This window comes from Prosopis cineraria, unplaced genomic scaffold, assembly GCF_029017545.1.
Source record: "Prosopis cineraria cultivar Desert tree isolate PC_DT_omini unplaced genomic scaffold, ASM2901754v1 PC13, whole genome shotgun sequence".
NCBI lineage: Eukaryota > Viridiplantae > Streptophyta > Magnoliopsida > Fabales > Fabaceae > Prosopis > Prosopis cineraria.
This window is the reverse complement of record NW_026555344.1, coordinates 40,294,932-40,365,541: the sequence shown is the minus strand read 5'-3', so window position 1 is coordinate 40,365,541 and position 70,610 is coordinate 40,294,932. Positions and strand designations below refer to the sequence as shown.

Genomic DNA, 70,610 nt, shown 5'->3' with positions numbered 1-70,610 from the left:
AAACCGAAACCCCAAACCCCAAACCCCAAACCCCAAACCCCAAACCCGAAACCCCAAACCCCAAACCCCAAACCCCAAACCCTAACGATCTTTGGTACAGAATTTTGAACGAACAATCTGTTCAAGGTATGATTTTTTGCAAGCTAAAAAGGGTGAGTGTGATTCTTGGTATTGGTCCAGCCTCCTTGAAAGATTATATTTGTTAATGAAGGAGATATATTGGAAGGTTGGGATTAGTTTGGTCTTGCTTCTTTCACAAGCTTCCAAATGAAAAGGTGTTTCACAGGGAGACTTAATTACCATAACTTATTCCACAGGATGGATATATTATTGTTGCCACAATGCAAGGCTTTTCTTCATAGGAGCTTGTATCCAGATTTTTTTTAAATATTGCCCATTATTACTGCCCTTCCCAATGAGTTTGTCACTAAAGCCAGTGAACAAGATAGAGTTAAAAACTCTTCAACTATAAAAGTGTTCTATAAAGAATGTCTCATGGGTTAGAAGTAGTAAGTAAATCTGAGACCTCATACACATTCCTTGAACTCAACGCATGAGAATATGTAGATCTTCCTTGTGTAATCCAAAAGAAAAACTACTAATAGGAACATTGTGACCTATTCCAATGACCTAATGCAATTTGGATGAGATAATGTAAGCCTGATTGAAGATCTCTTTACATATCTAAGAAGTGTTGTGAGACGTCTTGGTTGCTATTGGGGAGGTGAGGTCAACATACCTTCTTTTTAGGGTAGTTCCTATTAGGCAACATTGTCACAAATGATAAACCTCCAAATTTGCTTAGCTAAGAGGGTTTGATTAACTAGATGCATTTTCCTTAAGCCTAATACACCCTATTTTTTCAATACAAAAAGCTTGTCACCCTTAAGTAAGTGCATTCGCTTTTTTCCCATCAGCTGTTTCCTAAAAAAAAAAATCAATGCATCAATCTTCCCACATAGGTTTTTAGGTAGTTTGATGCAGGATAATTAATAAATGTTTGCAGCAGAGAGCACAGATTCAATAAGAGCAAGTCTTAAAGCTTGTGAAAGAGTTGGAATGTTCCAAGCACGCAAATCTCTTATTAATGGCTTCCATAATCAAAGTATACAGAGTAGATTTGTCTCACCATAAATCAGCCTAAGTTCTTAAGTATTTCTCCAATTTATCAAAAATACTTACCCCAAGAAAGTCATCCCATTCATCTTTAAGTTCTGGAAGAGCATTTGGGCTAATAATGAGTGAAGATTTAATCCGATTCACCTCATATCCAGACATGTAACAGTATTCCTCCATAACTCATTTAACAGCTTTGAGATTACCTCTAGAACACCCAAAGAACAAGAGTAAATCATTAACGTAAAGAAGGTAAGCAATTGGATTAGTTATAGGAAAAATTTTGATACCCTTCCAATTTCCTTTTTGTTCGTGATCCTAAATGAGGCATCTTAAGACATTAGCTACAAGAATATATGAGTAAGGTAAGAGACAGTTACTTTAAAATTCTTAATTAATACTTTAAGTTAAAATGCTTAATTAATATTTTAATTTATTTTTTAGATTAAGATGCAATTTGGATCTTGAACTATAGATCTAAGAGTGATTGAAACCCTAAACTTTTATTTGATACATTCTAAATTCTAAATAATTAAACTTAATGTAATTTTACCCCATCATTAAATTAAAACATACATTCGTTATTTTTTTAAAAAATGGGACCTAATGCGTGATTTTTACTAAATTTCACTCTCCCTCTCTCCCCTACCCTCCTTTAAAGAAAGTTGTACATTAGGCTCCATTTTCTTAAAAAAGAAAATAATGAATTTTTGCTTTAATTTAATAATGGAGGTAAAATTACATCAACTTTAATTGTTTAGAGTTTAAAATATACCAAATAAAACTTCAAAATTTAAATTTTTTCTGAATTTATAATTCAGGTCCAAATTACATATTAACTATTTAGTTTTTAACACCATTAAAAATATTTTATTTCAGATTTTAAAATGCTTAATTATACTGATTAAAATTATGTAAAAATTTTAAAATTATTAATTTTCCTTCACTTGACAATCTAATTGTTTTCTCTCTCCTTCCGTTTTAAAAAATTTTATCGTTATATTTGCATAATTATTTTACAAAATATTAAAATTAATGAACATATATTATATTAAAATAAATAAATAAAAATTATATTAAATAATTTATATTTTATTATATTAAAGTTTTAATTCATTGTTTTTTGGGCAAGAAATTTCTTAATTCATTAAACTTATATTTATGTATGATTCAACTTTTGTATATATTTAAAATTTATAAAATTTAAAAAATATTATATAAATAAGTTTATATAACTATAAATTTAAAATAAGATTAAAAATTTAAAATACATGCATTGTAATTATCATTTAAAAAATAAATGACATTTATATTAAAAAATAATATTTTAGTTCCAAATATATGATTTTACAATTAATTAATAATCAAACGGATAAAAATAAAATTTTAAAAATAGAAGACATGAATGTATTTTTGTAAATTTTGATTCTAATAAAAGTTTATATAAATTTTAAACAGAAAAAAAAAAGATTTATGACTAAAAATATAAGGAATGTTGGAGTATTTTACTCTCTCTCTCTATATAAAGACTAAAGGAATGGCAAACTAGCTAAAGATTTAAAATTTGACCTTATTTGATAAAGAATTTATAATTGATGTTACAACTTTTAATATGAAAAATAATAAAAATATTTAAATAAATGATACTCTTTTTATTTAAAAATATAAGATATTTTTAATTGAATATCACTCCTCAATAAAGTAGCTACCTATTTTCCAACTAATCCTATCTTTTTATATTTATCTCTATTAAAAATTTTATAATAAATATAAAATCATTATCAATAAAGGCACTTTAAAAAAATAATAATTAAAAATACCTTACATTTTGAACATTTAACTTATTAAAAAATATTTTATATTTTTTATCGAAAAGAGTATACATTGTTGTATATTATTTACAACTTATCTTCTGTAATAATTTATTACTACATGTATAATAAAATTAAATTTTAAAATTTTAACACAAATCACTCTAAAAAAAAACGTTGATTAACTGCAAATTAATGGATCTATTTTTTTTATTATGATACTAGCATGTGCAACGCATGGGTCAGAAAATATAAAGGGGTGAAAGGAAAGAGATTCTGTCCTCGATGCTGCCAACCCTAGTTTCTCTCTCCTTAGCCCGACTTTCCTCAAACACAAACTTGGCACCTCCTCTGTATTTCGGTATTTCCCTCCTTTTCTATCAGTTTCCCTAGACACAAGAGCGCGAACCGGCGCGGGCAACAACCTTTTCAGCTTTTATGTCCATTCTTACACACTAGGTGAATCATTGTGCTCGAAGGAGAACGTGAATTGGCAAAATGGGGAAGTACATGAAGAAATCCAAAATTGCTGGTGATATTGCAGTTATGGAGGTTTCGCCTCAGTCCTCTTTGGGCGTTCGTACCAGAGCTAAAACTCTCGCATTACAGAAGCTTCAGAAGTCATCATCCTTGTCGACACCGGACCCAGATGCTTCCCCCTCCTATCTGCAACTCCGAAGCCGCCGCCTCCAGAAGATTGCCGCCGGCTCCGAGACCCACCCTCCGCCGCCACAAAAAAAGTCTTGCCGAGAAAGCCCTATATGCGATATGATTGTAAATTCCAGATTTGATGAAAAGGAGGGGTTTTTTTCTACCGTACTTGGCAAGGAAACTCAGGCAGGGGAGTTGGAGAACAATGATGGGGGTATTGAGGGTTCTTATGGGGAAAATTTCCTGGAGGTTGAAGGCAGAGATCGGTATATAATTTTATTTTATCATGTTACCTGAGATTTTTTTTTTTTCAATCTATCTTTTTTTCTGATTTGAGTATTGAACCTCGTACATGAGTAATTTATCTGCTGGTGTTTACATTTCTCTGCCTTTCTGTGATTTTGTGATTGTGGAATTATTGTTACATTATTTGTGTGCATAGCTTTTTCTGCTGGTTATTGTTTTTGAAATGCAGTAACTTCATGCGTCTCTTGAAATTCTCGACTTAAAACAACCAGAAAGAAGGTACCATGAAGTTTTCTGAGAGTTATGGATTTTTTGTTTCTTGCATGAAATAATTTCGTTGGTTTGGAAGAAGGTTTTCTCTCCTCTCCCACGTCCTGTTTGGCCCATTCACCCTTCCTTCTAATTATCTTCATCTTGCTCTTTATTTATCAAGAGAATCAGAGAAACTTGTTTACATTTTTGTTAGCAGTGAGTGCTTTCTGTTGTCTACTTTTAAAAAAGTACTTTTACTTCCATATGTGATTTCATTGCATAAAATTAATTTCTGAAACCGTGCCCAAAACTGACGTTTGTAGTTCTTAAGATAAATTTGGATCTTCACAGTTCTTAACCGTCAATATTATGAGTTATGGATTCTTAAATGCTATTTTCGGTGTATTTATTTAACTTGAAGACATGGATTTATTAATGTATTTATTAACAATGTCTCTGCTGAGCTGGATACTGTAGATTAATAAGGCTACTTTCCTAACATTGGAGTCGCCACTTTGTAGTTTGTGCACCTGCATATAGGGATTCATTTGAACATAAACTTGGGTCTTGACAGATTTATTACTGGAGATGCACTCAGCTAGGACCATAATACATTCGTTTTGTTTTTTTCCTCAATTTTTATGTTATTGAACAGATTTGAATGCACCTGGTAGTTGCAGGAGCTCTGCCCTTGACTTGAGGAGATTTAGACTCAAACTAGATGGAGGAGATCATTAAATGTAATAAATAATAATAAAGAAATGTTCCGTAGTGACTGCATCATGTTTATGTATGACCTCGATTGTCCTTGCGGTCCATTTATTTGCAATTTGCAAGTTGCCTGGCTAAAGTCTTAGGCCTCTATAATAGTTAATATGAAAGTTCTTGACTTCTAGTCATGCCTATAGCAGCAACTCTTGTGACTCGTGCAAGCAACAACGATGTATCATAAGTTCATAATCATATACTTGGGGCCTTATTACAGGCTGAGATGCGTTCGTGGAATCTCTGTTTGGGTTTGCCGTCAGTGAGAAATATTTCGTCTGTCTCTTGCTTTGTATTTTTCTATCGGTAACTGAGGCCACCATGTCAGAATCTGTGCCATTACTGCCAGCTACTTTTTTAAGAGTAGCTATTTGTCTTTAGTTCCATACTGAAGAGATCTTGTAGGGGAAATAAACGTTCTTTTTTATTTCTCAAACTTAGAAATCACATGTTATGCGATGCCAGTTCTGTTGCAGAACCCTGTCAGGGTTTTTATTTGATTTAAAAATAACACACTCGTTCGCATCTTTTATTTTTGGGGTCAAATACAAGGATTGTAGAAGGACTGACTTGTAACGAGCTTATTAATTTTTAGGATTAACTTGTACAGTTATTAATTTTTGAAGATTAAAACTAACTAGGCCTATTAAGATGTATGTTTATTCTTTCTATTAGTTGCAAGATTTGTGTTCATACCATCACCCTGTACTTAATCAGGCTTTTTTTTGTGCTAAGCATATTTTGGTTACACCTTGTTGGTTAAACAGGAGCACAAGGGAAAGCACTCCTTGTAGTTTAATTAGGGACTCGAATGCCGTTAGCACCCCTGGTTCAACCACAAGGCAAAGGGCACCCAGCATCACTAACCAGATCATTTGCGAACACATACAGAGAAATATTCCTACAGCTTACGAGATGGATGAGTTCTTCGCATTTGCAGAGAAGCAGCAGCAAATTATATTTATGGGCAAGTATGTTATCTTTATCACCAATGCCTTCTTTGTTTCATGTGGTGATTTACCCAATTGGTTGAGTGAAAAAAACTATATTAATTGTTTAGTGTTTTTATCAGCTTTATATACTTCGAGAACTTGACCGAAATCTTGTGCTGACACGCATTGCTTTTATTTTGCAGATATAACTTCGACATTGTCAATGATGTACCTTTGCCAGGTCGATATGAATGGGTGCAGGGACTTCAGTAGGCGGAGGTTGCTTAGTTGAGGTCTAGGGTACTCTGCTACTATGTTGATTTCAAGCTGAGCTATTAACATTTGTCGATTTTACAACTAACATACAAAACCAATTAGATTGCTAGAAGCACTTGCTCAACTAGAGGAGGGATCGCATCTGTTGAGAGGAGAATTGTCTTAAATTTCCAGTTTAGCCTTTCAAGTTTTTTCAGCTTTGCTTTGTAATCTGCTGTGGTCTTTTCTCCTTTTTTCCCTCCCTTTACCTCCTTATTGTCCATATGTAGGTATGGTGAACCGTGATTAATAATAATGTTAGAGTAGCTATTCTTCCACCTGTTAAATTTGATTTTTTTTAAAAAAAATGACTGTGTTCTTATTAAGTTTTGGAGTTAATGTCTTAAGTGTGTCTTTGGATAAAAAATTTGCCACTGAAGTTAGGTTAGCAAATTGAAGTTAGAAAAAAAGTATATGATTTTAATGTGATTTATGTTTGGATATTTTTTTTTTTTATAAATCAGTTGAACAAATTGAAAATTATTTGGATGATTTGATTCAAAAGTTAGTTAAGATATATAATGACAAAAATAGGTATAAATTTTGTTGTCTATATTTTTGTGATCAATTTGATATTTTTAGGAAAAAAAATCATAAACTTTAGATTGCATTTAAAAAGTTGGACTTAAAATATATAAAATAAATTAATTATTTAAAAATCAAAATTTTTAAAAAGAGCATGAATGAAATGATAAATTATAGTTTATATATAATTAAAATTTAATAAATTGTGTAATTTGATCTTTTTTAAAAAAATCAAACTTTAAATTTAAATTTAGAAAAACAATATATATAAAATGAGGTGTTAAGCATTAACTATTAACTATTATTTATAATATTGGATTACTTTTGTAGAAGCACCAGTAGTTCGGTCTCAACCTCCCAAATGCTATATTTCACCAATGCCACCTTCTTTGATCTCATCTACAACATTTTCACGGACATTACCTTTATCGTTGACAACACATTCCTTCTCTTCTTTACTAACCTTGTCTTCTCCATGCAGGTTGGCTTTGCCATGCTCTAGGCTGTCTCCTTTCGTGCCAAAAACACCATGAGTACTGGTTCAATTGAAGGAAGATCGAATGGCAACAACAATGGTGAGCATAATATCTAGTCAGATTTGCGGCGAGAGATCAGATGGTGGCGAGCACACTTGTGAAAGTAGAGACTTGTGAAGGCAGAGGAGAAGAAATGATGCCACTCGTAAATGAAGAGAGAAAAGACAGCATTGTGAATCAGTGCGAGCAACACAATGCACACACAGTGGAGATTGGGTCTCAACGGCAGTGGTAGTTGTGGCTGTGATCTCTCATCAAATCCAACAAGCTTGGGAGAGTGAAGGGCGAGCCAGAGCAGCCATAGGAGCAGCAATGACGACGATCTGGGCAGAGAGCAAGCAACTGAAGTGAGAGAATAAAAAATTTAAAAAGCATTTAATGCTCCAATGTTCATATATTTGGACGCCCAATGCTGATGGAAAAGTTGGGTGGTTGAGCTTTGGCAAAAACGTTGGTTTGGACCCTAACTAAGGTTGATTATTTTTTTGCTATCCAAACATGATAAATGAAGCTTTTAAGATCCCAACTTAGGTTTGGTCCCTCCTAACTTAAGTTAAGATTCAATCCAAACATGCTCTAAAAATGAGTTTAGAATTTAAATTATTGCTAGATGCACGGTTCCACCTGTCTCAAATTTCACTCTTGCTTTTGGTCTTAGAAATTGGTTTTCCTCAACAACACCATCGTCGATGCTTTGCCTGCTTTATGAATGGACATCTCTTTCCACACGCCTTTGCCCGTGCTTTGCTTGTTCGTCACTTGAACGACATTATTGTTGCAGCTCTTGGGGATCCTAACTACTGACTTGGTGAGAGAGACGCTGAGTGAGTGGGGCGAGAAGGGGGTGGGGGGAGAGGGGAGGGAAAGGAGGAATTTGTTAGGAAACAAAATAAACATTTATCGAAGGTCTAGTTAATCAAGTTTGCATGTAGGTTATGTCATGGAGTAACATGAGCATATTGGATGATCATAAATAAGAGAATTCACTAAAGAGGGTAGGGTGATAAGGAAATCAACATGGTACTTACCAGTATCGTGAGGCTTGGTGTTTTAGTTCTTTACTATCATCCTAGATTGAGTATTACTCTGGATTTGGTATTGCCTTGGACTTTGTAGAATGACATTGAGTTTAGAATGGGAAAATTCATGGTCTAAGTGTAAGGCTTTAGCTAGGTCATTTCTCACAATTGGAGAGCAAATCTAATTTGGTCACATAGGTTGGTCCTATATGATTTTATAGCTCATGAATTTAGTCAAAAGATGTAAAGAGAGAAATAAAGATTGAATACCTAATTTATTATCATTGCATTATATGCCTTTTCGTTAATGATTAATAGTTTTATAATACATGTTGAATATGGAAAGATTGTTGAAACAACTCCAATTTAAAATTCACACTTAACCACATCCTAACATGGTAGTATAAGATTTACCTACCATGATAGAAAAGGAACAACCTAATTATCATGGTAAAAAAAGAACTACCCTTGCTTCTACCATGACATTTAGAGTAAGCCTAATTAACTAACATAAACCCTTACTATGGTAGAAAATATTTCCACATAATATTCAAGGCAACCATAACAAAAAAGGCTAAAATTATTGATTCCATAATAACTTTATAATTAGATAATTATTCACATCTATTATGATAGGAAAGGAACAAACTCCTTGTGCAACCTACTAGCAGTAAAGGAATAATCCTACATAATTATAATTCGGATAATTGAAATAGGAAATGATAAATAGAAATAAAACGTAAATAAAAATATACACTAATGCCTCCAGTCAAATCCCCTCAACTTGTGGCTCGGAGGCTAAAAGAATAATGCAGTCCAATATAAAAAGAAATATCAATTAAATAAATAAAATGTCTGAGTTATGTGGTCATAAGTGTGGTAACAAGCTTCTTCCTCCAAGGCCATACTTCTTACAAAATTGGCAATCTTTGAGCCTATTCCATTCCCTAGGCTCCGCTATTAATTCCTATAACAATTAAGAAGAAAGTGAGACGATGTCTCAATAACCTCTTAGAGGTTATAGTATATCCATATCCAGTAGATGACTTGATCTATTGGGTTTTCACAAACATTTCACTTCCCACTAATAATTATCATAAAGAAATTTCAAATATATCTAAATTCAATGCAACAATCACTATTAGCTATTATGCTTGAAAATGTTTTATCTAATATATGACTATTTCACAGGTAACAAAAGCACATTAGAAAAGTTTCATTCATATAACACAAGAATTTAGACAAAAGACACGAGAATCCATTAACTTTATCCAATAATTCAAGTATATACTGTCCAAAGGACATCAATGATATCAAATCAATATTACATTCAAAAAGCATAAACCATTTGAAATACAATATTAATAGATGAAAAGTTAATTTTATTTTGCATTAAGTTCCTCCTTATCTCCTCTTTATTTTCACTGGCTAAAGCCTTAGGCAAAAGTTGGTGCTTAGCCAAAAGCCCATTACTCCATATCAAACCTTAACTTCCCCCTTTGACCAAAAGGGTATCCCAGAAGGTATCGAGCTTATCCTAACCCTAGTCAAAGAAATTACACAGCTCAGGCACTGAGTAAAGCCACTCTGTGTGCAACACACGAGGACAAATGCATAGTCATGGTTCAACCTTATTTTCTCTGCTTTATCCCACAACCTACAACCACCTCATGTACAGAACAATTCCAATATATTTCAAAGTTAATCACATTTTCATTTATCACATGATTATTCAATAATGTTCAATGACAATAAACTATCATCCAAAGCAATTATATTTGAGTCATCACATCAGAATCAAATTTTACACTATACATTGTATTTACAACGTCATCACAATTAAATTATACAATCAATTAAGATCAATTAGCATTTATCGAATTCTAAATTTTCATACAAGCAATATAGCATTTCTAAGTGTTTCGCTATGGAATATAAATTCTCTCAATTTCTTTTTACTCTTCACTAGACTAAATTTTGCAAAATATTATAATATACATGCTTTATTTGATTCAATTTCATATAAGTATTGTTAAACTTATAATTACCTACCAACACATGTACACAACGTAATCTAAAAAAAGTTATCAAAACTCGAGTTCACTTAAAAAAAAACTAACATTTTTTTTTAAGAGATCCTCCATCTAACTCAAAATGTCAAAGTAAAATTAAGGAGTCTCTTAAGAAACTCCTAACACCTCTACAAACAATAATTTAAAGATTTAAAGTCATATTAAATTTATGTTTAATTATTTATTACTCTCTAGTTATCTCAAAATACTCATGGAAGATATATTTAAGTTACAAAATTTATGTAATTAACATTAAATTTTTATAATCTCTTAATAAAAAAATATACAATTTCTTAATTTTACTTTTTGAAAGAAAAAATTTAATAATTTTAACAATTAGGGATTAATATGATTAATTGATTAAATTATAAAAGCTTAATTAAAACAAAATAAATTCCAGGAATCTATTTCAAAACTTGAATCCATTATTTAATATAAAAAAAGACAAGCTAGCATTCTTGATCCAAATTTTCTCAAACTTATTCTAGCATTTCAAATAAATCCAAAAAAATAAACAGAAAAAATGATAATTAAGTCCCAATAAAATTAATTTATTCCACTAGATGCCAACAAATTCCAAAAAGGAAAGTCCCTCTAGTCCTTAGGTGGCCTTATGATCCACATTAAAAAAGACTCAAATACTTCTAATGACAAAAATTTTGACTATAAAAATTTGCAATTTTGGTTTGCAGCTTTATTTTCTAATTTTATTTAGAAACACAATATTTTAACATTAAATTTTAAAATTATTTATAACTTATTTTCTCATATTTGCAACTCCATTTAGTTAGATTTGCATCTCCATATACAAGTTTTATTAATGTACATCTCAACATTAATTTTAACATTGTTCTTTTGTCCGCACGAACCCTAACACTCAAATCACTATTTCCAAAATCATTGACTCATTCATGGTTCAAAAAATCTATCCCTAAGAGGGCAGTGATGAAAGAGACAATGGAATTAATTTGGATTGCAAAAAATCAAAGCGACAAGTGATATCAAAGCGGTGAGTTGTGTGACAATGATAAAGTGGGGGTGAGTTGAAGCAAGGACATAAAAGAAGAAAGAATGGTAACTTCAAGAATATTAGACATGAGAGAATAAGCTTAAGCTTTTGGAAGCTCCCAAAGGAGACGGGGATAGGACCTGATAAATTATTTTCGATCAAGCTGAGATATCTGAAATTGGGAAGTAGGGACAAAGTGTGTAGGAGTTCAACAGTAAGGAAGTTTTGAGAGAGTTCAACGTGAATAGGGGGCAACAAGAAAAGATTTTCGAAGTGGAATTCAATTTGGATTCATGACAATAAGGTATTGAGCTGCATGATATCAAAGCTTAAAGAGGTGAAAAAGGTAGTGAGGTTGCGGAAGGGGAAGATGGCGATTGTGATAGTTATATGCCATGATGTCACGGTTTTTGGTGGTGGAGGTGAAGAAGGACAACGATGATACCTTGGAGTACATGTTAGAATTTAGTATCTCAATTCATATAAATAAGAAAAGTAAAGAATATATGCATACCTGAAAAATCTATGAGCGCTTGAGAAATCTCGATTATCTCGAGTGTAGACAGGTGCACATCTTACAAGTCTCCAGAGTTTTCAGAGAGTTCAGAGATAATAGAGCAGAAGAAAATGAGCCGTGTATTTACAGTTATCAACTGATCGACTTATATGGATCAGATCGTTGATCGCCTTATTAAATAATTAAATAATTATATATTTATTATCTCTGACTTAGTCAGTTAAGAGATAGGGAATAACTGACGGCTACTGGGTTGTGGGTTGGGCCTCTACCCATTGGGCTTAGTTGTGTGGTCCTCCTATCATGATCCACACAAGATTATAAAGACCAATCTGTTTGGGCTTATTAATTAATGTTAATCCATAAATAAATAAATAAATATTCTAACAATCTCCCACTTATATTGCATTAATTAAGCAAGTAGTATAAATAAGCCATAAACAAAATTCAAAAAATGAAACTCCACAAAATCACTGGATCCTATAGGGAAACAACTGATATGATATCTCATAATCTGAATAAAACACAAAATTTTATTTTAAACACGGCTCAATAAGATAACAACATAAATCACTAATTCCTATGGGGAAGCAAGTGACATGCATAGTATGCCACAACAGAATTATTGAATCCTATGGGGATACAAATGATATAGACGCATTTAACTGAACTAAATGTAACTCACAGAAGAAAACAAAAGTCTAAAGAGAAATTACAACACAAAAGATTCTTAAACTCCCACTAAAACAGGGCATCAAAGGAATTCACAATACCCGTACAAGTTATATGATTTTGAAAAAAAAAACTTCTACAAGTAAGCCCTTGATCAATGAATCTACAAGCATCTGCATGCCAGGAATGTGTACCACACAGGTTTGAGACTCAGTAATTTTCTCTTTTACAAACATAAGTTCGATATCAAAATGATTTGTATGACTGAAATTTCTGTGATTATTAACATAGTATACTACAGATTTATTATCACAGTAAATGGTTAAAGGACGTGATATTGACTCAACTAGGCGCATACTAGATATCAACTTTCTCAGCCATATAGCGTGGCGTGTAGTCTTAAAACAAGCAATATATTCAGCTTCCATGGATGAAACTGCTATAACTGTCTGTTTCACACTTTTTCAAGAGACAGCTCCTCCAGACAACATGAAAATGTGGCCGGTTGTGGATTTATGATCATCCCAACAAGAGGCAAAATCTGAATCTAAAAAGCTAACAATTTCAAGATCTTCTGATCCCTTAAAGTCATAATCAAAATACCCAACAACCTTAAGAGAATTTGACCTTCTGTAAGGTAACATATAATTCTTTGTACCCTGAAGATTCCTCATAAGTTTCTTAGTAGCCTTCCAATGATCTGGACCTAGATTATTTAAGTATTGGCCTAGCACTTTAATGGCAAAGGCTATATCTGGTCGAGTACACACTTGAAGATACATAAGGTTACCGACAGCGGAAGCGTATGGTATCTTTCTCATTTCAGCCGTCTTCTTATCATCCTTGGGACATTGTAACTTTGATAACAGCTTACCTTTTTGTACAGGAGCAGGTGAGGGAAAACATGAATCCATTTTGAATCTCTTGAATACCTGCTCAATATAAGTAGTCTGTAATAAACTAAGAATACCACGATCTATCAGGATGAATCTGTATCCCAAGAACGAAAGAGGCTTCACCCATGTCTTTCATGTCAAAATGGCAAGACAATAGGTGCTTTATCTCATTGAGAAAATTTATTGAATTCTTAGCTAATAAGATATCATCAACATAGAGAACAAGAATGAAAAAATTATTCCCATCAAACTTCTGATAGATACACTGATCTGAGACATTCTTAATAAAACTGAGTGAGGTGACAACTTCATCAAACTTTAGATACTATTGCCTAGAAGCCTGTTTTAGCCCATAGATAGATCTCTTCAATCTACACACTAGATGTTCTTTACCAACTTTCAACAAAACCATCAAGTTGTGTCATGTAGACTTCTTCATACAAATCGCCATTCAAGAACGCAATCTTGACATCCATCTGGTGAAAATCAAGATCAAACTGTGCAACTAAAGCCATTACCACTCTAAAGGCATCTTTGGTGGATACCGAAGAGAAGTTCTCTGTGTAATCAATACCTTCTTTCTGGTTGTAGTCCTTAGCTACAAGTCTGACTTTGTATATATCAATTTCACCTCTAACTTCTCATTTTGTTTTAAAGACCCACTTGCAACCAACTATTTTAAAACCCTTTGGTAGCTCTACAAGCTCCCATACGTGATTGCAATATATAGAGGTGATTTCTTTACTCATAGCCTCCAACCATTCAGAAGAATGCGAGCTAGAAATAGCCTCTTGGTAAGATATCAAGTCTAAACTATCAATAGCATCTGAATCAAATTCCTATAGATACACCATGTAATCATCTAGAATAGCAGACCTGCGAACCCTTTGGGACCATCTTGGTTCAACAACCAGATCTCCATCACCCTCTAAAGGTGGTTCATCTTCAGCTTCATCCTGATCCACATCATTATTTCTGTCAACATGAGGGGTTGTCAAGATAGGCATAAGCAAAGTACTGCTTTCATCATGTAAAGTAATATGCTTAGGCCCAGAGCTCCCACTGTCTAAGGCATCTTCAAAGAAATAAGCTCGGTCAGATTCAATTACCTTAATAATGTGATTTGGACAATAGAATTTGTACCTGCGAGATCTGATGCAATAACCAATAAAGAAACCATCAATAGTTTTAGCATCAAGCCTCATCTGTTGTGGATTGTAAGGTTTTACTTGTGCTTTACAACCCTAAACTTGCATATGCTTCAACGCAGGAGTCCTTCCAAAATTCAACTCGTATGTAGTCTTTGGAACTGACTTGCTAGGAACTTAATTCAAAATATAGACAGTAGTTTTAAGTGTATCACCCTATAAGAATTTCGATAGTGAGGAGTGACTGATCATATTTCTAACCATATCCATGAGAGTACGATTTCTCCTTTTTGCAAACCCATTCTACTGGAGGGTGCCAGGCATAGTATACTGAACTTCAATGCCATGCTCTTGAAGGTATAAAGCGAATGGCCCATAATTTCTACTAGTTTCAATATATCTCCCATAAAATTCTTCTCCTTTGTCAGATCTCACACATTTGATCAACTTGTTAGATTTCAATTCGACTGCTGCCTTAAAGGTCTTGAATGCATTAAGAGACTTGCCCTTCTCATATAAGATTTCAATCCATCCATAATAAGAGTAATCATCTGTGAAGGTGATGAAATATCTGAAACCACCCATAGTCGGAGGTGTGATAGGTCTAAAGTATTTTCAGACCTCTTTTTCCCTTTGGTTTTAGCTCAAGTAGGGAATTTTCCCTCTATGTAATCAATACAAGTCTCAAAATCTGAGAAATCAAGGTCTTGCAAGACACCTTGTTTGGCCATGCGTTCCAATCTCTCTCTAGAGATATGACCCAAACAACGATGCCATAATATGAAGGAATTATCACTGGGCCTTTGACGTTTATACCCAATGGCAGCATTGATATAGAAATTAGGAAGTTTAAGTGACCAATTAGTCAATCGATATAAACCATATATCAAGGAAGCGAAACCAACATTAATGGAATCAAAACAAATGTCAATTTTCCTATTTCCTTGGAAGAAAGAATAGCCATAAATATTCAATACAGAAATTAAAATTAAATTCCTCTTCGCAGAAGGTACATAAATGACATTGTTCAAATGTAAAACATGACTAAAATTTAAATACAAAGTAATAGTCCCAATGCATTCAACTAATGCCTTGCTCCCTGCTATGCCAAAGACTGACTTCTGTGCCTCACTTGGAATCTTCTGGTTTCTTAGCCTCTGTAGAGAATTCACAACATATACAGTGGCACCAGAATCCAACCACCATGAGTCAAAGAAAGTTTCAATGGTGTTAGATTTAAAACAAACTAGAGCTAGAGGGGTAGTTTGAAGATTTACACCTTCACTTTCTTGTTTGTTCTTCAGTTTGAAGCAATTAGCTTTAATATTAAAATATTAATATTAATTATGAAATATTAATGGATATACCCTATAGGTGTGATATTATTAATGTGATTTTGATGGTTGATTTTAAGGATAGGCTAATAACACTCCTTTAATGTGTTAAATATTTATTGTACCCTATAGGTATGGAAATGTTTAATGCATTATCTTGTATGGACTTTTGTATGAGCTAAATTTTAATGGTATATGAGCATTCTTAGTGCATGATTATAGTTGCATTATTGATAATTGCTTGTTGGGGAATTCTATTTCATAATTATGTTGTGTACACATAATTAATATTTCCCATTTTCCGTTTTGTGATTTCAGTTTCTGCTTTTGCACAACTATCCTTTGTGAAGGCTCTCAATGGGACTAACTATGATGACTGGAAAGAGTCCTTGAATATGTATCTAACCATTTTTGAGAAAGATTTAGGTTTGAGAGAGCCCAAGCTTGCGGATCTCTTTTCTGAGTCCAGTGCTTCTGAAATGGTCTTCCATAATACATTCGTTTTGTTTTTTTTCCTCAATTTTTATGTTATTGAACAGATTTGAATGCACCTGGTAGTTGCAGGAGCTCTGCCCTTGACTTGAGGAGATTTAGACTCAAACTAGATGGAGGAGATCATTAAATGTAATAAATAATAATAAAGAAATGTTCCGTAGTGACTGCATCATGTTTATGTATGACCTCGATTGTCCTTGCGGTCCATTTATTTGCAATTTGCAAGTTGCCTGGCTAAAGTCTTAGGCCTCTATAATAGTTAATATGAAAGTTCTTGACTTCTAGTCATGCCTATAGCAGCAACTCTTGTGACTCGTGCAAGCAACAACGATGTATCATAAGTTCATAATCATATACTTGGGGCCTTATTACAGGCTGAGATGCGTTCGTGGAATCTCTGTTTGGGTTTGCCGTCAGTGAGAAATATTTCGTCTGTCTCTTGCTTTGTATTTTTCTATCGGTAACTGAGGCCACCATGTCAGAATCTGTGCCATTACTGCCAGCTACTTTTTTAAGAGTAGCTATTTGTCTTTAGTTCCATACTGAAGAGATCTTGTAGGGGAAATAAACGTTCTTTTTTATTTCTCAAACTTAGAAATCACATGTTATGCGATGCCAGTTCTGTTGCAGAACCCTGTCAGGGTTTTTATTTGATTTAAAAATAACACACTCGTTCGCATCTTTTATTTTTGGGGTCAAATACAAGGATTGTAGAAGGACTGACTTGTAACGAGCTTATTAATTTTTAGGATTAACTTGTACAGTTATTAATTTTTGAAGATTAAAACTAACTAGGCCTATTAAGATGTATGTTTATTCTTTCTATTAGTTGCAAGATTTGTGTTCATACCATCACCCTGTACTTAATCAGGCTTTTTTTTGTGCTAAGCATATTTTGGTTACACCTTGTTGGTTAAACAGGAGCACAAGGGAAAGCACTCCTTGTAGTTTAATTAGGGACTCGAATGCCGTTAGCACCCCTGGTTCAACCACAAGGCAAAGGGCACCCAGCATCACTAACCAGATCATTTGCGAACACATACAGAGAAATATTCCTACAGCTTACGAGATGGATGAGTTCTTCGCATTTGCAGAGAAGCAGCAGCAAATTATATTTATGGGCAAGTATGTTATCTTTATCACCAATGCCTTCTTTGTTTCATGTGGTGATTTACCCAATTGGTTGAGTGAAAAAAACTATATTAATTGTTTAGTGTTTTTATCAGCTTTATATACTTCGAGAACTTGACCGAAATCTTGTGCTGACACGCATTGCTTTTATTTTGCAGATATAACTTCGACATTGTCAATGATGTACCTTTGCCAGGTCGATATGAATGGGTGCAGGGACTTCAGTAGGCGGAGGTTGCTTAGTTGAGGTCTAGGGTACTCTGCTACTATGTTGATTTCAAGCTGAGCTATTAACATTTGTCGATTTTACAACTAACATACAAAACCAATTAGATTGCTAGAAGCACTTGCTCAACTAGAGGAGGGATCGCATCTGTTGAGAGGAGAATTGTCTTAAATTTCCAGTTTAGCCTTTCAAGTTTTTTCAGCTTTGCTTTGTAATCTGCTGTGGTCTTTTCTCCTTTTTTCCCTCCCTTTACCTCCTTATTGTCCATATGTAGGTATGGTGAACCGTGATTAATAATAATGTTAGAGTAGCTATTCTTCCACCTGTTAAATTTGATTTTTTTTAAAAAAAAATGACTGTGTTCTTATTAAGTTTTGGAGTTAATGTCTTAAGTGTGTCTTTGGATAAAAAATTTGCCACTGAAGTTAGGTTAGCAAATTGAAGTTAGAAAAAAAGTATATGATTTTAATGTGATTTATGTTTGGATATTTTTTTTTTTTTATAAATCAGTTGAACAAATTGAAAATTATTTGGATGATTTGATTCAAAAGTTAGTTAAGATATATAATGACAAAAATAGGTATAAATTTTGTTGTCTATATTTTTGTGATCAATTTGATATTTTTAGGAAAAAAAATCATAAACTTTAGATTGCATTTAAAAAGTTGGACTTAAAATATATAAAATAAATTAATTATTTAAAAATCAAAATTTTTAAAAAGAGCATGAATGAAATGATAAATTATAGTTTATATATAATTAAAATTTAATAAATTGTGTAATTTGATCTTTTTTAAAAAAATCAAACTTTAAATTTAAATTTAGAAAAACAATATATATAAAATGAGGTGTTAAGCATTAACTATTAACTATTATTTATAATATTGGATTACTTTTGTAGAAGCACCAGTAGTTCGGTCTCAACCTCCCAAATGCTATATTTCACCAATGCCACCTTCTTTGATCTCATCTACAACATTTTCACGGACATTACCTTTATCGTTGACAACACATTCCTTCTCTTCTTTACTAACCTTGTCTTCTCCATGCAGGTTGGCTTTGCCATGCTCTAGGCTGTCTCCTTTCGTGCCAAAAACACCATGAGTACTGGTTCAATTGAAGGAAGATCGAATGGCAACAACAATGGTGAGCATAATATCTAGTCAGATTTGCGGCGAGAGATCAGATGGTGGCGAGCACACTTGTGAAAGTAGAGACTTGTGAAGGCAGAGGAGAAGAAATGATGCCACTCGTAAATGAAGAGAGAAAAGACAGCATTGTGAATCAGTGCGAGCAACACAATGCACACACAGTGGAGATTGGGTCTCAACGGCAGTGGTAGTTGTGGCTGTGATCTCTCATCAAATCCAACAAGCTTGGGAGAGTGAAGGGCGAGCCAGAGCAGCCATAGGAGCAGCAATGACGACGATCTGGGCAGAGAGCAAGCAACTGAAGTGAGAGAATAAAAAATTTAAAAAGCATTTAATGCTCCAATGTTCATATATTTGGACGCCCAATGCTGATGGAAAAGTTGGGTGGTTGAGCTTTGGCAAAAACGTTGGTTTGGACCCTAACTAAGGTTGATTATTTTTTTGCTATCCAAACATGATAAATGAAGCTTTTAAGATCCCAACTTAGGTTTGGTCCCTCCTAACTTAAGTTAAGATTCAATCCAAACATGCTCTAAAAATGAGTTTAGAATTTAAATTATTGCTAGATGCACGGTTCCACCTGTCTCAAATTTCACTCTTGCTTTTGGTCTTAGAAATTGGTTTTCCTCAACAACACCATCGTCGATGCTTTGCCTGCTTTATGAATGGACATCTCTTTCCACACGCCTTTGCCCGTGCTTTGCTTGTTCGTCACTTGAACGACATTATTGTTGCAGCTCTTGGGGATCCTAACTACTGACTTGGTGAGAGAGACGCTGAGTGAGTGGGGCGAGAAGGGGGTGGGGGAGAGGGGAGGGAAAGGAGGAATTTGTTAGGAAACAAAATAAACATTTATCGAAGGTCTAGTTAATCAAGTTTGCATGTAGGTTATGTCATGGAGTAACATGAGCATATTGGATGATCATAAATAAGAGAATTCACTAAAGAGGGTAGGGTGATAAGGAAATCAACATGGTACTTACCAGTATCGTGAGGCTTGGTGTTTTAGTTCTTTACTATCATCCTAGATTGAGTATTACTCTGGATTTGGTATTGCCTTGGACTTTGTAGAATGACATTGAGTTTAGAATGGGAAAATTCATGGTCTAAGTGTAAGGCTTTAGCTAGGTCATTTCTCACAATTGGAGAGCAAATCTAATTTGGTCACATAGGTTGGTCCTATATGATTTTATAGCTCATGAATTTAGTCAAAAGATGTAAAGAGAGAAATAAAGATTGAATACCTAATTTATTATCATTGCATTATATGCCTTTTCGTTAATGATTAATAGTTTTATAATACATGTTGAATATGGAAAGATTGTTGAAACAACTCCAATTTAAAATTCACACTTAACCACATCCTAACATGGTAGTATAAGATTTACCTACCATGATAGAAAAGGAACAACCTAATTATCATGGTAAAAAAAGAACTACCCTTGCTTCTACCATGACATTTAGAGTAAGCCTAATTAACTAACATAAACCCTTACTATGGTAGAAAATATTTCCACATAATATTCAAGGCAACCATAACAAAAAAGGCTAAAATTATTGATTCCATAATAACTTTATAATTAGATAATTATTCACATCTATTATGATAGGAAAGGAACAAACTCCTTGTGCAACCTACTAGCAGTAAAGGAATAATCCTACATAATTATAATTCGGATAATTGAAATAGGAAATGATAAATAGAAATAAAACGTAAATAAAAATATACACTAATGCCTCCAGTCAAATCCCCTCAACTTGTGGCTCGGAGGCTAAAAGAATAATGCAGTCCAATATAAAAAGAAATATCAATTAAATAAATAAAATGTCTGAGTTATGTGGTCATAAGTGTGGTAACAAGCTTCTTCCTCCAAGGCCATACTTCTTACAAAATTGGCAATCTTTGAGCCTATTCCATTCCCTAGGCTCCGCTATTAATTCCTATAACAATTAAGAAGAAAGTGAGACGATGTCTCAATAACCTCTTAGAGGTTATAGTATATCCATATCCAGTAGATGACTTGATCTATTGGGTTTTCACAAACATTTCACTTCCCACTAATAATTATCATAAAGAAATTTCAAATATATCTAAATTCAATGCAACAATCACTATTAGCTATTATGCTTGAAAATGTTTTATCTAATATATGACTATTTCACAGGTAACAAAAGCACATTAGAAAAGTTTCATTCATATAACACAAGAATTTAGACAAAAGACACGAGAATCCATTAACTTTATCCAATAATTCAAGTATATACTGTCCAAAGGACATCAATGATATCAAATCAATATTACATTCAAAAAGCATAAACCATTTGAAATACAATATTAATAGATGAAAAGTTAATTTTATTTTGCATTAAGTTCCTCCTTATCTCCTCTTTATTTTCACTGGCTAAAGCCTTAGGCAAAAGTTGGTGCTTAGCCAAAAGCCCATTACTCCATATCAAACCTTAACTTCCCCCTTTGACCAAAAGGGTATCCCAGAAGGTATCGAGCTTATCCTAACCCTAGTCAAAGAAATTACACAGCTCAGGCACTGAGTAAAGCCACTCTGTGTGCAACACACGAGGACAAATGCATAGTCATGGTTCAACCTTATTTTCTCTGCTTTATCCCACAACCTACAACCACCTCATGTACAGAACAATTCCAATATATTTCAAAGTTAATCACATTTTCATTTATCACATGATTATTCAATAATGTTCAATGACAATAAACTATCATCCAAAGCAATTATATTTGAGTCATCACATCAGAATCAAATTTTACACTATACATTGTATTTACAACGTCATCACAATTAAATTATACAATCAATTAAGATCAATTAGCATTTATCGAATTCTAAATTTTCATACAAGCAATATAGCATTTCTAAGTGTTTCGCTATGGAATATAAATTCTCTCAATTTCTTTTTACTCTTCACTAGACTAAATTTTGCAAAATATTATAATATACATGCTTTATTTGATTCAATTTCATATAAGTATTGTTAAACTTATAATTACCTACCAACACATGTACACAACGTAATCTAAAAAAAGTTATCAAAACTCGAGTTCACTTAAAAAAAAACTAACATTTTTTTTTAAGAGATCCTCCATCTAACTCAAAATGTCAAAGTAAAATTAAGGAGTCTCTTAAGAAACTCCTAACACCTCTACAAACAATAATTTAAAGATTTAAAGTCATATTAAATTTATGTTTAATTATTTATTACTCTCTAGTTATCTCAAAATACTCATGGAAGATATATTTAAGTTACAAAATTTATGTAATTAACATTAAATTTTTATAATCTCTTAATAAAAAAATATACAATTTCTTAATTTTACTTTTTGAAAGAAAAAATTTAATAATTTTAACAATTAGGGATTAATATGATTAATTGATTAAATTATAAAAGCTTAATTAAAACAAAATAAATTCCAGGAATCTATTTCAAAACTTGAATCCATTATTTAATATAAAAAAAGACAAGCTAGCATTCTTGATCCAAATTTTCTCAAACTTATTCTAGCATTTCAAATAAATCCAAAAAAATAAACAGAAAAAATGATAATTAAGTCCCAATAAAATTAATTTATTCCACTAGATGCCAACAAATTCCAAAAAGGAAAGTCCCTCTAGTCCTTAGGTGGCCTTATGATCCACATTAAAAAAGACTCAAATACTTCTAATGACAAAAATTTTGACTATAAAAATTTGCAATTTTGGTTTGCAGCTTTATTTTCTAATTTTATTTAGAAACACAATATTTTAACATTAAATTTTAAAATTATTTATAACTTATTTTCTCATATTTGCAACTCCATTTAGTTAGATTTGCATCTCCATATACAAGTTTTATTAATGTACATCTCAACATTAATTTTAACATTGTTCTTTTGTCCGCACGAACCCTAACACTCAAATCACTATTTCCAAAATCATTGACTCATTCATGGTTCAAAAAATCTATCCCTAAGAGGGCAGTGATGAAAGAGACAATGGAATTAATTTGGATTGCAAAAAATCAAAGCGACAAGTGATATCAAAGCGGTGAGTTGTGTGACAATGATAAAGTGGGGGTGAGTTGAAGCAAGGACATAAAAGAAGAAAGAATGGTAACTTCAAGAATATTAGACATGAGAGAATAAGCTTAAGCTTTTGGAAGCTCCCAAAGGAGACGGGGATAGGACCTGATAAATTATTTTCGATCAAGCTGAGATATCTGAAATTGGGAAGTAGGGACAAAGTGTGTAGGAGTTCAACAGTAAGGAAGTTTTGAGAGAGTTCAACGTGAATAGGGGGCAACAAGAAAAGATTTTCGAAGTGGAATTCAATTTGGATTCATGACAATAAGGTATTGAGCTGCATGATATCAAAGCTTAAAGAGGTGAAAAAGGTAGTGAGGTTGCGGAAGGGGAAGATGGCGATTGTGATAGTTATATGCCATGATGTCACGGTTTTTGGTGGTGGAGGTGAAGAAGGACAACGATGATACCTTGGAGTACATGTTAGAATTTAGTATCTCAATTCATATAAATAAGAAAAGTAAAGAATATATGCATACCTGAAAAATCTATGAGCGCTTGAGAAATCTCGATTATCTCGAGTGTAGACAGGTGCACATCTTACAAGTCTCCAGAGTTTTCAGAGAGTTCAGAGATAATAGAGCAGAAGAAAATGAGCCGTGTATTTACAGTTATCAACTGATCGACTTATATGGATCAGATCGTTGATCGCCTTATTAAATAATTAAATAATTATATATTTATTATCTCTGACTTAGTCAGTTAAGAGATAGGGAATAACTGACGGCTACTGGGTTGTGGGTTGGGCCTCTACCCATTGGGCTTAGTTGTGTGGTCCTCCTATCATGATCCACACAAGATTATAAAGACCAATCTGTTTGGGCTTATTAATTAATGTTAATCCATAAATAAATAAATAAATATTCTAACAATCTCCCACTTATATTGCATTAATTAAGCAAGTAGTATAAATAAGCCATAAACAAAATTCAAAAAATGAAACTCCACAAAATCACTGGATCCTATAGGGAAACAACTGATATGATATCTCATAATCTGAATAAAACACAAAATTTTATTTTAAACACGGCTCAATAAGATAACAACATAAATCACTAATTCCTATGGGGAAGCAAGTGACATGCATAGTATGCCACAACAGAATTATTGAATCCTATGGGGATACAAATGATATAGACGCATTTAACTGAACTAAATGTAACTCACAGAAGAAAACAAAAGTCTAAAGAGAAATTACAACACAAAAGATTCTTAAACTCCCACTAAAACAGGGCATCAAAGGAATTCACAATACCCGTACAAGTTATATGATTTTGAAAAAAAAAACTTCTACAAGTAAGCCCTTGATCAATGAATCTACAAGCATCTGCATGCCAGGAATGTGTACCACACAGGTTTGAGACTCAGTAATTTTCTCTTTTACAAACATAAGTTCGATATCAAAATGATTTGTATGACTGAAATTTCTGTGATTATTAACATAGTATACTACAGATTTATTATCACAGTAAATGGTTAAAGGACGTGATATTGACTCAACTAGGCGCATACTAGATATCAACTTTCTCAGCCATATAGCGTGGCGTGTAGTCTTAAAACAAGCAATATATTCAGCTTCCATGGATGAAACTGCTATAACTGTCTGTTTCACACTTTTTCAAGAGACAGCTCCTCCAGACAACATGAAAATGTGGCCGGTTGTGGATTTATGATCATCCCAACAAGAGGCAAAATCTGAATCTAAAAAGCTAACAATTTCAAGATCTTCTGATCCCTTAAAGTCATAATCAAAATACCCAACAACCTTAAGAGAATTTGACCTTCTGTAAGGTAACATATAATTCTTTGTACCCTGAAGATTCCTCATAAGTTTCTTAGTAGCCTTCCAATGATCTGGACCTAGATTATTTAAGTATTGGCCTAGCACTTTAATGGCAAAGGCTATATCTGGTCGAGTACACACTTGAAGATACATAAGGTTACCGACAGCGGAAGCGTATGGTATCTTTCTCATTTCAGCCGTCTTCTTATCATCCTTGGGACATTGTAACTTTGATAACAGCTTACCTTTTTGTACAGGAGCAGGTGAGGGAAAACATGAATCCATTTTGAATCTCTTGAATACCTGCTCAATATAAGTAGTCTGTAATAAACTAAGAATACCACGATCTATCAGGATGAATCTGTATCCCAAGAACGAAAGAGGCTTCACCCATGTCTTTCATGTCAAAATGGCAAGACAATAGGTGCTTTATCTCATTGAGAAAATTTATTGAATTCTTAGCTAATAAGATATCATCAACATAGAGAACAAGAATGAAAAAATTATTCCCATCAAACTTCTGATAGATACACTGATCTGAGACATTCTTAATAAAACTGAGTGAGGTGACAACTTCATCAAACTTTAGATACTATTGCCTAGAAGCCTGTTTTAGCCCATAGATAGATCTCTTCAATCTACACACTAGATGTTCTTTACCAACTTTCAACAAAACCATCAAGTTGTGTCATGTAGACTTCTTCATACAAATCGCCATTCAAGAACGCAATCTTGACATCCATCTGGTGAAAATCAAGATCAAACTGTGCAACTAAAGCCATTACCACTCTAAAGGCATCTTTGGTGGATACCGAAGAGAAGTTCTCTGTGTAATCAATACCTTCTTTCTGGTTGTAGTCCTTAGCTACAAGTCTGACTTTGTATATATCAATTTCACCTCTAACTTCTCATTTTGTTTTAAAGACCCACTTGCAACCAACTATTTTAAAACCCTTTGGTAGCTCTACAAGCTCCCATACGTGATTGCAATATATAGAGGTGATTTCTTTACTCATAGCCTCCAACCATTCAGAAGAATGCGAGCTAGAAATAGCCTCTTGGTAAGATATCAAGTCTAAACTATCAATAGCATCTGAATCAAATTCCTATAGATACACCATGTAATCATCTAGAATAGCAGACCTGCGAACCCTTTGGGACCATCTTGGTTCAACAACCAGATCTCCATCACCCTCTAAAGGTGGTTCATCTTCAGCTTCATCCTGATCCACATCATTATTTCTGTCAACATGAGGGGTTGTCAAGATAGGCATAAGCAAAGTACTGCTTTCATCATGTAAAGTAATATGCTTAGGCCCAGAGCTCCCACTGTCTAAGGCATCTTCAAAGAAATAAGCTCGGTCAGATTCAATTACCTTAATAATGTGATTTGGACAATAGAATTTGTACCTGCGAGATCTGATGCAATAACCAATAAAGAAACCATCAATAGTTTTAGCATCAAGCCTCATCTGTTGTGGATTGTAAGGTTTTACTTGTGCTTTACAACCCTAAACTTGCATATGCTTCAACGCAGGAGTCCTTCCAAAATTCAACTCGTATGTAGTCTTTGGAACTGACTTGCTAGGAACTTAATTCAAAATATAGACAGTAGTTTTAAGTGTATCACCCTATAAGAATTTCGATAGTGAGGAGTGACTGATCATATTTCTAACCATATCCATGAGAGTACGATTTCTCCTTTTTGCAAACCCATTCTACTGGAGGGTGCCAGGCATAGTATACTGAACTTCAATGCCATGCTCTTGAAGGTATAAAGCGAATGGCCCATAATTTCTACTAGTTTCAATATATCTCCCATAAAATTCTTCTCCTTTGTCAGATCTCACACATTTGATCAACTTGTTAGATTTCAATTCGACTGCTGCCTTAAAGGTCTTGAATGCATTAAGAGACTTGCCCTTCTCATATAAGATTTCAATCCATCCATAATAAGAGTAATCATCTGTGAAGGTGATGAAATATCTGAAACCACCCATAGTCGGAGGTGTGATAGGTCTAAAGTATTTTCAGACCTCTTTTTCCCTTTGGTTTTAGCTCAAGTAGGGAATTTTCCCTCTATGTAATCAATACAAGTCTCAAAATCTGAGAAATCAAGGTCTTGCAAGACACCTTGTTTGGCCATGCGTTCCAATCTCTCTCTAGAGATATGACCCAAACAACGATGCCATAATATGAAGGAATTATCACTGGGCCTTTGACGTTTATACCCAATGGCAGCATTGATATAGAAATTAGGAAGTTTAAGTGACCAATTAGTCAATCGATATAAACCATATATCAAGGAAGCGAAACCAACATTAATGGAATCAAAACAAATGTCAATTTTCCTATTTCCTTGGAAGAAAGAATAGCCATAAATATTCAATACAGAAATTAAAATTAAATTCCTCTTCGCAGAAGGTACATAAATGACATTGTTCAAATGTAAAACATGACTAAAATTTAAATACAAAGTAATAGTCCCAATGCATTCAACTAATGCCTTGCTCCCTGCTATGCCAAAGACTGACTTCTGTGCCTCACTTGGAATCTTCTGGTTTCTTAGCCTCTGTAGAGAATTCACAACATATACAGTGGCACCAGAATCCAACCACCATGAGTCAAAGAAAGTTTCAATGGTGTTAGATTTAAAACAAACTAGAGCTAGAGGGGTAGTTTGAAGATTTACACCTTCACTTTCTTGTTTGTTCTTCAGTTTGAAGCAATTAGCTTTAATATTAAAATATTAATATTAATTATGAAATATTAATGGATATACCCTATAGGTGTGATATTATTAATGTGATTTTGATGGTTGATTTTAAGGATAGGCTAATAACACTCCTTTAATGTGTTAAATATTTATTGTACCCTATAGGTATGGAAATGTTTAATGCATTATCTTGTATGGACTTTTGTATGAGCTAAATTTTAATGGTATATGAGCATTCTTAGTGCATGATTATAGTTGCATTATTGATAATTGCTTGTTGGGGAATTCTATTTCATAATTATGTTGTGTACACATAATTAATATTTCCCATTTTCCGTTTTGTGATTTCAGTTTCTGCTTTTGCACAACTATCCTTTGTGAAGGCTCTCAATGGGACTAACTATGATGACTGGAAAGAGTCCTTGAATATGTATCTAACCATTTTTGAGAAAGATTTAGGTTTGAGAGAGCCCAAGCTTGCGGATCTCTTTTCTGAGTCCAGTGCTTCTGAAATGGTCTTCCATAAACAATAGAGTGAGTCCAACCGGATCCGTCTTACGATTATCAAGTACACAATTGAAAAGAAAATTAGGGACAACATTCCTAAAAAGGATACTGCAGTGGAATACTTGAAAGCTATTGGTAACAAATACAAGAAGCTTGACAAGACTCAAAAGAACTACTAGTTGTCACTTCTTGACAATACTCGATATGATGGAGTTTCTAATGTCAGGAAGCACATTCTGAAGCTTGTTCATTACTATAACAAGCTTAAATTATATGAAATTGACTTGGGTAAAAATACCTTAGTTTACCATGTTCTTCAATCACTGCCATCAGAGTATGCATTCTTGAGGACTTCATATAACTCACAGGAAGCTATAAAGAAGAACTCCTCTTACTCAATAAAATATGTTTCACATGGTTCTAGCAGCAAATCTGGAAGGTTATATAAGAAAAAGGAAAAAAAGCATAATGCCTCAAAGCTTAATAATTTAACTTTTAAGAAGGATGGTGATAAGAGTAAGAATTCAAGGAAGAAACCCTTTAACAATATCCTAAACATAATCAATAATTCATAAAGTCACAAATTTTATGACCTTAAGACAAAACAAAATAATTTGAAAAGTCCTTAGGATCTTTTAGGAATTAGGACAAATTTAAGACCTAAGTAAAATTTTGAAAGGTGTCCAGGGGTGGATAGGTCACAGAGGTACAACCTTACTTGAACAGGATCTGTTTTATAAGCTTGTACCTCTGTGTCCTTGAGTTTCAAGGAGACAAGAACCACAGCTTGGTGGATGACTTATGACCAGGTGATCAGAGCGTGATTATTGGTGTTGGTTGCCCAATCTTGTGCTCAACCTGGCTCTGATACCACGTGTTAAAATTTAGTATCTTAATTCATGTAAATAAGAAAGTAAAGAATATATGCGTACTTGAAAAATCTATGAGCGTTTGAAAAATCTCGATTACCTCAAGTGTAGACAAGTGCACAATCCACAGGTCTCCAAAGTCTTCAAAGAGTTTAGAGATAATGGAGCAGAAGAAAATGAGTCGTGTATTTGCGGTTATCGACTGATCGACTTATATGGATCAGATCGGTAACTGCCTTATTAAATAATTAAATAATTATATATTTTATTATCTCTAACTCAGTCAGTTAAAAGATAGGGAATAACTGATGGCTACTGGGTTGTGGGTTGGGCCTCTATCTATTGGATTCACTTGTATGATCCTCCTATCACGATGCACACAAGATCATAAAGATCAATCTGTTTGGGCTTATTAATTAATATTAATTCATAAATAAATACATATTCTAACAATACAACTTATTATGCGACAAAGATCTCTGTTCTCTATTCGTCTTCGACGCTCTGCTCCAGCATCCCTCCCACTATTGTTGAAGAATCGTGTGCCTATAAATGAAGTGAGAGATCATGTGTTGAACAGTAAAATTGGTACTAGGAATTGCAAATTTATTTTTTTAAAAAAATATCAGTTGCAGATAATCTCAAAATTTAATGTTAAAATATTGCGTTTCAAATAGAGTTGCAAATCAAAATCAATAGAGTTGCAAGTCTGGAAGCATAAGTCGCAAATTTGTATAGTCAAAATTTCTATTATAGTCATTAAAAATATGAGTTCCCCCCGCCCCCCATTGAGTGTATGTCGTAAGGCTACCTAAGAATATAAGGACTTCTATTTAATTTTGGAATTCACTGGAATTTTACTGGAATAACAATTTATAGAACGTGAAACATGAACGACATCACGCGGTTGGTGACGTCAGTTCTGGCAACGGCGTCATCCTAACCGTTCCCACGCAAACCGTAAACGACGATTACGCATTTGGAAACTTGAACACGTGGCATCCAACTATTGGAGCGTAGGTTCTAGAAGGTCGTAGATGATGGATGATGGAGAGTGGAAACCCGAAGGAAAAAGTGGCGGTCGTAGTCAATCTGGATCTCCAAAATTGATCCCTTTCTTTAAAAGGGGAGGTCTGCTCTCCCATATTCCTGTTGCAATTAGTGGACGACCCGGGAGAGGAGAACCCAGAAGCCGCCGGTCACCCTACCCTAGTTCTTTAGGTATTTTTCCCTCGCATTTATTTATGTAGGGATTAGGGATTCTGGTAAGTATATACATTTCTGTTGAGGGAGTCGTTGAATTTGGCATTTCCAGTTTTGATTTGGATCTTTGATATTCGGAAGTTTTAATTTTGGGAATTGGGTTTCATCTTGGGTTGGGGAATGGGTGCATGTTTATTGTTAAGTTTCAATGTAATTTCGTAAAATGTGAGGATTGAATTAGGCATGAGAGGGCGACATTATCCTTCGGTTGTAATTTATGTTACTCTCTGTCCTCGCTTCACCTTGGTCTCAGATTTGGATTAGTTGCAATGGAGTTTTCTAATGATGCGGCTTTTATTTCCTGCATTACGCCCAGCAGAAACTCCTTATATGAAGTAAACCCTGGTGATTTTTAGGGGTGGAAGGAATTGACATGCTTTGACAGATACATTTCTCATGTCTTTTCACATGTGAAGTCTGATGGAGTTTTCAAATAATTGTCATTCATTTTTGTTAGGTCCTTGTCAATTTCATTCAAAGGTTTACGACTTTTTAGTGATACCAAGCTGCTGAGTAACTTTCTATTGAACTGCAGCGGATGGCTGAGGTATGTGAAACTAAATATTGTTTCAATTATTCTTTTGCCATTTGGCTTTCTCCAAAGCAATTAACAATTGCTAGCGTGCTTATCACAGTAGCCTATATTGATTGTAGGAGGGTCACAGGGTTACTCTTAATGTTTATGATCTAAGTCAAGGACTTGCTCGACAGCTTTCATCAACATTTTTGGGGAAATCCATTGAGGCTGTTTGGTGAGTTCTTTGCTATGCTGGTCCAGAATTGATTACCATAACAGACTTAGATGGCTTTGTGTTTTGCTAGATTGAAAAATGATTTCATACATGATAGTTGACATATGTTCTGATGATAAGATCTCTTGATGACGATGCCTTTGTGGTTGCTTGTCGATGCTGTGGATGTGTAATAGTACTCGGACTTGAAAATCTATTTAATAGTAGAATGGATGTCATTCTTGGAAGCATGCTGCTTGTTTTTTTGGCTTTTGTCCCGTTACTTTTCGTTCCTTTGTTAAGAAAGGTGGTTGGCCTTGGTGATGCTGAGCATGTAAAACGTGACTTCTTTTATTTTGTGCTTGGATTAATGAGTATTTGAACTTGAATTCGAACCAAATCTCCCATTTACATACATAAAAGTTTATGGATGTGGATTTTATCCAAATCTAAATTCATTTTTTATTATAATTTTGTGATTTCAAATTATTTTTATACTTAGTTATTTGAAATTTCAGTCATTCCTCTTCACATTTTCACTATAAGACACTCTTTTCTCTTTTCTTGTTCTTGTCATTCCTATTCTTTTGTTCTTATTTCTAATCTCTGCTTGTCTCTCTTTTTTTCTTTGAAATTTTTTACACTATCTAAATAAAAGGATTTTAATTTTTAAATAAATGGATTTTAAATGTGAGATTTAAAATCCAAAATCTAAATCCAAATTCTACCTTAGTATGCAATTATTTGTTGGAAGATTGGAATTCTTATGACTCTGCATGCTGTGTTGTACCTCAGGCACACAGGAATAGTGGTTTATGGTAATGAGTATTACTTTGGTGGGGGTATACAATATTCTCCCGCTGGATCAACTCCGTATGGTACGCCCCTTAGAGTTGTAGAATTGGGTGTAACACACGTGCCTAAGGATGTATTTGAAACTTATTTAGATGAAATCAGTCCACGCTACACAGCGGAAACTTATAATTTACTTACACACAATTGCAACAACTTCAGCAATGAAATTGCCCAGTTTTTGATCGGCACAAGCATTCCTGACTATATTCTACAGCTTCCTAATGAAGTTATGAGCAGCCCGATGGGACATCTTATATGTAAGTTGTTGAAATTTACCCTTTTCTTACCTTCCCATGTTATTCCTTTTATGGACCTCTTTCAATGCGTTTTTTGATGTTTTCTTTAAAAAATGATGAATCTAAGGAATTCATAGGTTTCTTATTTTTTCATAGGGGATGCTCTTGACAAATCCTTATAGGGCATTTCATCTGCGTGTAGAACCTCTTGGGTTGTAGCTCTTTATGCTAATTATTGAAAGCATTTCTGCATCAATGTATTTTCCTTGACTGATCATCCTACAGAGCGTGATATTTAGCAGTGTTTTCCTAGGTTCATTTACTGATGTTTTGAACAAGTTTCCCCTATCATAAGTTGAACTGGCTTTTGAATTTCAGCCTTTTTGTTACAGTGTATGTGAATTTTAAGGAATGATGCTTGTTGAGAAATCGTTCTATTTACAAATATCGATGGGTGCTTGTGGAGGCATGAATTGCTGATATCGGACACTATGATATTTCATTTTTCAGTGCCTATGATACAGAATTTAGAGACGACATTGAGATCTGGTGCGGTTCCCCAAGTTCCCCAATTTAAACCTTCAATGGTGCCGCCTCGGGATCCTGCCTCATTAAGTACTGCGAGAACATTAGGCAGCCCTAAGTTTTCTTCTGAGAAAAGTTCTTCCGGAGTGGTGCATGTTGAAACGAAAGACAAGGTGGAGGGCCCAAAGGCAACGGGAAACGTGGTGCGACCTGCTGGGGGGAGAGAGAAATCAGTCCCTAACGTAGTTGCGGGAGATCCTCTTGGGGAAGCCCGCAGCAAGGTGCAAGAGGAGATTGTCAGAGAGTTTGCAGCAATAATGGCAACTGGTACGATGCGTGCTAGTGAGGCTGCAGCTCTAGCAACCAAGAGAGTGATGCAGAGATATGGGCAGACGGCTGTGTCACAGAGCTAGCATCATGCAACTCTCGTCTCTTTGCTCTAGCTGGGGGATAAACTGATTCCCTATGAATGTCGACATGGTGTTATCATTGTTCCTTGATTTATGTTACTTCAAGATGAATTAATTAAGCCCCAGAAGATGAAAAAAACAAAATTGATATCTTCCCAATATAATTCGGATAATGTCCTCGTTAATATGTTGGAAATGATTTTGATGGAAATAGGCATGGAGGTGGAGTTGAATATGAAAATGGAAATAAGTATGGTGTTAAAAATTATACTTGGTATGTTTATAATTTTTATGAAAAATATTTATTCAGTGTTTAGTGACTCGAATGCCATTGCTTTTAAAAAACCTTAGACTACCAAGCCATCATCCTCCATTGGAGACACCAATCATCAACGGCAACACCATCCATCAACACGACAAACCAAAGAGCCTTTCAGAATAATAACAGCAATCAACAAAACAAAATCAATTGAAGGTGAAGAGGGTAGAATAAAGCATCTGACAATGAATAAAATCGCCATTAGAAGAGCAGAAGTCATGAATTAGAATCACAGGGGGCCATTGGTGAGATCACAAGTTTGGGAGAGGAACCTCTCTATTTCTTTCTCTTTATTTCTCTTCACTTCTTCCATCTCAATTGATTGAGATGGAAATTGAGATGGAAGAAGTGGAGGGAAATGAAGAGAAAGAAATGAAGAGACCCTTCACCCCACTAGTCATAGGTTTGTCCTATCCAGTCTCACCATTTCCTCTTATTCATCCTCATCATTGCAAGTCGAATAGGTCAAGATTCAAGAAACCCTTCACATTGACTTCTTTGTTGAATCACCTTTGTGAGGCTAGTTGTTGTTGTTGTTGTTTAGCTTCATTTTTGTTGTCTTCTCTAGTTTGTGTCTAATGAACACTAATTAAGGTTAGAGAAGCTATAATGGGGTTGATGGTTTGTCAAAAGGATGAGGAAAATAATGAGGTAAAAGATGCCAAAGTCTCACTTTCTTAGAATTGTTTAGATTTTCATGAGTGAGAGGATGGAAGTCAATTCAGCCATTTTCTGTAGAATCAGATTCCACATGGAATTATCATTTGACATACTAGGTAGGTTAAAATTTTATTTCCATAATCAATTCCATTTCTATGTTCCTGAATTTTATCATACCAAACAGGACATAATTTATTATATAGCAATTACTGACTTGAATTTTTTTTAATTTTTTGTATCAATTTAAATATAACATTAGACATAAAATCTATGATCTCTAAAGGGAGTGATAAAGGTCCTTTTTAAACTTTAGATTTTTTTGGTCAAAATCACTCATTTTTATTTTTTTAAAAATCAATTTTGTGAAATTTGACCATGTTTGATTAAACTTTTAAAAATAATTAGGATATGAAAATAGTTGACCAATTACGTGGTAGATAAGGGACAATACAACATAAAAAATAGGGACAATATCATTTAAGGAATCTTGGAGAGTTTTTATATAAAAAAAAGGACCTTAAAAATCTTAAATTTCATTGCACTCCTTAGGCACCTATGTGAAAATAAGATTTTATTAGAAAAGACCTAATAATCCTTAAAGTTTAATAATTTAATGGGTTGTTAATTACATATGGCTAGTTATCAAAACCTGAATGAATACTTATTTATGCAAGACTAAAACTTGTACAATTTGTCAATTATAATAATTTGTTAATTACGAATGTATTGTTGTTAATTATATATGGTTACTTGTCAAAAATTGAACAAATGCTTTATACAAGATCAACACATATACAATTAAACATGTGCTGTTAGTTATAGTTGTAATATCCTAGAAAATTAACCCTTGGTTAGTTAAGTTAAATGAAGTTAATCAAGTAAATTAATGTAGTGTGTGGTTACAAAGAGCTAATGAATATGTTGGGTTATAGTTTCAATCCTAGGATTGAATTTAGAGTGGAGTTAGGGCGCTTGAACTTCAAAAAGGTAGAAAAACTAGAAGTAGCTTAATGCCATATACCACAACGTGTGCATTGGTGGTATGTGCCATTGTGTGTGGTCAATTTTTGGCAAAAATAAGAGCATGGATCTATTTCAAGAATAGAAGGAAACCAAAGGGAAAACGAAGAAGGTGTGTGGAACTCTGTTATACTTTAAAGGTCTGGAAGTAATTTGGAGTTAGATAACACCTAAGGTAAGTGTACCAAGCTTTCTCCTTCCTTTTTCTTCCATTTTTCTCAAGTGTTTGAGTTGAGAAAGTGATTTTCGATCCATAATGGTCATGAGTCCAAACCTATTAACTTAAATAGAGCTATTGAGAGTTGTTTATGTTATTTAAACCTAATATCTATCTCTTGATGGTTTTGGTGGTTGGAGGATAATTAACACCCAAAAATTGCACTTAATGAGGCTGTTGGAGGTATTAGATAGTCATTAATGAAGTTTTGGTTGTTCATTGGAACCAATGTGAACTAAAAAAAGCCAATAAACTCTATAGGTAGGCTTATATGTCAAGAATTGGAGTTTTGGGAATATTGAGTTAGATGTTGGGAATCATACTAATGAGGATATTAATAATTATTGATGTGATTAATTGTATATTAATCACAAATTGGCACCATTCAAGTTTTTGAGAAGCTTTGGAAGAAATTGTATTGATGGGCAAACATTTGACCTCTTAAAGATTTAAGAAAATTGAGAGAAATTTAGCTTTGTGTAATTGTTTGTTTAATTGATTATATGTGTTTAAGAACTTGTTTGGAAACCATATGATGCATATAAGCTTATTTTGATGTAATTATTGCAATTTGAGAAAGATTTTATGATATTTGTGAATGAGATGTTGATTGTGATAGTGAGTATGATCATGGAACATGTAAGGGAATGGTAATAAAGATAATGTTTCAAAAAGAAAATGTATAGAGCCTGATGCTTGTATGAGTTAGTGAAAGACATGTGTAAATGCTATAAGATACCTTATGTGTGAGATAATGTAAAATGTATTAAGTATGGTGATTGAGAAATCGTATGCTATGTATATGCTATTGCAAACTCACATGCAAGTAACATGTTTGAAAATGTACATGCTTTATAATTGGGCATGAGTTTCATTGCCTAATCATTTAAGGTAGGAGTTCGCCTATAGAAAAAGAAATAGACATTAGAAATTCACATGGTAAGAGCAACATTGAAACTCAATGGTTTGCCTCTATTATTTATTGTTTTACTTATTCTTAAAGAGACTATCCTCTATGTTCATTGAGAGACTTGAACTTAATTAGTATTCATTAGTTCATGAGAAGGCTAGCTTAGGAGTATGACACCCCATGATTGTTAGTATTGAGAGAAACTATGACTCACAAGTGAGTGTAGAAGCTCTGACTGAACAACTCCTTACAAGTGAAATTCTTGGAGTCTAATTATACAAACAAATCCCACTAAATAGCCAATAATTTTGTATTAAAGGTATCAGGATGGTATAAGAGTAACATTGATTATACATATCATATTATAGCTATATGATTGTTATTTTTGTGATCTTGTATATCATATTATAGCTACATTGTTGTTATTTTTGTGACCTTGCATCTTGTATAAAAGACGTATGCTTATTGGTATTGTAACCGTTGTGAACACTATATTTTATCCGGACATATTTTACATTTAATAAAAATAATAATAAATGCAACCAAAAAAAATAAAAATAAAAAAAATAAAATTTAATCCTTTTTAGGATTATATTTTCAAAATTAAAAAATATTTAATTAATAAGTTTATTTTATTTTAACCTGGATAATCTTTATTAGTTAGGATCTTATTTCTTTTAGTTCATTAAAAAAATAACCAAAAAATATAAAATATAAAAATACAATTTAATCCTTTTTAGGGTTATATTTTAAAAATAATAATAATTTAAAAAAATCAAAAAATCCTGCTTAATTTTTTTAAAATTTTTCCCAAATTATCTCAACCATTTAAAGATATTGGGAATCAATTTTTTGAGACTCAACTATTTTTAAAATTCTCTCCTTGAATCTTTTTATTTTTCATTTAAATATATATATATATATATATTTTAAAATTATATTTTTCTTTCCCTCCCTTAATCTAATTAATAAAAAAGCATTAAAAAGAATGGCTGGAAAAAAATGCTGATAGGCGCAGAAAAGAAAGGGGGGCCAGAGACGCAAACACTAGACATGCACGTGTGAAGAAAAACAAAAATGCAGAGAGCAAGCATCACAGCAAAAACAAGAATAACAGAAGTAGAGAGCAGAGCAGTCTTACACATATACGGAACACACATGAACACAGCAACACAGAGAGAGAGAGAGAGAGAGCAGACTCAGTCATAGGCGCAAAGAAGAACTAGATGTAGAGAGAGGAACAAAGAGTAGAACATGCACACGCATACACTTTCGGCCAGCGGAAGAAAAGAAATAGAACCAGAGATGCATGCATGCACGCAGTAGTCAAAGCAGAGCAGCATATGCATAACAGAAGACCAGAGGTACATGCTAAAGAAAACACAAAGATGCACGATGCAGAAAAAAGAAAAATTAGAGCACAGACACAGCACACAGAACAGATGAAAAATAGAGAAAGGAGTAAGCAAAAGCAAAAGAGAAAAGCCAGATGTGCACGAAAGAGAAAAAGATGGTGGCTTCAGTGATAAACAGAGTTGAATGAAAGAAAAAGAGGAGGACTTGATTTTTGCTCCTGGAGACGAGAACGAACGAGAAAGAGACGGAGCAGAAGTTGGAGAAAGATGGAGCGTTTGAGCGAGAGAGAAGAGGGAGTTGAGGACTTGAAGGGAAGGAGAAATGAGAGACAGAGAGATCAGAAGTGGGGAACGGACGAGAGAAAAATAGAGCATGGAAGTTGCAGTAGAAAAAAATAACAAGAGAGCAACAGCAGAGACTTCTTTAGAACGGGAGAGAGAGACGGAGAGTGAGAGAGGAGGAGCAGCTCGAACAGGGAACGAACAGAGACAAAATAAAGAGACACACAGGAGAGAGAGTAAAGAGGAAGAGATTGAGAGTAGGGGAGAGAGAGAAAACAAGAAGAAGAAAGGCTCTGGTGTAGTGGCGGTGTTCGATACAAAAGTTGAGCCCAGGACCAGACGAGGATCCGGACTGAATGCTTCGAACCTGTGAAGGTCAAAGAATTAATGCTGAGGAAAAAGACCTCCAAACTTGGACCAGAGCACTTGATGCTGCTAGTAGAAAAATTTCTTCTGAGGCAGGGCCAGCAGCTGCAATTCAGATGCCAATGCTTCGGTGGAACTCCTGAGGGAAGGCAGCTATGTTAGGCAATATTGGTTCTAATTCTTCCTGGTGGAGAGCCAAGAGCTTGGAGGAAGAGCTGATCAAAAACACCATCCTTATTAAAAGATTGCAGGTAACGGCTATGGCTTGAATAATATTGTTCTCCTTTTTCCTTCTCTTTCTAAGATTTTATAGTAGGCATAAGTTTGCATGAGTCCTTGACTAGCTATTTATAAAATATCCTTTGTAATTTGCGTCTCTTAATGGTTCAAGAGTGTAGTTCTATTTAAGTTTTGAGATTCTTGACACTTGGGAATTACTCACTAAGGTTGCCTACTAATTTCAAAAATTTGACAAGTTCTTCATCTTATGATGTTTGTGTTTGCAAAATGGACTTGTGATGGTTTATATTATAAGATATCCAACGTGTCTAATTTAAGTACATTTAGTTTTGCATGGTTGATTCCCAAATTGCCTTTCAATCTTTTTAATTACTATGTTTTAGAAAATGCAACGTATGGTGGCATGGTTTGATCCTTATATTAATCTTTGTTTATTTGTGATAGTTTATCCATGCGTACTGATAATTGTGGCTAATATCATACATATACCTTATGGTGCTTTCTATTTCCATTTGTTGTCATGATTTCCTTATAAAAGGATAAAGTATAAAAAGAAAAAGAGAGAGATATACATATACATATGTATGTATGTATGTATGGATGTATGTATGTATTTATTTATTTATTTATAGTTTATTTGTAGTATGAGATTTCAAGAGTTTCAGCAAGCATTTGAATTTAAAATGATCTCATACCGTGTAAATGAATAAGATTTTATAGGTATGAGGATCAATCTTGTATGTATTTATATAGGTTTCAAAGACCCATTATTAAAATTAATTCTCTTTTATAATAAATATTTAAGTCTCATGTGAGATTTTAAGAATCATCATAGAGTCTTAAATTAATCACATCATTGTATGGGATAATATATCCTCACAGATATCGTGATTTTCATTTATATGGTAAATAAATAAATAAATTTTTGTAAATGAAATAATAAATATTTTTATAATATTAATTAATTAAATTAATAAATTTAAATTATAATTATATTGTCTAATTGGATCTTTTGGTCACGTAAAATTTTTGAATCTCTATAGACCTTTAAGATAATCGTATTATCATATGAGTCAAAAAGACTCTGCAGATATAACGATTAAGTTTTTAAAAATATATGTACAAATTATATTAAATTAATTAAATTAAAAATGTACTTAAGTATATATTATTTAATCCTTTATTGTGTGAGATTTTGAAATCTCCACAGATATTTAAGATAATTGTATTACCGTATAAGTCAATAAAGCTTTGCAAGTATGATGATTAAGAGTTTTTTTTTTAAATATAAATAGGTATACACACAATTAAAATATATTATTAATACTTAAAAATTTAAGTTAAGTTGTTTAATTCTTCTATCGTGTGAGATTTTAGAATCTCCACAGATATTTAGGATAATCATATTATCGTATAAGTCAATAAGGCTTTGCAGGTATGACGATTAAGATTCTTTAAATATATATATATATATATATATGTTTAAAAAAATATATTAAGTTGCTAAATTCTTTTATCATATAAGATTTCAGAAGCTTCGTAGATATTTAGAATAATTGCATTACCGTATGAACCAATAAGGTTCTGCAGGTATAGTAGTTAAATTCTTAATCATAAAATATAAAAAATAATTATAAATTATTTTCTTTTCTTATTTTAGAATTTCAAAATTGAAAAAATAATTAAAATTAAATTACTTTTTTGCAATTTAAAACACCAATATCAAATTTTAGAAAATTATTTTATCTATAAAGTGGTGAATTAGTTTTAATTAATTTCTCTTTAAAAAATATTTTCACCCACAAATTTTAAGCTCGAAATACGTAAACTTTGATTCCTATCATAGGGTATGTAGGCCTCAAAGTCAGATTATCCTTCCTCATAAATAAATAAATATTCTTCCGGTATTATTATCATTTTTTAAAACACGTGAATAAGAAAGAGATAACTAAAATAACTTTAAAACTATATTAACTTAGCACAACAAACTTCAGGTAACCATTCTCACGAATGAATATTGTGGAGTGCCTAACACCTTCCCTACACTCAATCGACTCTCGAACCTATTTTTTATTTTCACTAACCATCTTTATCCCCTTTAATTGGTTATCCGAGATTTACCTCAAAGTTTTGGTGGCGACTCTTGTTTCATCTGGTTCCCACCCTGAAGGCCAAAACTTCCACTCGCTCTCCGTCCGCGTTGCATTTTCGAGTGTGACAACCTTCATATGTTACAATGTTCTTGTCACATATTTGTTAGTTTGTGACTAAATAGACTGCACTATTTTTAGTATGTGAACATCTATTAGTTGAAAACGCCACTTGCATCATCATATTTGATTGACATGTATTTGTATGAGTTAAATTAATCTTAATTACTAAGTTGTTGTACTCACCCCTCTCTCTTCAATATTATATGTGCTAGCTCATTAGGTTAAAATAGAGAGAAACTACTTAAGGCTTAGGACTTCTTGTCTTAACTTCTAGGCTTCATTTTTTTTGAGTAATTATGTGTACTATCTTAGTGATGTTGCTAACTAGGAGTTGCATTGTTTTATGAGTACTTGCCCTGTATGTTGATTTGAATTAAGTAATATATTTCAGGCCTTAGGTTATATATATGATTAATTTGATATCTAGATAAGGCCAAAATACTAGTATAAGTTTGATATTGATGATAACATTGACTGTGAAGGAGTATTTTTATATTTCAGAGAAAATTGATTCCCCCTTCTATTTTTATGACCAAGGGGTTGAGAGTTAAAATTATGATGTTTGAATTATTAGGATGTTGTGGTGTGTTGCACAGGTTATTTTTAGTCTATTGAGTGTGATCTAGAGGTATTTGTGAGTTTATGACACTAAGTTATGATTTTGGGTACCCAAGTTGTTTTTTAAGGGTTAAAAGGTGTGAGTTTGCAAATGGGTATCCATCTTTTGAATGAGAAATAATTTATAAGTGAGACCAATACTATTAGCTAATGTTCTAAAAGAGCTTTCTATAAATACCTACATCACTTCAATCAAACGTCAGATGGAGAAATAGGTGTGTTGGAAGTTTGCCACAAATGTTGTGCTGTCAAAATATATGTAATGTGCCACAACATATGGCAATTGCACTATAGTGTATCAGTGAGGATGATTTGAAGCATGTTAATGTTATGCGATGATGCATCTCTGTGTATTGTTATAAAATGCCATTTTTTCAACTTTAATGTAAATGCTTTGATATAATTTGGTATTTCATACTTCCGTATACATATTTCACTCTGATTTTTTTGTTTATGATAATACATATATATATAAAGGTGCTTTAAAAGTTTGAAAACTCAAGATTCCATTTATGTGATTTTATAAATTTGATAATCATCTTCGGTTAATCTCATGATTACTTTGGTTTCAGAGTTATGTGTGGATTAGTAAAGACAACCTTACAATAGTTACTTGTTAATTATGAATGAGTTGTTAATAATATAAGGTTAATTGTCAAAACATGAATCGATGCTTATTTATGTAAGGTCAAAACTTGTACAATTATATCTACGCTATTAGTTTTACAACTTGTTCATTTTCGCATGGGTTGTCGTTAACTACATATGATTATCATCAAACACTACCACAGAAAATACCTATACTTGACGTTTATTTTTCCCAATACTTGATGGTTTTTAACTATCAAGTATTAATCTTATACTTGACGGTTATTTGAAAACAACCGTCAAATATATGAAGTAAATATGCACTTCCCAGCATAAATACTTGACGCTTGTTTCAAATACTTGACGCTTGTTTTGAAACGCGTCAAGTATTTTGATACTTGACGGTTATTTTGAAATAACCGTCAAGTATTAATGACATAATTTTTTTATATGGTAGCTGCTTTTAAAGCAGCCCCCTGCATAAAGATACAGATAAAGATAAAAAACAGCCAGCCAGCAATGAAAATAATGCAATATAATGAATGTTTGTAATAGTATCTCCTATCTAATTAACATAAAAATTCCTATACATTTAACCTTAAAATCTAAACTTATTTGCAAACTAATGTTTCAAAATTAAGTGGCCTATCCCATAAAAATTGGCCCAAAAATGTGTATATAAATGTAACTAACTATTGTACCGGCCTAACTACTGTTGCTACCCACATATTGAAAACACATTGGGCCACCTCTTCAAGGACCTCTTCTACATGTGCAGTCGTATAACGAACGCAATAGACGTCCTCGAAGTACTGTAAGCAAATAGTTACAACAATTTCAAGTTAATAGGTAGCTAATTAAAATTGTTTAAAATTTATAATTGAAGTGTAATTAAATTTTATATATATACCTTGTTAGATAATGTGGTAGGGGCATGAGTGATAATGTCCTTCATGAACTTCATCAAGCAATAACCACAGTCATTGCTCTGATCTGGCTGGAATGGACACTATAAAAAAACACATATCAATGAAATTGCAAAATATAATGAGACAATTTCTTGATTAAAAACTTGACCAATTAAATGAATACCTTAACAGTGACCCATTTCTCTGAAGATTCGAATGCCCTCATCTTAGGGGACACAGTCATGTCGGTCGCAGTGCGATACAACACCACAGCTCTAAGAAGGAATTATGGAATGAATGTGAGAAATATATATGAATGAAAACTAAAATTAAAAAGAAATAACAAGTAAAAAAATCTAACTTACTCATTAAAAAGTACCACCATATCTTCCCTGTTGCTTGGCTCTCCATTAAGGGGATCGAGATACCATATTTTTGGAGCAACGGGATTAACCACAATAAGCATCCAGTGTCCCCTAACAAGAAACAGCACATGTTACCAAACAAATAAATATAAAAAAATATTTACTCGTAACAAATATTAACAACTCACCCTTGGCAGTAAGGAGCGAGAAATAAAGTATCCTTCGCTGCTCCCCTTTCTCGAAATTGATCCGAAAGCATTCTTGCTTGATTTTCAAGGGCTTCCTTTGTAATATTATTGTGGGGAGAGACATCATGAGGATTAACCAGCTTGATCTTTGACTCGAGGCCACCAGGAACCACGAATGAGGTATAAAGGTGACTTGGGTGAAAAAATATACAAGTTAATATGCTTGCATACTCACACACATAAATAATTCAAGAAATTAACTAATAAATGTTGAAGAATTACCTCATGTAGAAAGTCATCAAACTAGTGCTCGCCATATCGTGCTTGAGGATTTCATTCAAAATTTCATCCCGAACGACTTCAAATGATGCTCTACCAAATAGCCCATCGTCAAAATTAATGATATCCCCTATCGGCTCTTGACGAATCATCCTCGTAGCCGAAGCATAGGTCTCAAGAGAGTCACGGAATTTGTTTTCTACAACAGGCATAGGCACTGCATGTTGCAAACCGTGACTGACTCTTTAGTATGGCCCGACACCTTATCCTTCAATTTGCTTTTCCCCCTTGGCTATACAATGAAAAAGTTAGACATATATATATATATATATTAAAGATTTTAAATAATTATATAAATCATATATACCTTTTTCTTTGGTGGCAAGGGGTCCTTTGGCGGCTTTGGGTCCTTTGTCGGCTTTGGTGTACCAACCATAACAAGGTGGCTGGGCCATGCAACGAAGCTCCCCAACGCATCTCCTACCGTCTGCATCTCATCGGTAGGATAAGGTAATGGATACTTGGGGTCGATTGCAACAAGCAAGGAAACCCTAATGCAATCGGGCGGGAGGGGAAGGTTATGGATTGTGTCCCCGGCAATGTTATACACGCGTCCCGTTGCAACTACTTTGCGTGACGGATTGTCTGCTAAACAGTTGCAGTCATTCTCGCCCTAAATAAATGAAGAATGTTAGTTGTTTAGATAAAAAATTAGTTGAGCAAATTTAAAAGAGAAAATGCATTACCTCGGGTATTTTGTCTGAAGGGACTGTGCAGCTATCTTTTCCGCTGGGGCTAACGTCACCCAAAAGCCTCCCAGGGATCTGGCCCTTCAATAGCATGTCAATTAACTTTGCTTGGGCTTCTAGCTGTTGCTTCATAACAGCTTGCTCTTCTCTCAACTCTTGGACCTCGATGAAGAAGCCGATGTTCGCTTCTTAATCTTGCCAAAGTATTGCTTCTTTGTGACACCGAAGCCAACACCCCTAACACGACCAGGGTGGTCAGGGGTCCCCAACGCTCTAGCTAAGATATCCTCATGCTCAGGAAGCTTGCCCTGTGATACTTCTTGAGAGAGGGAATCCTGTGAAAAGTAGAGCTAATTAGTATGCCTTTTAATAATCATTTATTAATTGATAGATAAGAATAACACTTACAATTTTTTCAGCAACCTCTTTCACACGAGGGTTGTCAATCACTCCATCTTTATTTGTTCGTGCCAATGCCCAGAGTCTTTGGCGGGATATAGTAACATCCGATCCCTCGGCCTCAACTTCTTTTGCTCCACGCCTGCATACCCTAACCTCCCTGCTCTGTAAGGGTATTCATTCTTGGCCACTCTCTTCTTATTTTGGGCGCTCAGTTCCTTTAATCAATAACAAAAATATCCTGTTAGTACACATAGATATATTCAATAAAAGGCACTAAAATTTAAATTTTAGAAACATAAATACCTTAAATTCCTTCTCGCGCCGAGAGACAACAAAAGCATCCCAATCTTCTTGCTTTACTAAAGGCTGTAATAGGGGAGGAACTTGGGCTACAAATTCAGCATCAGGGTCTTTCAAATATTTTTGTGTAATAAAATGTCTGAAAGACCGTAATGCCCTCCCAGCCTTTTGAAGGACAAAATCCTTCTTGCTCTCGTCTATTTCAAATCCTGACTGTAAAATAAAATAAATATGTTAGGTGCATCAATTTATAATATTATAATAGAATATAACTTAGTCAAATGCAACTTACAGATACAGTCTCCCAAACAATGTCCTTCGTGGCTTGATCAACTTTGCGCCAAGATTTCTGCGTGATAGGTACAGTTGTCTTTGCCACAACCCCAATATAACTTATAAACTTTACAGATTTGATGGCTTGGCCTTTCTTGTTCCACTGCACTGATATTTTTTTCCCTGCTGCTCTTGTTTTTGTGACTTCTTCCATTATTGTTAGGCCTCGCTGGATATTGTAATATTCCTGTTCCAATTTTTTTTGTGACAACGGAGCATCAGTACAAGTTGTAGCGGGATCTGATGGAGGGATTTCAGTGGACTCAGAATCTGAAGCCATTTACCTGTAACACAATAAAATTCCAAAATTAATCAACCATGATTAATTCAAATATAATCGACTATATTAATTCAAACATGAAACAAAAATGGCATAATTAATTCAAAGGTTACATGTTCAAGTTGCTCTTTTTCGTTTCCTTGACTTGGGTTTTTTACTTCCCCCTCCTTGAAATATTTTCTTCTTATGCTGAAATAATTTACCCCTCTTTGAAATCCAAATGCCTTCATTGTGATCATTTCTCATGTATAGAGCTTCATCAACAGTGTCGTTACTTTGATTTGATGTCCCTTCGAATGGGTCATCTTCAATTGCTACATTTTCATTTATTTTTTCATGTAACATAAGAATAGACCACCCCTTATTAGCAGGGTCAGGGACATAAAACACTTGTTTGGCTTGTTGCGCTAAAATAAAAGGCTCATCCTTATACCCTTCCTTGTTTAAATTGACTTGTACAAAGCCAAATTGGTAATCAAATTTCAAGCCATTTTTTCGATCAATCCACTTACCCAAAGACTGGAACTCGAAAGGATATGTAATCTAAATCCCATATATGCTCAATTACACCAAAGTATGACATGTTTGCATAGATAGGATTTTTATCCTTAGTGCTGGAAATATGCATGGAATGAGCTACAAGAGTTACACCACTATTTTGCATTGTGCTCCTATCATCTTGCTCCCTTGTATAAAATGTGTATCCGTTGACAAGGTAAGCAGTGTAAGAAATGGCCTGTCTGCTTGGACCGTTAGCTAACCATCTCAATTTGTTAGAAACTGAATTGGAATCAACATTTAACTTTTGAAGAATGTGCTCCTTAAACCATCTTGTAAAAGTTTTGTTGTGTTCCCTAGCATACCAAATTTCTGATTTATTGAGATTGTCCCTCCTAAGTTCAGCCATATGCTTGTCTACATACTCTTCAACCTCTTCAGTGTTGTGCAACACATATAAGTGGGCTTGCTCCCACTGTACACTTGACATAGTAATGACTTTATTTCCCATGATCCCTTCTCCACTTATTCTACCCATATGTCGAGACTTTGGAAGCCCAACATAGCTAATATGACTCAGGTACTCAGTACAAAAGTCAACAGCCTCTTCACAAATATACCGTTCAACAATACAACCTTCCGGTCGACTTCGATTTTTCACATAGCCTTTCAAAATCTTCATATAGCGCTCAATAGGATACATCCATCTTAAATAAGCAGGCCCACACATTTGAACCTCCCTAACCAAGTGAACAGTTAGGTGGATCATAATATCAAAGAATGCCGGTGGAAAATACATCTCAAGCTCACACAGTGTTAATACAATTCGAGCTTGCAACCTTGGCAACTTATGTGGGTTAATCACTTTACTGCAAATGGACTTAAAAAACAAACATAACTTAGTGATCGTCCCTCATACTTTAAGGGGTAAAATTGCACGTATAGCAACTGGAATGAAATCCTCCATTAAAACATGGCAATCGTGAGACTTTAAGCCCTTCAACTTCAAATCTTTCATTGATACAATATTTTTTATATTTGAAGAGTAACCCTCAGGAACTTTAACTACATTAAGGAACTCACAAAATGCAGTTTTCTCTTTCTTAGATAGCGTATAAGCTGCCGGAGGGAGAAAGGTACGGTTCCCCTTATCTTGGGGTGCTAATTTTTCTCTTATTCCTAAAGAGACCATGTCCAACCTTGCTTTTATGCCATCTTTTGTTTTTCCTGACACTTGGAGTAAAGTCCCAATAAGACTCTCACAGACATTTTTTTCAATATGCATGACATCAAGAAAATGCCGAACATCCAAGGTGGTCCAATAAGGGAGTTCAAAGAAAATAGATCTCTTCTTCCATCCGGTTGTCCCAAGGTGCCTTGCAAATGGTTTGCCAAATTCAATATCCAAATCCTTAATCTTCTCAAACAACTCATCACCAGTTAACGGCAAAGGTGTCTTACCTTCTTCTGGATTTCCATTGAACGCTTTTCTCAACCGCCGATAATGATGTTCTTGGTGTAAAAACCTACGGTGGCCGAGGTAAACATTCTTCATCCCATGTTGAAGCCTTATAGAATGTGTTCCCTCTTCACAAATAGGGCATCCAAGTTGCCCTTTAATGCTATACCCTGACAGATTGCCATAAGCAGGAAAGTCATTGATTGTACCGAAGAGCATAGCTCTTAAATTAAATCTTTCTTCTCTATACCCATCATATACCTCTATACCTGACTCCCACATGATCTTCAAGTCATCAATTAGAGGAGCCAAATATATGTCTATGTCATTCCCAGGTTGCTTGGGTCCTGCAATTAGCATGGACAACATCATATACTTGCGCTTCATGCAAAGCCATGGAGGAAGGTTATAAATCACTAAAATGACTGGCCAAGTGCTGTGGCTACTACTTTGAATCCCATGAGGATTCATCCCATCGGTAGACAATGCAAGGCATAGATTCCTACTCTCTTCCCCAAATTCAGGGTACTCATAATCAATCTTTCTCTATTGTGGAGAATCAGCAGGATGACGAAGCATGCCATCTTTTATCCTTTCATCCGCATGCCATGTTAAGTTTTTCACAATTTCTGCACTGCTATACATGCGTCTAAATCTACGCACGATTGGAAAATACCATAGTGCCTTCATGGGACTTGATCCGTTCTGCTTGTAACGTGAGGCATTACACTTCGAACACTCGGTTAACGACGCATATTCATTTCGAAATAAAAGGCAATCATTAGGGCACGAGTGTATCTTTTCATAACTCATGCCAATTGATCGCAATACTTGTTTTGCGTTATATGTTCGACAAGGAAGCTCATTTTCCTTAGGAAGTAATTCTACTTTCAAATACCCAAGCAACTCAGTAAAGCTTGCATCACTCCATCCATGTTTTGCCTTCATGTTGTACAATTTTAACACTGCTGACAACTTTGATGCACTACAACCAGCATACAACGGTGTCTCTGCATCACTTTTCAACTTCTCAAACATTTTCGGATAATCCTTGAGGTCCTCTTCAACTGCTTTGGCCATCTGTTCAAGACAATCTTCCTCAAGTGTGCATGTGTCAAAATCATCAGGAGATGATGCACAGCTTTCACTATGCTTCTGGCTGCAACCAATATCATCTCTTGTCTCTCCATGCATTGTCCAACACTTGTAACTTTGATCCATCCCATTAATCACGAGGTGTTCTTCACAAGTATCTGGACTAACCCGCTTCACAAGACCACACTTTAAACATGGGCAAACAATCCTAGTAGGATCCTCCGCATGTTTAACTGCAAGCTTAACAAAATTTGCCACCCCATTCCAATATTCCTTGGATAGACGATTGACAGACATCCATTCCTTATCCATAATTCCTAGAAAGATTAAGAGGGAAATATGATTAGTGACTTTGACTACTCCTAGATAGTGGGAGAATTAGATACAAAGATCAATTAGTCAATAAGTCACTAACCACATGTTTGCACATTCCTCTTTAATCTTGTTTAAAACTAATAATTATATTTTAATGCTAGCCATTGAAATAATTTTGACAGCATAACAACTTAAAAAAGAGAGTTTCCTGAGCCTTATCCCCTCTTCCTATTAATCTAAATGACAACAACAACATCATCTACAACAACAAACACATAAAGTTATATTCAAGAATAATTTAAAAAAAATTGATAGTATATATAACGGCTTAAAATGAGTATTACCAGGTCTTTATGCCTTTAAAAAAATCAAGTTATCTATAATGAGACTATATATGATCCAACAACAATAATAACAACATTAATAAGAAACTCAATTTTAATTAAAATCATATTAAACCACATCAAACACTATATAAATATCAATTTAAAATATCAAAAATATTAAAAACAAGGTAATTAGGTGGTATACATTTTCATATCCTTAATGAATCTCCTCATATCAACAAAAAAATTGAATGATCCCTTAATTCAATAATTAAGTACCCAAAAACTCAAAACTTCAAACACTCACTGAGAAGAACAACAATGCAGATCAAAATAAATAACACAAAAATTATTTATTATGTATGAAAATCAAAATCAACAACCCATACATTCAAAATGAAGATTAATGATTGGGAAAGCAAGAACCTACCTCAACAAGAAGAGGGAACACCGACTGTGCAGAAAAACAGAGACGAGAGTCTGATGCAGAGTGATAGAGACCGAGAATCCCAACGAACGAGTGCCCACGAGACTTATGGAGGTCGAGAATCAAAAACCCCTCAAGAATCGAGACTGAAAATGTGTTTTTTGGCAGTTAGAGTGACGAAAAATGGGTTTCGGTGGCTCTGGGTTTGTTTCTGAAGACGAAGGATTTGCAGAAATGAAGAGCAAAAAAGAAATCTGGAGGGAATTTAAATGACAATACTTGATGGTTATTTCATAATAACCGTCAAGTATTACATATTTGACGCTTTTTTTAAAACAATCGTCAAGTATATGGCAGACAAACTTGACGGTTATTTCAAAACAAGCGTCAAGTATGTGAAAAAATTTAATTTTTTTTTCTAATATTAATTTGACGTTTGTTTATTGAAGACCGATGTTAAATTTTTGCTTTATATGACGGTTATTTATAAAAAATGTCAAATATATATACTTGATGGTTATCTTTAAATAATCGTCAAGTATTTACTTAAATATTTGACGCTTGTTTCGTAAAAACCGTCAAGTATTCTCCGCCTTTTTTATTTGTCGTTTTTTTTAAATAAACGTCAATTATACATCTTTCTATAGTAGTGAAAATTCAAATAGATACTTATTTACACATTCATAAAATCTTAAGGATAATTAGGTCTTTTCTCATAAAACCTTATTTTCATATAGATACTTAGAGGTGCAATGAAATTTCAAATTTTTAAGGTCTTTCTTCGATATAAAAACTTTCTAGTGGTCCTTAGATGATATTTTTCCTAAAAATATTATAATGTTAATAGCATTATAAATAATATAGATTGAGAAAAGAAGAGGAGAGAAGTTTAGAAAAGTGGAGTAAGAGAGTTAGAGAATGGAAAGCTTTTTAATTTTAGCATATAGAATATAATTAAAACGTCTTTTGTTTATGACAAAGTGCACAACTCAAATATGATAAAGAATAAACAAATTGTGAATTCCTTACACTAAGGTTGTGAATGTCATATTGACAATTAACATGTTACAATCGATAATTTCAAGATAGAAGATTGAGAACTTGTGTATAGGAGATTGATTATTAATGTTTTGAAACACGCAATGTTTTGCATATATTTGATAAAGGGAGAGTGACAGATAAGTCTCTCTAAAATAAAGAAATAACAATTTGGTTTCGCATAATGTGATAATGACAGTGAGATTTTGAAGGATTTATTTGAAATTAAATTTTTGTGTAAAATTACTTTGGTAACCCTATACAATTAATTTTATATGGTTTGCAAATTTGGTATAAGTATTCACAAGTTTGGTTCTACTAATGACTAAAACAATTTAAAAAATCATAGCTTTCTATTAGCAATTTTCTTCAATCAATAAAGTTTAACTAATTTTTTATGGTTCACAAGTTTGGTATAGGTATTTGCAAGTGTGGTTTCATTAATAACTAAAATAATTTAGAAAATCACAACTTTCTAAATCACATACGGTATTAAAGTAATTTGACACAAAAATTTAATATTAAAGAAGTCCCTTGTGACCTTATTGTCATTATCACATTTAGTGGGATCAAATTATTAATGAGTGGGTTCAATGGTCCTGTGGTTATATAATGCTTTTTGAAAGGATTAATTTGCAATTTGAACCTTAAACTATTGATCTGTGAGCGATTTGAATCCTAAACTTTTAAATGATATATTCTGAAACCTAAAAGTTAAAGTTGGGACAATTTCTGTCACACCCTAAAAATTAGAGGGTGACCAGCATAGGTGTGAACTACTCACACATTCCCATAAACCTCAAAATGAAAATTCACTCCATTTTTCCAAAAGAAAAGAAAGAAAATTTATCAAATTACATGAGAATTAAATAATACCTTTAAACTCATTATCATAAGAAAGTGTCAACGTTTTTGTAGAAATTTCGGCAAAACCTTCCCTGTAACTAGGATCTCCCGAAAATTCTACGACAAAATTTTTATAGATAACAGTAGAAATTAGGAGCGTAGCTCCTTCTAGCCAGCAACCAATATACAGACTAAAAATAAGGTTTATTAACAACCTATGTGAAGCATATACTTTTTCTTTCAAATCAAAAAGATATACAAATTATATATTTACATTCAAGCAATAATACCAATTAAAATGTCCAGCCACTGTAGCTAGTTGCCTTTTTGAGGTCGATGGTGGGATCGGCGTCAGCTAATAAATTTGAGATCAAAATAATTTTTCTAGTGAATAGCATTTTCATGGTAAAATTCTTAGAATTTTAATCAACAATCTTTATTAATGGTGTCAGCTAGTTAAAAGTAATTCCACCAAAAATTTATAAACATGTAAGTCATAACCATATTTATAAAATAAGAGTAAATTGAAAACAATCTATGTTATCATGCTTAAAGAAAACAATTTGCTCACATATAACTCAAGAACTACAAATTACTAGCTAAAATCATATAAATTTCAAAAACACATATTAATCAATATTTAAGATTTTGAGAACTCAACAGAACAGATTACAAATATGGATACACAATCTACGAGGATAAATAACCAAACGCGGCTTATGCCATAAAAACAAACGTAGACATACCAGTCCACGAAGGTAAATAACCAAACGCAACCGAAGCCACAAAACAAACATGGACACTCAGTCCACGAGGGTAAGTAACCAAATGTGGCTCAAGCCACAGAATCAAATGCGGGTACAAAGCCCACGAATACCAAACGTGAGAATAAAGCTCACAAAAAAAACTAGCTAGTGTTTAATCATAGCACGCTATGGGCTAATAGAACTGCCGTTAGCAGTAGTGTTCTGTTTTGAGTTCTCTTTAAATCACACTTCAAACTTGCGAGAAAAATAATTATTATTGAAATAAATTATCATTCTTACTGCCAAACACGCATGAATTGTTTCAAATCTCAACATTTGTCAAAATCATAAATTTGTAATAATTGAGTATCCAATAAATTTCAAAGTTTAACAACCATACAAGAATGCTTTCATCAAACTTGGAAATATATTTGTAAGAATCAATAAATGCACATATCATAACTTGTTTGTCTTTCATTGATATTTCATAATTATCAAAATTAATATAATTCATAAGAATAAAATATTTCAAGAAGAGGTTATTAAAAATAAAAATATATTAAATGGGATGCTATTCACTTACTCGTCAGAGCTTTAAATTTTTAAAGATATCCTTTCTTTCAATTTTGGTCAGGGTCCCTTTCTTCTTCACACCCTATTAGAATATAAATAATAAAATTTGTTCTAGGTATTTTACCAAACAACATACATGCATAATTGCTTGAGTTAATGTTGATATTTTCCTTCCTAAATTTTTAGTTTCATTGAGACCTTGCAATATCACCAATTCCATCATTTCCAAATAGAATCTCAATTTACAATATCATCTTACTTCCTTGCACAACCACAATATTCATTTAAATAGAAATTCCTCCTCTCTTCTTTTTTTTTTCTCTTGTTTTTTTATGCATGTACGCACAGTCACAAAAGGGATAAATTTTGAAACCCCAATCCTTAACTCACATATATCATATATTATTACCAATTTAGATGAATTTCTAGCTCAAATTTTAGTCTTCTTCTCCCTACGTAATAGCATGAGCAATAATAGAACAATGTGAGATTGCCATGATTACACATATCGAATAGTAACAGTAGCATGCAGAAACTCTACTTTCTGCATTTCACGTATACACACAGCACTCATGTCCTTATCTCTTACTCTCACGGCACAGCAGATTAACAATAGGAAAGTTCAAAATTTCTCACCTCCTCAACCCAAATGGCAATGGACAAGAAAGGAAAGAGAAGAAGAAAAATGAAGCTTGCAGCATAATAGGGAAGTAAAAAACTGGACACTACTCGCAAGGAAACACAACAAACGAATCAGCAACAATAATCCAAACTCATTACAGCACTGCCGCAGCTCTGGCAACTTGGTTTCTCGTCCCAGCTATGACTCGAAGGTGACGACACAGATAGAACCAGAGCATAAAATGAAGAGGAAAAATAGAGGCAAAGAACATGAAAGACAGCTGGAGTAATCAGTACAGCATAAGTCTCCAACTCTCTCCAACAATAATCACTAGTACTAGTAAAAGGGAAGGAAGATCTAAATACTCACATATGCACCTGGATAAAGAAGGGAGAAGAAGCTCGATAATCTAAAATAAATAAAGAAAAATGGAGTGCAAAGATCACGAGTTGACTAACTAATGAAAAATGGATTAGAAGCAAGCATACCAGCGACAATAACAGCTGAAACTAAAAAGAAGCAGTAATGATTCAAGGAGGAAGAAGGAGAAGGTTTAGCGTGCTCTTTTATAGCACCAAGAACAGAGGAGAAAGCAAGTTGCAACTCAAGCCCGCATGCACACCAGACAACATCACGGCAGGGAAGAAGGAAGCCACATACTTACAAACTCAACCAACTAGCAATGGCGGACGGAACCTTTGTAGTCACCAACGCCAGTGATTGCTGTATATAGGGAAAGTAAAATTTCTAGACCTAAGATCCCTCTTACTCTCTCCACCGACTCTCTTTCTCTCTTTGCTCCAGAATCCTCATCGAAGAATGAAGGAAGAGTTTAAAAAGATCTGATTATAATACGGGTAGTTTGGTAATTTTACAAGGAAAATCAGCAAAGGGAAAAAAATTCCATAGGCTCACTATGGTTCGAACTTAGGACCAAATGGAAGTAATCCAACCCAACTGCCACTGCATCAGCTTTCTTTATTGGCATAATTGTCTAAGGATTTAATATAAACACACATAAACAAATTATCATATATATATATATATATTAATTTATTTTATAAGGGTTATCACAATTTTTTCCTCATTGTTAAATTGAAAAAACATTCCTTAGTTTTTTTAAAAAATTAGGCTTAATGTATGATTTTTCTCAAATGAGGGTAGAAAAGAGAGGAATAGTGAAATTTGATAAAAATTACACATTAGACCCTAATTTTAAAAAAAATTGATGGACGTTTGTTCAAATTTAATGATAGGAGTTAAATTGCCCCAACTTTAATTATTTAAAGTTCAAAATATATTTTTTAAAAGTTTATAGTTTAAATTACTTTTAGACCTATAGTTCAGGGTTCAAATTACATATTAATCTTTTTTTTAATTTAATAGATTATATTCTCATATCTTACCATAACCAACGCTACAATAATTGGTTGTGAACCTAAAATCATGGTTATCTCATAAATTACTATTATTTTTTAATTTAACTTTTCAAAATTTATCCAAAAACCATATAAATTCTATTTTATAAATCTGGATTTTGGTGTTATGAATATTTAAAATATTATGTGGATGTTCATGTCTTTCATTTACCCCAATATCTTTTGGTTATTTCAATATCTTTCAGTTGTATTTTATTTTCACTAGAATGAATTCTTTTTTTTGCCAAAAAAATTTATTCTAGTTAGTTACATTTATGCCAATAAATACAAGATACCTTAGTTCTATTTAACACATTGAAATGATAATTATCTCTTTTCTTACTTTCTAAATATTCTCTCCTCCTAATATTTCTCTTCTTTTCTTCCATATCTTTATTTATTTTATAACATATTATCATTATGATTGTTCTACTCATAACATCATTAGAATGGTTGTTATTTATGCTGTCAACATCAATACTAATTATGTGGATGGTGCTATGACACATGCAATTCTCAATTATATAAGACATTTTTTAAATATAGTAAGGAAAGAAGCTTATATTATTGGGAAAATTGGTAAAAAGGATCTTATTGGAAAAGAAATTGGTCCTAAGGACCAAATGCAATTAGAGGATCAAAATTAATATTTTATTTGTTAAATAATTTGAATAAATGATCAGAATGTCCCTATGTGTTAATTAACTTTTTTTTTTTAAAAAGGAAAAAACTAGTTCGCTGGAGCTTCACTAGTTAGAGCTCTAGCCACCGGAGGTTAGGTCACCAGAGCTCTTGCAACTGACAATGCACCTATCAGAGCTTCGACCAACAAGTTGTCGAAAAATGTTATCAAAAAGTTTCAACATCTCTTGATTATATGTAAATATCAAAGATTACATGTAAACATAATAACTAAAGGATGCAAGGATCTTGACTTAAGGTGCAAGGGTTCTGGCTTAGATGCAAGTGATTTAGCTTAAGTGAAAGGCTGTTGGCTTAACGTACAAAGGTTATGCCTTGAGTGCAAGGCTTTTGGCTTGAGGTGTAAGGTTCTAGCTTGGGGCACAAGTGCTTTTGACTTGGACGCAAGCAATCTAGCTTAAGGTATAAGGGATTTGGCTTAAGGTGCAAGTGTTCTAGCTTAGGATGCAAGGTTATGGCTTATAAATCAAATACATAAAAAGCACACCTTTATCAATCCCTCATAATTACATGAAAATGGCTATGCATTACATGTAAATCAATATGGAAAAAAATTTGTGAGCATGCCTAAGGAATAATTTATATGCAATTTCTAGCAGATTACATGTAAATCAATCATACAGAGATGATTCCCCTGTTACTGCCTCATATTTACATGTAAACTACTATTGATTACATGTAATCTCTGGAAGATTATATATAAATCAAACACATAGAGAATACATGTAATACATGTATGTGAAAATGACTATGGAACACATGTAAATCAATATGTGAAAAAAACTCATGAGTATGACTAAGAAATAATTCACATGTAATATCTAGTGGATTACATATAAATCAAACATATAAACCGTACCATTATTAGTGCCCTTAAATTACATGAAAACGATTATGAATTACATGAAAATGATTAAGCCATAAGCTTTATACCCTAAATCAGATCCCTTGTACCCAAGCCATACTCCTTACACCTAAGCCAGAATCCTTGCACCTTAAGTCAGAAACCTTGCACCCTCTAATTCTGGTACCCTAAATTAAAAAGCATATTATAGGGGGTAAGAAAAACATCATGCCCATGTTAAATCACATCATACCCTATATAAAAAATGAATAAGAGAACACTCACAATAAGTTCTCTCTTTTTTAAGTATTATACATCATATAGGAAGCCATATTAACCTGTAAAAGATATGTATTTAATAATATAACATTGAGAACAATTGAATTATCTCTAGAAAATAAGTAAATGTGAAAGGCGAGACTGAACAACAATAATTTCAATGAAAGAATATTAATTCCATTAGGTTTAGTTTATCTTTCTATCAAGTACAATCAAAATAATAAACAAAGACCATAAGGCACCCCATATCAAAAGATATATTATGAGGGTAAGACAAATATCATACCCATATTAAACTACATCATGTCCTATATAAAAAACAAATAAGGGGGAAGGCCATAAATATACTTCAAAATACAATCACATTTTTGTTTAATCTTTTTGGAGAATTCCTTGATCAACATTTTCTTATAGCTCATTTGAGTTATGAGATGCATGTAAGAGCTTCTTGACTTGAACTTATTTTTTTCCTCTTCAGACAAAACCTTATACTTTAGTGCATCTAAAACATTATGCCTAAAATAAAAATTAGTAGCTACCACAAGTGAGTTATTCAAGCATTAATACATGATATCTACAAAATTATCACTAGCTTATTAGGCAATAGAAGTTCAATACTTTGTTATGGCTTTTTTAAAGAGTTTGTAAAAATTCAGTTCCTCAATAAAAGAATGGATGCTATACAGGAATTTTTTTAGCTCATATTAACATATATTTATAACAGAGTAAAGTATGAACTTTAACCATATCAGAGAATTAACCATGAATTTGTAACATAATACAGGCCAAGACTATAATCTTTAATGGCAAAAGACTTAAAAGAATGGTCCAATAAAAAAGCAAGTGAAACACATAGTTAGTCAAACAGATTTGAATACTTACATGATTTCACAATAATGTTAGGAATGATTTAGTCAAGTAGATCATAGTCAAGTATTTCGTTTACATTTACATTATATCTATTACATAATAAAGTGATTCTAGACAAAATGATTGCATTTTATATGCATATGACAATATGGAAAGCTCACATATATTTCAAATTAAGCCATCTGAAATATAGCACAAATTTATTTGAGTAAACAAGATCACCAGAAAAATAAGTACTGTACTTTTATAGTTCTTATAATTCTTCCATTCTAGTAGCAATATTAGAAAGTAGAGATCTTGCTTCTGCTTCTTTCTTGATTCTCAATAAAAGTTATACAAAAATATAAGAAACATTCAACAGTAAAATAACTTTTAGGATTTGATATAAAAACTATGCTAGAAAATAAGAGTATTATAAGAACTAAAATTTTACATAAACTATGCCTTAAAGTATTAAATTCAGTAAATGGCTATATTTAATAATCAGACCATTCTTCCAATCTTTACACTATATATCAAAAGATTTTCTAGTTTCTAAACCATTACCTTGAACTTCATATTGTAAAGCAACCTTCATTGTGTAATTTTCTTTTGGTTTTGCTCCAGACAATAAAATCATGCGGCAATTGTATCAGAAATAGATGATTTATAATTATATTGAAAATAAATGGTTTACAATTATATCATGATTGTTGAACTAATTAAGAACCAGAATCAAAACTATAGGAAGACTAAGCAACAAAGAATAATGTTATAAAAAAGTAGCCAATAATTGCACAATGATATTTATGAAATTGTGAAACTATAAAGCAAGATAGTTATATCAAGATCCCAAAAATAGATGACCAAAAAAAAAATGAGCTGAAGCAAGGAGAACTAGAAAACACTTGCCAAATGTCCTTCACATAACCAAGAAAAGGACAATTGCTGTAAAGCCTCAATAAATGGCATAGATTCAGTGTCACTTGTAAAAATAAAAAATATCATCCCATGTAATGAATTGACTAAAATAACATGGATGAAGAAGAAGCATCTCTACTTCATAAAAATTCTTACCCATAATGCCTCTAAGCTCAATCATACGAACATTTATCGGTCCCTCCTTCCCATCCACATGAATTATAGCAACTAATTAAATTCAATCTTTTATGGCATATGTGATATGTGGTACCACCTGTATTAACATCCCAAAAACTCAATAAACTACTCCTCATCCATATAATACAAGTATGCAAGCAAACATAATAGCAATACCTTTTAACGATGTTCTCAATTTTGATGAAAATGGCTTATTTTGGGATTAAACATTTATTTAGTGGGACATTTACAACTAATTATATGGGAACAATAAATCACAAACATATTGAATTCCATCTCATGAAACATATTGGTATATTTATGACTCATAAGTTTTAGTGTTGCTTCCTTGTGCCCAAACTCATTTCGATTATAGTTCTTACTCCTAGTTAGATTCTTCTAGAAAACCTTGGCATCAAAATTGGAGTCTATGAAATCGAAATGAGATAAAGAATCAACAAAGCATTAGAGAGAAGTTTCCAACTTTGAAAAGAACCTATCCTACAAAAGCTCAACAATAAATGAAGGTTAGTGATGAAGAAGAGATGTTGAATTGGTAGAAAACACGATCAATGGTAGTCAAAAGAAGAATATAGTGAAATAGAATGGGGAAAGCACTAGCCTATCTGAGATAAAGCACCGTCACTGTATCGGCTTTTGTTTTCATTACATTCTCCACGTGGATTAATTTGAAGGGAGATTGAGAATTTAGATCTGGATTACTAAACGTGAAGATTTCTGATGACTCAGTGGTAATATGGTCAACAACGACATTACTCTCGATGGGAAATCCGTTAGAGAAGCTAGAGTAGCCACTGTTGTAGCCAGAGTAGAAGTCATCTTTGTGGTGATCGTTGAAGGGATGAGTGGAAGAAGAGTTGACATTCAACTCCTCATCGTCGATGATGAAGGTATCAAAGGAAGACATCTTTACTAACTTTTCTCTTTTAAGAATGTTGAATGGGTAAGGGGCATTTTAGTCCATTCATTGCATCCTTTTTTTAATATTATAATAAGTTTGGTCCTTAACTTTCATGTGGTCCTTGAGCACAATTTCCTTCCTAACCTGGTTCTTTTTACTAATTCTCCCTATATTATTACTAGATTTGGTAGTACAAAATTAATTGAAGGCTTTGGAAAAGCTAGTATAGTATTACCAAGAGGAACAAATTTACATATTGAAAATGCATTATATTCCTTTAAGTCTCAAGAATTTATTAAGCTTTAAAGATATTCCAAAAAAAAAGGATATCAAATTAAGACAATGAATGATAAGGATGTTGAATATCTTTACATCATTCTCATTAATGAAAAATGTATATTAGGAAGACCACTTGCATTTTGTTTTGGATTGTACTACATATATATTAGTACAATTGAAATCACATGCTATTGTAAACCAAAATTTTACAAATCACATGTTTCTTGTTTGGTATGACTAGTTGGGCCATCTCAAATCAATCATGATGTGAAAAGTAATAGAAAACACGTGTGGACATAACCTGAAGAGCCATAACATTCTTCAATCGAATTATTTGACCATCACAACCAAAATTAGGAGTGAATTGGTAAACTTTTTAAAGTACATATAAAGCGATATTTGTGGGCGAATTCACTCACCACGTGGACCATTTAGATACTTTATAGTTTTGATCAATGCATAAACCAAATGGTCAAATGTTTGCTTACTATCAACTCGCAACCAAGCATTTGTAAGATTGCTAGCTCAATTAATTTGACTAAGAGCTCATTTTCTTGATTATTCAGTTAAGAAAATACGCCTTCATAATGTTGGTAAGGTTATATCTCAAGCTTTTAATGACTATTGTATGTCCATTGGAATTGAAATCGAGCATCTTGTAACACATGTTCATACACAAAATGAACTTGCAAAATCATTTATTAAATGTAATGATTTTCGTCATTAATCCAAATTAAACTCATTCAACTAATAACCCTTAAAGATAAGGATCAACCATGGCTTTAACTATAATAATAAAGATCAATCTTGAAAATGGGATCCCAAAAATATTTGAAATTCATATAAAGCATTTCTTTAAAACATTAGACTGTAAAAGTTATTGAAAATATAAAAAATGGAATATCATTGAGAAAAATAATCACACAATAGTAAAACAGTCATTTAAGGCAAGTCTATGCACATCCATCATGGCTGGGAGTCCATCCACTGCGGTCTCATGCACGAAGGCAAACCATTGTGGCTAAACAACTTTTTGCCACTACCAACCAAAATTGACTCATCCACTGCAACTAAACACCTATCCGTTGTAGCAAAACCTCTTATATCAACACAATAGACAACATATGGAATTCAAATTTCAACCACACATAATTAATCACTTAGACCTTTGATTTAGGTGATCCAAGTGTCCACACGTAGATAATTAGGAGATTAATAGATGGTACCATTTACAACTTAATGTGATACAAAATGAAGATCCTAAAACACTAAGTGTCGATGTTAGCAATTAAGCCCCATGCACTTATATGAGTGTCTCCCCTCTCATGTCAACTTGAAATGTTGAATCAATTACAAGGACAATTATGCATACACTTTCATTATATAAATATGCCAAGGTATAAGCAAACATTAACCATAGTTATCTACAAATTTACATAATAAGCCTTTCCTCAAAATGTAGGCTACTCACTAGAATTGTTGAGTCTACAATTAGGGCTTACATGAAAATGATTTATAATTCAACACATACATATATAAATGAATACAATAGTCCTAGTGTTGGCAAAACATAGTTCCAATTACATATAATTAGGAACTAAAGACTCTACAAGTGAAGCTCTAGTTCTTTGGCATCGATGCCTCCCTTTTTCCCTTAACCCTATTGTCTCTAGAAATATTAAGTAACAAGAGTGAGATTAACCAATTTAAGTAACTAAGAATATAATCAAAACATATTTAAGTGTGGTAGTGATAATCATAAAGATATTTGATAACCTATAACTCAATTTATTATACAACCAAACATATTCAAATATTAATGCAACTACCTTATATCTCTCATTATATCCTCTGACCAAACCCATAAGCTACTAACTCATAATTATAATTAATGTGACTGAACTAGCCTCACTCTTCAATTGTGAGGGGGCTCCTACACTCACTCCTTGATCATAAGTTCCCCTTACTCGAATTTTAAGGTGTTAGAAGTGCTCAACCCACACCATTCAATCCAGGATTGGTGACATTGAGCATCGTGCTTAACCTATACCACACCCTTAGGTTATTGGTAATACTAAGCATATTAGTAATGACTTATGCTAACCATCGTACACAAACTCAATAAAGGCCACACTACGTGAATTTTACTAATATAGCCTTATGCTCATGCAAGTTCAATTCAACATATGCAATTCTATTGTAGTTGCAATGCACCATCCATCACGGCAAATTGCCCAAAACAAACAGGATCACATAAGCCCATAATTCTAGGCCCAACTCTGCCCAATAGCCTTTAAAATCCTATTCTAAACCCATTAAAGGGTCTAATAGGCCTAAATGGCTATCTAAACCTTTGTAATAACTCCTAATTGCACCAATTACTTAATTAAACCACTTAATTAACTAATTTAACCTTTAAATTAATTTCAAGATGTTACATTAAATATTTAAAATTGATTGCAAGACCATTGCTGTTGCGATCAAAACTCTTAATATCTACTTGAGGGCATGCAATCACGCATGTTGCACATTAATTCTCATTAGGTCAATAGGATATCAATATCCTTCCCCTTTGCAAATGATTTTCGATTGAGAGCCTAACACTTCCCATCTTAAAGTTTTTGGTAGTGTGATTTATGTTCCAGTTGCTCCAACACAATGCACAAAGATGAGACCTCAAATAAGGTTAGGAAAATATGTTGAATGTGAATCTCTACCAATAATAAGATATCTCAAACAATTAACCATAGATTTATTTATAGCGCATTTTGCTGATTGTCATTTTGATAAATCATTTTTTCCAACATTGGGGGAGAGAAAAATTGCAGTTGGAATGAATTATCATTATCTTCTTTAGATCCTTGTACAAAACAATATGAACAAGAAGTTCAACAGATAATCAATTACAAAGTTTAGCAAATCAATCATCAAACACATTTGCTAACCCAAAAAGTCTGAAAAAGAGTGACTAAATCATATATTCCAACTGCTAATGCTTCGATCAAGATTGACATCCCTGTAGGACAATCAATCACTATGAATGGGTCCAAGGCCTGCTTGAAGTATGGTAGACCCATTGGTATTATGTAGATATCCATATCTTTCAATTACTCCAATATATTTAGGTTATTACAATATCTTTTAGTTATTAGTATTTTATGTATTTTATTTATTGTAGTTGGTTGCATCTATACCTATAAATAGGAGATATCTCAGTTGCATTTAACACACTAAAATAAGAATTATCTCTTCTTTCACTCTCTAAATTTTCTCTACCTCTAATGTTTCTCTTCTCTTCTTCTATATCTTTCTTTAGTTTATAATAAGTTCATAATTAATTTTAACATATATAAAGATGGATACTTGAATATTTTTTAAGTAATCATGATTTTGAGTTTATAATTGATTTAAACATATATAATAGGCATTTGAATATTTTTAAGAAAATTATAATTTTGATTCATAACTAATTTTGATATGTAATAAAAATATTAGGATATATTTTCACAAAATCATGATTTTTCACTTTTAAAATTGATTAATTTTGTCATCCAAACATGCACCAAGTAATCCATGCAAACCGGTGAAAAGAACCAACAATCAATGCCCAATGGCGCGATCTTCTGTTAAGCAAGTTAACAGAATTTCACATTCTGCCTTTTAAAATGTCAATTGCTGGCCAAAAAATAAAATAAAAAGAAAAATATCAATTTAATCCTTGAAATAGTATATCAATTTGGATTTAATTCGCAAAATAAGTAAATGCACCCATTCCTCTTTGATCATAAATTCATATTAAACTCATTACAACAAGTCAAATTCACGTCATTATTTCAGTAAGTAATTCATGTATTTATTTATTTATTTTTGGATTGAAGTTGAATAAGTGGCCTAGTATTTCAACTTTTCAAGGATGAAAATGCCAATTTTACTTTTATCTGCCGGTGCAAACCTGAAGTCCTTTTTTAAACTTTCATGTTCTTGTTTGAATACGATACAGATACAGTAACACGTTTAAGTTACTGCAGTTGATGTGGAACAGTCGCAAAAATACGCCCTCCGACGGACGCGGTAAATAAAATGAACCGTACCCGTAGTAACCAGTACAACGTAAAAGCCGCTATGACATGGCGACTGAATTTTGGTTGTTGGCTAGAGCAGTGGAATTCACGCTATCGTTTTCCAACTCAACGCTCGCTTCTCTTGAGCTTTTGAAAGCATCAGAGGGAATATTGATTCCGGCAAAGCCAATCATCACAGCTACTGCTCCGAGGCAATCCAGCTGGCCAGGTGCATGGCCAGTCAAACTGTCCACGATGGCTGCTAACGGCACCTGAATCGTAAGTCCAGCAGTAGCCACTGTCGTTGATGTTAGAAGAACAGCCTTGGCCCACAAGTAATCACTCAGTACGTTATCCAGCAATCCTACAAAGATAAATCACTCATAAATTATGTAATGTACAAATCATATAAAATAGGATGACTGGATGGGAACAATTCCCTTAAAACAGGCTCCATCTTTCACAAATTAAGTTTTCAAGATTAACAGCAGTTTATAATGCCCTCCAGGTGCCAATGCACCTAAAATTTTCACAAGAGATAGGTTATGAATTTTCCTAAATACATTTACAGAAGCTGTGATAAACATAGAATTCGTTAAAATTAGGCATAAAATTAACTGAGATAATGGCTCAGTCAATCAACAATCAAGTGTTTGCTATAAATTATAGTGCAAAATCCTTCAAGAAAGTTGAAATTCTAACAAAGATCAACACTAGCGTTGACCGCAACATGCAATCTAAAATCAGACTTTCTCAACGGGAATGAAAAATCATAACCACCAGCTTGCTTCCTAGACTTCACTCCTTTCACTACAGAATTGCAGTTACACACCCAGCAAGGGGGAAAAACTCATCAATTATCGACAATAAAGATCCGTGCAAAATAATACTCATAAACGAGATGCTCAGAAGGTAACAATGAAGTTGGCTTCCTAGCTTTCCCTCTCCTTTGAATGTCAAAGGCAAAGTAATGCATGGTTCTGCACTTTTCCTTTTTGGTAAGGACAGGCACATGGTTCTGCATTTTAAGTTCACCAATTTCACTCATGGTTATGGGCCGAGTTCTGCACAATATTCTACTAACTCATTGTCATTGTTACAGTTCATTCAAACTTCCCATCCACAATTCTACAATATCTCGGACAAAAATGAAAAGCTCTTTTTTTTTTTTTTTGGTTACACTGATGCTGAAAAGGATTGCAATAATGCGCACAGAACAGAACAGGTTGCTGATTTGTTTTTATCTTGCCACTGTTTCTGAACTTCACAGAATTCTGAAATTTTTATCACCAGTTGACATGAATTAAGTTCCAACAAAATTTAAAAGAAACCATTCTCCCTAAATTGAATATATTTTAGGTTTACTGGAAAAACCAAAAAATATTAAACCATTTTTCCCATGATAGGCACTTGACAACAAAAAATGTTTCAAAATCCAAGTTGTCATCAGCGTATTTCCAACCAATGAAAGGCTGTAAAATTAATTTGGTTTCTCTAAATGAAATTAATTCAGTTCTAAAAGCTAAAAAGCAAGATAGAATTTACCAGAAATCATTCTTCCCACGTTTTAGTGGCAAGATCAATCATATCAAACCATTCTTCCCATAAGAGTCACTTGAGAGCCAAAACTGCGTTTCAATTCAAGTTTCATTAGAATATTTCCAACCAATTAAGGCTGTAATTAAGTTGATTGCTCAAGTATGTTTTGTAAGATAATTAATGATTTCTAGTAATATTGTCTTAGGCCTTAATTCTAATTCTAACCACAACCTTTGTTCTTAAGCCTCAGCAACTGAAACAAAAGGGAAAGAATCTAGTTTAATTATCAAATCCCTTCAGACTGAACTTATAAAGTATGATATTATAAAATGGATGGTGATTCTATTCCTTCATTCATGGTGGCGTTTTAATTTTTGTTTGCTGTTTTGTTTTGTTTGTTTCATTTTTATCCACAAAAAAAAAAAAAAAGGATGAAGCACCTAACAATTAAGCTGCAGTTAGCAAAGTTGAGTGGTATGCCTGAAAGCAAACACTGACGAAAAGGTAGGTCTAAGCATATAGTAACAAAAGTCAAAGAGAAAAAAAAAAATCAGTTTGAGCTGAAACAAGATTTAATTATACGATCTCCATTATGTCGCATCACCACTTATAGTCTTGATGACATTAAACAATACAGACACCTAGGCTGGAAGTAGCAATAAGTTCTATGGATCACCCGTGAACATTTGTTAACACCTTTTCATTGATTCATTCAATTGTTCTTTTTCAAGTTCTATAGCCATCAAAAGACCTATAAACTCTTAAGACTCAAGAATGCAGCCTGGACTATTTTTCTGGCATTAGCAACATGAAAGTAAACAACAACAACAGCAACATGAAACTAAGTGTGTTTGAAATTCCAAAATTTTGTAAACCAAAGAATCCATCCAGAAAAGGAGTTGCATTAATATCAGCACCTGTTATTCCATTCAAACACGATTTATAAAATTACATATAGTGTATCAATTATCACAGCTCTCTGCTATATTTGTTTGTATATTACAAATGGCAGTGAATTCCTAGGATACAATTTTTTGTTATCTGGCCCGTTGAAAGATTCAATTCTTCAATAGTTTGTCTCAAAGTCATTTTCTCATGCCATTGACAATAATTGCCCCATCACACTGATTCCTTTCTGAACTTAGCAAATACTGAGAATAACAAAGTATCAGTTTATACATTTATTTCCCTTCAAAAGTCAAACACGCAGAGCAGAAGTACAGCATCTCATTGGCGCAATCCAAAACTGTCAATGTATGTCTTCTTTTTCATATAATAGACGTAGAAATGAGTACATCACAAAAAAAGGCAAAAAGAAAAGAGTACTCATTCTAAGAGAGGTAAAAGATATATATAAATATATATATATATATATAAGAACATATATTCTTAGTTAGAAAATAACAAGTAACCAATTGAACCTTTTTGTTTTTTGGAGAGTAACCAATTGAACTTTAGAAACAAAACTCTGATACAGAAATTAGCCACATTTCAAAGTAAAAAACATAATAGCAGCAGCAATAAATACAGACCTTTGCCAATAATCAGGCCGAGGTGCTTCCAGGTGAGTGAATGAAATGGTTCCACCTCGGTGAAATTTAATACGAGGGCAACAGGAAGAAAAATAAAAAGATTGAAAAACCCGACATATCCAAGAAACTCAGCCATGCTGGCACGGCCGTTCATTCCATCATCATCAGGCATTTTCTTGCGAATAAGGGTGATATAAACAGCATATAAAGCTGCTGAAACAAGGGCAAGAATGTCTCCAAGAAAAGGATTTGAAGCAATTGTGCTTAAACCACTTTGTGAATCACCAAGACTTACAATTATTGTTCCTCCCATGCAAAGAAGAACACTAAAGAGCTTTATCCAAGTGAATTTCTCATCCAAAAATGCTAGAGAGACCAAGAATGTGAAGAGACTGGATGCACTGCTTAGGATAGTATTTGACTGCATAAAGGAAGTTAAGCCAGACAATTAAATGAAGGAGAATTTTGAAGCTAAAGACAAGATGTGAAATCCCTGATTTAGAGATACTTACTGTAACTGTAGTATACTTCAGCGAGAGGTTAAAAGTGAGTTGGGCAAGGAACCAAAATGGGCATATCAATAGGCTGACTTTAGCCATCCTGTATCGAGTCCAACGCCCTTTTGCATCCGATTGATTTTTAAGTTCCTCAGTCAAACTACCTTTATAGGGTGATGTCTCTTCACCACTAATCCTCTTCTGACTGACAAGCTCTTCATCGGGCAAGGACGAACGAGCTTCGTTACTTGCCTCATTGTCTTCGAGAAGAATAGCCTGCTCTGATTCCCCTATCACTTCCAAATCGCTACTTTCCTCCTCTCTCCTCCAAAAACATAAACTCCCATAAGAATCCTCCAAATATCGTCCAATTTCAACAATCGGAATGTACAGCACAAACAATGAATTGCAAATGTATGTGATAAGGAAGGGTGATATCCCTGCGTCTACGACAGACTGAACTACGAAGCTAGCAGCAATCCAAATTGCTGCCACAGATACTATATATACCAATCCTATAGCCCAATTCCAAGATTTATCATTCATATCTTTTCAACCTATAGATATTCCCAAAGTTTGCGAAACACTGGAAACTGTTAAGGAATATAGTAAAAACAAAGAACCTCCTTTATGGGGGACAAAACGACGGAGAGAACGGATTCGGAAGTTGGAATTCAAGCCAAATCTCACCTAAAAGTAAAAAACCAGAAAATTCGATCAGCGATTGGGAAGGCAGTAAGAGAAGTAAGCAATTATGATTGGAGAAGGTCACAAATTTACAAGTTTATGGAAAATTTGATTTGATTTGATTGTACCAGGATGAGAATTTCTCTGGCCAAAGAAAAAACAAAAACAAAGAATAGAAGGCGAAGTAAAATGAAACACATGAAACATATGACCTGCTTGTAGGTGGAAGGGTTTTTAATGAAATTAAAATTGAAATAAAGATCAAAATTAAAATTAAATTTTAAAAATATATAAATGAAATTTTGATTTAATTTTAATAGATATTCAAATATTTATAAAATATAAAAATATCAAAATATTTTTTTAAAAAAATCATCTCTCTCATGTTCATCTCTCACATGGCCATAATCACCATATTTAACTTTCAAAAATATGGGTTGAATCAGCAAAAATTGGTGAGAGCTTTTTGGAGCATGATTGATAGCCACAAAATCCCCATGAGAGCGCGGTCCAACTTGATGCCATGGGCAACCTCCACGCTATCATCCCACCGGGCTTGTCTTTTGTTGTTTTTTGCTTTCTCGTTTTCTTTTTTTTTTTTTTCGTAAATCACATGTCCTTTGGCTGGTTCATCACAGCAACAAAAGCAGCAATGATGATTGGAGTTTAACAATGAAGTTGAAGGCGGGTAGTTGGAGGTGGATGAGGATGGAACAAATGTTGATCGATGAGGGTGGAGGATACTGACTGTGATGAAGGTAAAAGTATCTTTAAATTTGAATTCCAAAGTATTGAATAAATTTCATGGAATATGAAATGGAATTAAATTCTGTGTATTATGTTGGAATTGAGATTTAGAGGAATCCAAAATTTATAATATCAAACAAACTTATATCAAGAACTTTGATTTTATTTTCACACTTAAAATTTTATTATATCAAGCAAGGCCATAATTACCACAAATTTGTGTTTTCCTTGCACTCAAGAATATTTTTTCTGTGCTTTCCAGCACCAATCATTGGTCAGTGTCATTGAATCTGAAAGGAAAAATATCAATAAAAATTTCTTAACTAGACTTATTTTAAATCAAAACCCTTAAATTTTTAAATACAACTGTAGTCCAAAAGTTTTAATTTGATATTAAATTTTTGAGATAAATGACAAAATTGTTCCATGTTTAAATTAATATTAATTTTATTATATTTCACTTGTTCATTTATTTATAAAATATTAATTACATAAGTAAATGAATAGCATAAGATATATGAACAAACAAGTTACGTTAAGATAACTTAAATACTTGAAATAAAATCAAATAAAAGTAGAAGTAAGGCAATAAACAAAGTCTATAAGTAAATAAACAATATACAATATAAAAATTAATAAATTGTATCACAGCTTGTTTGGATTAAAAATATAATCGATCTTTGGTGCCAAATAATTGATTTTGGAAAAAAATTATCCAAACAACTAAAAGATTTGATAAATTAATTATTGAGCCAAAATAATGTTTTAAAAAAAGCTCTAAGAAGTTGCTTATAGATTCAATTTTAGTGTTAAATATTAACAAATTTAATAATATTAAATATAACTTTATCAATAATTTAATTTTAAAAAATAATATCCTTTATGATAATTTGTACAGATAAAATTAATTTCAAAAAATCACTATACAAACAAATTATCTTATAACATAATTAATTATAATTAAAATCAATCATATTAATTAATTATACTCAATTGAAATTCAAATGGGCCATTAATATGACTTAAATGCCTGGAATAAAATCATGTGAAGTAAGACAATTAATAATATTTTGTAAATAAATAAATAAGTGAAGTAAAGCAATTTTGATATTAATTTAAATAAGAGATAATTTTATTATTTTTTTAAAAAATTTAATATCAAATCAATACCCTGAATTGCAATGATATTTTAAAAAATTAGAGGCTTTGGTTCAAAATAGGTATTGATCAAGGTCTTTGATTCAAGAAGTATTAATAAAGGATTTGTAAAATGATTTAATTTTATACAAGAACTTATAACAAGTAAACATTAATAATTGATAAGTAAAAGTTCAAATTTTAATAAGTATTTGATATGTTCAAATTCTTGTCTAATATTAAATCATTTTACTGGGCCTTATTTTTTCAAATAAGATTTAAGAGAAAAAAAATACCTAATTATCCTTATTCTGTGAATGGAAAACAATGTCAATGACACAAGTTTCTCATTCTCACCGTTACATCAACATTTTCTGTATTTACTGCACTATTTTTTCTATGAGAAAAATGAAAGATGGGGATGCATTCCTTTTTATTTATGATTTTTCTATTTTATATAGTTGATTTTTCAAGTGATTTTATTTATTTTTAAAAAAATATGTATTTTTATTTTTAAATATAAAAATAAAAAACTTTACCAAATCATTTGATTTTAAAAAATATAAATATAAAAATATAAATTTTACCAATCTTAAGATATGTTAATATTTTTCCCCTTCAATTTATTTTTATCTCGCTATAATTATATAAAAACATAATATATTCTGAAGTCTATCC

The 70,610-nt window shown here is 33.0% G+C and overlaps 5 protein-coding genes, 1 long non-coding RNA gene and 1 other non-coding gene across 11 annotated transcripts; 4 read left to right on the top strand and 3 right to left on the bottom strand.

Annotated features, from left to right (window-relative positions):
- The first annotated feature begins 3,223 nt into the window (after nucleotides 1-3,223).
- Nucleotides 3,224-7,667, top strand: LOC129290452 (cyclin-dependent kinase inhibitor 3). 2 transcript variants are annotated; one of them, XM_054927225.1, is made up of 4 exons: nucleotides 3,224-3,844; nucleotides 5,609-5,812; nucleotides 5,977-6,066; nucleotides 7,095-7,667. In XM_054927225.1, exons 1-3 carry the CDS (start codon nucleotides 3,426-3,428, stop codon nucleotides 6,044-6,046), a joined length of 693 nt encoding a protein of 230 aa, XP_054783200.1. In that variant the 5' UTR covers nucleotides 3,224-3,425; the 3' UTR covers nucleotides 6,047-6,066; nucleotides 7,095-7,667. The 2 variants fall into 2 exon arrangements, with proteins under 2 accessions (XP_054783200.1, XP_054783199.1); XM_054927224.1 differs by lacking the exon at nucleotides 7,095-7,667 and having other exon boundaries at nucleotides 5,977-6,375.
- Nucleotides 7,668-16,358: 8,691 nt separating this feature from the next.
- On the top strand, nucleotides 16,359-17,999 carry LOC129291479 (uncharacterized). Its single transcript, XR_008588687.1, has 2 exons — nucleotides 16,359-17,436; nucleotides 17,601-17,999. It is a non-coding gene; the product is annotated as an uncharacterized LOC129291479 (long non-coding RNA).
- Nucleotides 18,000-28,623: 10,624 nt separating this feature from the next.
- Nucleotides 28,624-28,792, top strand: LOC129291941 (small nucleolar RNA U3). The gene has a single exon (XR_008588832.1). It is a non-coding gene; the product is annotated as a small nucleolar RNA U3 (small nucleolar RNA).
- A 1,059-nt stretch (nucleotides 28,793-29,851) lies between these two features.
- On the top strand, nucleotides 29,852-32,991 carry LOC129289788 (uncharacterized). 2 transcript variants are annotated; one of them, XM_054926549.1, is made up of 5 exons: nucleotides 29,852-30,005; nucleotides 30,505-30,594; nucleotides 30,702-30,799; nucleotides 31,574-31,890; nucleotides 32,380-32,991. In XM_054926549.1, the coding sequence occupies exons 2-5, from the start codon at nucleotides 30,586-30,588 to the stop codon at nucleotides 32,805-32,807; spliced, it is 852 nt and encodes a 283-aa protein (XP_054782524.1). In that variant the 5' UTR covers nucleotides 29,852-30,005; nucleotides 30,505-30,585; the 3' UTR covers nucleotides 32,808-32,991. The 2 variants fall into 2 exon arrangements, with proteins under 2 accessions (XP_054782524.1, XP_054782525.1); XM_054926550.1 differs by having other exon boundaries at nucleotides 29,877-30,049.
- A 9,123-nt stretch (nucleotides 32,992-42,114) lies between these two features.
- Nucleotides 42,115-43,528, bottom strand: LOC129290275 (uncharacterized). The gene is made up of 6 exons (XM_054927000.1): nucleotides 43,336-43,528; nucleotides 43,054-43,245; nucleotides 42,866-42,976; nucleotides 42,685-42,775; nucleotides 42,503-42,601; nucleotides 42,115-42,404 (listed from the first exon to the last, which is right to left on the bottom strand). The coding sequence occupies exons 1-6, from the start codon at nucleotides 43,482-43,484 to the stop codon at nucleotides 42,285-42,287; spliced, it is 762 nt and encodes a 253-aa protein (XP_054782975.1). The 5' UTR covers nucleotides 43,485-43,528; the 3' UTR covers nucleotides 42,115-42,284.
- Nucleotides 43,529-43,531: 3 nt separating this feature from the next.
- On the bottom strand, nucleotides 43,532-44,174 carry LOC129290112 (uncharacterized). Its single transcript, XM_054926815.1, has 3 exons — nucleotides 44,079-44,174; nucleotides 43,700-44,005; nucleotides 43,532-43,624 (listed from the first exon to the last, which is right to left on the bottom strand). Exons 1-3 carry the CDS (start codon nucleotides 44,172-44,174, stop codon nucleotides 43,532-43,534), a joined length of 495 nt encoding a protein of 164 aa, XP_054782790.1.
- A 19,476-nt stretch (nucleotides 44,175-63,650) lies between these two features.
- On the bottom strand, nucleotides 63,651-68,255 carry LOC129290325 (thiamine-repressible mitochondrial transport protein THI74). Of its 3 annotated transcripts, none has more exons than XM_054927069.1 (4): nucleotides 68,142-68,255; nucleotides 67,377-68,051; nucleotides 66,865-67,285; nucleotides 63,651-64,157 (listed from the first exon to the last, which is right to left on the bottom strand). In XM_054927069.1, the coding sequence occupies exons 2-4, from the start codon at nucleotides 67,905-67,907 to the stop codon at nucleotides 63,853-63,855; spliced, it is 1,257 nt and encodes a 418-aa protein (XP_054783044.1). In that variant the 5' UTR covers nucleotides 67,908-68,051; nucleotides 68,142-68,255; the 3' UTR covers nucleotides 63,651-63,852. The 3 variants fall into 3 exon arrangements, with proteins under 3 accessions (XP_054783044.1, XP_054783045.1, XP_054783043.1); XM_054927070.1 differs by having other exon boundaries at nucleotides 68,177-68,236; XM_054927068.1 differs by having other exon boundaries at nucleotides 67,377-68,229.
- Between the last annotated feature and the right edge of the window lie 2,355 nt (nucleotides 68,256-70,610).

Coding starts and splice junctions, on each gene's coding strand:
- LOC129290452 (XM_054927225.1), top strand. CDS start 3,426: ATGGGGAAGTACATGAAGAAATCCAAAATTGCTGGTGATATTGCAGTT. Junction 3,845..5,608: donor GAGGTTGAAGGCAGAGATCG/GTATATAATTTT, acceptor TTGGTTAAACAG/GAGCACAAGGGAAAGCACTC. Junction 5,813..5,976: donor CAAATTATATTTATGGGCAA/GTATGTTATCTT, acceptor TTTATTTTGCAG/ATATAACTTCGACATTGTCA.
- LOC129289788 (XM_054926549.1), top strand. Junction 30,800..31,573: donor AAATCCATTGAGGCTGTTTG/GTGAGTTCTTTG, acceptor GTTGTACCTCAG/GCACACAGGAATAGTGGTTT. Junction 31,891..32,379: donor CCCGATGGGACATCTTATAT/GTAAGTTGTTGA, acceptor TTCATTTTTCAG/TGCCTATGATACAGAATTTA.
- LOC129290275 (XM_054927000.1), bottom strand. CDS start 43,484: ATGATTCGTCAAGAGCCGATAGGGGATATCATTAATTTTGACGATGGG. Junction 43,246..43,335: donor TTGATGACTTTCTACATGAG/GTAATTCTTCAA, acceptor TTTTCACCCAAG/TCACCTTTATACCTCATTCG. Junction 42,977..43,053: donor CTCGCTCCTTACTGCCAAGG/GTGAGTTGTTAA, acceptor GTTTCTTGTTAG/GGGACACTGGATGCTTATTG.
- LOC129290112 (XM_054926815.1), bottom strand. CDS start 44,174: ATGCTATTGAAGGGCCAGATCCCTGGGAGGCTTTTGGGTGACGTTAGC. Junction 44,006..44,078: donor CTTCAGACAAAATACCCGAG/GTAATGCATTTT, acceptor TCATTTATTTAG/GGCGAGAATGACTGCAACTG. Junction 43,625..43,699: donor CCTTGCCACCAAAGAAAAAG/GTATATATGATT, acceptor TTCATTGTATAG/CCAAGGGGGAAAAGCAAATT.
- LOC129290325 (XM_054927069.1), bottom strand. CDS start 67,907: ATGAATGATAAATCTTGGAATTGGGCTATAGGATTGGTATATATAGTA. Junction 67,286..67,376: donor TGAAGTATACTACAGTTACA/GTAAGTATCTCT, acceptor TCCTTTATGCAG/TCAAATACTATCCTAAGCAG. Junction 64,158..66,864: donor CGGCCTGATTATTGGCAAAG/GTCTGTATTTAT, acceptor TTATCTTTGTAG/GATTGCTGGATAACGTACTG.